Raw genomic sequence first — 72089 nt, 5'->3', positions numbered from 1 at the left:
AAGGTAATGACAAGGAACCCGACAAGAAGTCGCTGACTTACCACCATGGCATAAGAGGCAGCATGCTCGGCTACATGGTTCAAAGGAAGCTCGGTCCACGTTGCGACCTCCTCAGGGTAAACGGCCTCCCTACTTTTTTGAAGAGCGTGATTCGGTGACAACACGCTTCTAAACTCGCCTTGGCCTCCCGAGCCTGGAGGCCCAGCTCGCGTACAAGCAGTCTCAGTGTAAGGAGGAGCCCCCGTATAAGCAGCCTCGGTGTAAGGGGCCCCTGCTGCTTCTTGTGCTGGAGGGGCCATCTCGGGCTCCCTGGGCGGATCCACTGGCGGGTAGCCCAATACCTCGGGCTCCGCATCTCGGGGCAGTTCGACACGAGTCCGTTTGGCAACTCGCTTCCTCCTCTTCATGGCTTGAAACAGGTTTCCACTGCAAGTCTTTTCTGTATCCCTCACACCTGCAAAAAGAGCTTGGCATCAGGAAAACGCAAGAACAAAAAGCAAAACAAAAGGCAAGCCTCTGAGCAAGGAACCTACCCGAACTCAGGCTGGCCTGGATGAGCTTGGCCTTTGTCAGATAATGGTGGCATTTTAGCCCAAGCTGGACCCATTCCCGGAGGCCCTTCGCCGTTTCCCTATCTAGCGTAACACTAGCATCGGGGGCAGCCATCCCCCACCCAGTTTGGAACGGCCACCCCATTGCACTTCGCACCCTGAAGTAGTCCCGTTTCCACGCCGGGACCATGTTGGTAAGATCGTGTAAAAGCTTGAACCCCGGGTGAGGAGACAGGTAGTACGCCCGCCTACGCCCGGGAAGGGGACCCGCTTGCTTCTTTAGCATTAGATTGGAAGAAAAGATCTCCATGTCTAAAGGCAAAATCTGTTCGCAAAAGAGGGAGATAGTCCCAACCAAATTACGGATAGAATTCGGGTGGAGCTGGCCGACGGTCACGCCAAAATGGTTCATAACCTCGATGATGAGGGGGTGGAAAGGTAGGCGCAACCCAGCGACGAGCTGCTCCCGGAATATCATGATCTTGTCGGGACCGTGTTCCCAAGGGAAGTCGCCCGAGTGTATAAAGTGTACTCCCTAGGCAGGTTGAACTGGGTGATAAGGGAGTAAAGCCCCTCAGGCGTCATGGTTGAGGGCCCAAACTTGTCTAACGTCCGACCTCGACGGGAGGACGCCAAACTATCTGAGGCGATTCGGCCTACGGGTTCGAACTCTTCCTCGAGCTCCTCCTCGAGCTCTACCTCGGGTTCACTAAGGCTGTCGGGGGATGTAGCTCGGTTTGTAGAACCTGCATTTGACCCCCTCGAAGAACTGTCTAAGCTGTCTGAGCTAGACATCGGGAGGAAAAGAATACCAGGAAGAAAGTACTGACTCACCCGAAAAAAGCAAACAGACTACGGAAGGTTGACGTGAGCTAAAAACTTGGACGTGAGCTAAAACATGGACGTGAGCTCAAGAAGCAAACGTAGGAGAATGACAATGAAAAGCGACTGGGGTCCCCCACTATTTGTACCCATAGTGATCGAAAATCGACGGTTCTGATTGAGGCAAATCCAACGGTCCACGATCAAGTTGACTGCACGCCTCCTAAGACCGAGATGTGACTAGCCGCACGTCTTTTGAAACTGAAGCAGCGCCGGCACACGTCTCCCGTCATTGAAGGCAGCAGCGGCGCGCTTTTTCAAATTTGAAATAACGCCCGCTGTCACGTCTCCCAGCGGCGCATTTTTTAAATTTTGAAATAACGTGCATTGTCACGTCTCCCAACATTTAAAGACGGATTGGCGCGTTTCCTGACTTTTTGGTGCTCGAGAAACCTAGAAATCTCCTGACGAACGCACACTTCGCGCCATCAGTCAATCGGTTCGAAGTACGGGTCAAATCCACCCATCACCTCGCGAACTCCCCGCGCTAGGGCAAGCCCCTTAGCGCGAGGAGTGGGGGGCAATTGATGAAGGAAGATTTGGCCCGACCTCTTGACCACCCAACACGTGGAAACAACCGAGGGTGGCCTGAAAAAAGTAACAGCTCGGCATGACGGTATGCTCAAGGCGCGAGCTCCGAGAGGAGGAACCAGCAGTCCGAGCTCCCCAAAAGGAGCCTGAACTCTCCCTTTGACCCCGAGCCTTACGAGGAGCGCAAAGGGCAACAACCCGAACTGGCCCACCCCAGGGCAGTTCGGGCCACACCTCTATCCGAACTCAAGACTTGACCTCGCACACCACTCCAGCACTTTGTCTCCAGGCCGCCGATCTGAACAACCGTATCTGACACCAAGGGAGTCCGTATCCTGAGGCGACGCACCTGACTGATTTAGGATTTGATGCTTGACAGCCGCACTTCAACGGCCACCTGCCACCGCCACCTCCAATCACAGAGACGGCTTCGACAGATAGAGTAGTGGCGGTTGTCTGCCCCAACAGAGGTGATGACACTCGAATTGGCAGAAGTGCAGAGGTAATGATACCCGACCTGACAAGAGCTTGGGAGTGAGTGCGCGAAGTGGTTATAAAAGGCTCTCTTCCCCCAAGAACTAGGTATGTGATAACTTTACGCAATCTGGTTTTTTATCTTGCTTTTGAGGAAATACTAACTTGAGTTTCGGAGCACTCTCACTGGGTTCCAGCCCGGAGATTACTTGCTTTTTCTCCGTTTCAGGCACCTTTTGCTCCAACCAGAGGCAAGATCGTTGACACCTTTTCGGTCTGTTCTTTTTGGCTCGTGGAAGATCTATTCGCCAAAAAATAGTGTCGAAAAAGACGCAAGAAGCCCATTTTGGGCTTATTTCGAAAAGCTTCAAATGAAGCTTTCCACGCCTTTTAAGTTTTAATCTCGCGTGGGAAGATGTAGACAAACGCACGGAAAGACATGCATCTGCCAAACTATCTTTGAGCTGCCCAAATCTTATATCAAAAGCTTAATGCAACTTTTGACTGTCAGAGCTACAAGAAGATCTTCTCAAAAAGATGCACCAAACGGAACCTAAATTTGAAGCCTCTAAGAATTTTCTTAAGGCTTTTCTTACTATTTTCAGCTCTGAATTGCTTACTATTGAAAGTATTTAATATGTATCAAGAATAATGACTATTTTCCCTTAGATAGTGAAATGTCTTGTCCTTTTTTTTTCTATAATGAAGTCTAACCACCATTATTTCATTGATAATTGAGTATTGTGGATGGCGTTGGTATGAATGATATGATGTCATTTAATAGCATGCACTAGTACAAATGCATGGGAGTAGGGGTGAGCATTATGTTTATTCCATTAAAAATATCAAATTGGATAAATTAAAATTTTAAAAAATTAACTAAAAATTTAAACTCGAAACAAAACCAAATTATAGAAAAATCAAACTGAAACCAAAATTTTTTATTTGGTTTTTGGTTGTTTTGGTTAAAATTGAATTTTAATAATATAACTTTATTATATATATTATAGCATATAATATATATTATATATTACAAAATATATATTATGAAATCAAATTTTATTACATTATATATTAATATATAAATATATAATATATTATATACTATATCTTACATATTATATATTACATATAATAATAGAAAGTTCAGTTAATTCGGTTAGCTAAATTTCTAATTCTAAAAACTGAAACTGAAAATCGAATTAGTCAAAAATCGTATTAATCAAACTGAATAAACTGAAACCAAAATTTTTTATTCGGTTTTTCAGTTATAACCATATAGTGTTCACCACTACATGGAATTACAAAAGTAAAAAAAATGCAAATTCTTGTTTAATTTTGTTTTGGATTTTACTTTATTTTGCTTCATGTCTTAATTTATTTCATTTGTACTGCAATCAAACAAAATAAGCTAAAAACTAAAACAAAATTAGGTTAGAATTTACACTCAAATCATTTGCACAGCCATGGTTTGCAGCAGTGCAAATTTATGCACATTTCAACCAAACACAGCGTAAGGGTCCATTGGTTTGTAGTCGGAATCCAATCAAAATCCCTTAAAATTAGAATAGGAATGGTTTATTCTTAAAGTCTGATTGATTCAAACAGGAACCAGAATTAGGATTAAAATAAGTTGGAATGGGATCACCAAACACAACCTAAGGGTCCATTGAGGGGAGTTCCACTATGTGGAAATGGGACTCCAAATCAAAATAACCCATTCCAATTCTGATTTCAAACCCTTATTTCCATGAACCAAACAGGCCCAAATAAATAAAAGGTTTGTATCTTCCACTTCCTACTATTGAGTTTCCTAGTAATATTTTTGACCATTTCATATTATTCCTCCACTCTATTGATATGGGCATCGGCTGATTTTAGTGAGAAGGATCCCATTGGATTTAAACCCCTAAATCATTTTATCTTCCTTCTCCCTTGAAAGTTGAAAGCAACATTATAGATTGAATTTTTCCTATTTCCTTTAGGAATGGTATTCTTATTTTACAAATCTCACTCTATATCTTACATATTATGATATCAAAAGATTCAAAACCCTATATCTCTAATATCATATATCCATCATAATTACAAGTGTAATGAATGTAAAATTATCATTATTAATTATGGGAATGGTTAAATAAAGAAATAATAATAATAATAGATAAATATTAACTTTCGATACATTAATCAAGTCAAATGAATCAATGGTTAAAGAGCTAGATTACATATTGAGAGACAATGGTTTTTTAGGTGTACAATTTAGGGGTGAAATGGACATAGAAATATGACCAAGTGATGGATTGATTTGTCGAACCACCTGGTTCAACCGGATGTTGAAAACACTATGTTTCTCTCTTTTACCTTGGCGGCTTGGCCTCACCTCAATACAGTGCCTAAAACCTTAGGTTGTGTTTGGTTGCAGTGCAAATTTATTTGCACTAGTATAAGTGTATGGGAGTGCAAATGTAAAAAATGTAAGTTCTTGTTTAATTTTGTTTTGGATTTTACTTTATTTTGTTTCATATCTTAATTGACTTCATTTGTACTGCAATCAAATAAAATAAATTAAAATTTAAAACAAAAATAGGTCAAAATTTACACTCATATCATTTGCAGTGTCATGGTTTTGCATCAGTGTAAATTTATTAGCATTGCAACCAAACACAACATTAAATTTTCCTTTTTCTCTCTCCGTACTCTATTTACTACTCATCTCTTTGCGAAGAGATTAGGTCTAGAACTTAAATTTTATAATGCATGGAGTTATAATAAGAGACTGTGATAAAGCTTCAGCTCTAATTTAATTGCATTGATAGAGCCAATGTGAAAAAGCTATTCAAATTAGGGGTGCAATTTGGGTTGGCCCAAATTAACATTTTACACTATTTTGGGATTGAGATTTGGGCTGAGTCCAATTAAATTTTGACAAAAATCCAACCCATGCCCAATTAAGTTGCATCTCTGACTAAGATGTCGCTTGACAAGTCTTTTTTAAAAGATTTTTTGGAAGATCTAATAACCAAAAGACGTAGTGAGCTTTTATATAACAGTCTTGGAAGCCCAAAAATCATTTGGTTGGAGGCACACTAATTTATTAGCTTAATTAAAGCATATTCTGCATTTTTTTTCACCAAACATAGCTTGTAGGCTTTCCATGTGAGGCCCACCTTACAATTCCAGAAGTGACCGCATGAAAGCCCTCCTAAATAAGCACTGAGTGCCTATTTGGAAGGGCTTTCAGGTAGTAGTTTTAGTCGTATTGAGGTGGGCCCCAAATGGAAAGCCCAAAAGTTTTGTTTGGTGAAAACTCTAAAAGCCAGCGAACCACTTTTGCTCCCATGAAGCCACTTCGAGTAACTTATCTCAAACGTATATGAGCAACACTCATTGAAAGCTGGAACTTTTCCAAACAGGCCCTAATGGTCCGTTTGGTTTTTGAGAAAGGATGGGATGAGAAAGGAATATATTTTTTCCCATTTTTGCATCTAGTGTTTGTTTCCAGAGAAACAATACGATCAAAATTCATTTTCCTATGTTTGTTTTCTAAGAAAATTTAATAGAAAACATATTAAATCAAGTTTGTTGTTTGTGATGACCTGAAGCCGAAATCACCTATTTTGTGGTTTGTGATTACCTGAAGCAAAAAAAAAATAACCACAAAAATATGAGATCTAAGATCAACCGAACAAAAAAAAAGTTTGAATCAAAAGTTGGACACAAAAATATCAGATTTGTGATAAGAGGAACTCTAGATTTGGAACAAACATATTCTAGAAGCCAGATCTGGAGCTCTGGGCGAACAAACCCAAATGATCGTCCATATAGAAGCTAGAAATGGATCAAACATGCTAGAAGATAGATCTGGACGGCCATGGACGGAAGGAGCCGATGGTGAGATTTCAAGGGGAACCCATCCAATGGAATAGGTCAAAACGGTATAAAAATGAACGAAAATGACGAGATAGTGCTAGATCTAAGCTTATCGTTCGACGAGAACGTCGGAGATGTTATCGTTGGCCGACTTGAAGGAAGGAGACAATGTTTGAGAGAGTGGCTCTAGACAATATTTTCTCACCACTTGCCTATTTCTTCTTTTCTCAACAGGGTCTCACCATTTTAGTGTGACCCCGCTTACTGATCTTTGGGAACCTGCGCCCCTAGTGTTTCCCTTCCTTTCCCAGGTTTTCCTTTGAAACAAACACACGCAAAACTGAATATTCCCCAAAAATGCTTCCCTTCCCATCCGCTTCTCAGAAACCAAATGCACCATAAGTGAACACATGGTGCAGTGGTTGGAAATATCATTCAACCCAACAATCCAAATTTAAATCTTTTTACTTTATCTTATACTTTGGGGTGTGGAGAAAACCAATGTTTTAAAAACCAACCCAGAGGTCGAAACATTTTTGCCTCTGGGTTTTAGATATGATATATGCATTTTTTTATATTTAATTTGTGTTGTTTAATTTAGTTTTTATTTTTTATTATAAAAATATTAAAAATTACGATTTGAGGCCAAAAAGGATTTTTTTTTTCTCGAAAATAGCGAGGCAAAACACTTACGACACTTGGAATGCATAAATCTCGGAAAGTTACACAAAATATAAAAAATCACCTCAATTGGACATTGGTGTGCAAAAATTATGACCTCTTGAAGTTTGCATATACATTTAGTATGCAACTTGCGACCTTGTCACCGTATCAACTGGGTAAACGGTTCAACTGTCTGGTTGGGCAATTTTTGACAACCAATGAACATTTCTCTAGATTTTACTTGAATCAAACCCAAAATCTTGATAGGATAATGATTCAAACGATTCAATGGCGAATTAAAAACACTGAAAAAAACTAAGTGGCCTTAATTATGAGAATTTAATTAGTAAAAAAGGGAAATAGATCTAATTACATTTCAAAGACCTTAAATACATACATGTCAAAATTGGAAAGGAATTGAGTTTCAACCATTCCACCAATGTCACCACAAAAATTGCCATTTCCACATGTAATGCCTAATAGCCCTGACTCATGGGGAACAGATTTCGTTGCCAATAAACGATAGCAAGATGATGGGAGCTTGCATAAAAAGAAAAAAGTATTGGCTGTTTGGGAATTTCCTGCACATGAAGAGACCGAATCAGCCCCTACAAGACTGTCTCCCACAACATGCCACAGCACATTTCCGCCATGTATTGAAATATATAATATTAGGAATAATGACATCATCATTCCTAATATTATCATCGAAAGATGTTTACAATATATGGAAGAGATGTGCTGTGGGACGTTGTGGGGGGCAGTGTTATGGAGGGCTGATTTTTGTAGCTTTCTTTGTTTTGTATTTACAAAACAAAAATTTATTAGTACGTATTTGATTTGATATGAGCAAAATTACCGAATATAGTTTGAAGAATTGTTATTGGGAGAACATGGTTTTGGTTAATGCAATGGGAATATTTTCTTTTGCAGGCTATTTTGCTTTAGTTTGCATAAAACAACAAAGCTTGTTTATATATTTTCATTTGTTATGGACAATCATTCCTCAGCATTTGTGAGCTCGCATCTTCTAATACATGCTTATATTGTTTATTTTTTATTTACATTTATAATCGTTTTGACCACCGGTTCTTAGGTCAAATGGTCTGATCATCTAGTTCAAACCCTGATCAAATGGTTTTTGGATCCAAAACTGGACTTGACTCCATAATCCGATCACTTTTCAAGATCATGTATAAATGGTTATCTTTTGATTTCTTGGTCCACAATGAAAAGTTCTTTTGGGGGAGGTGGGGGTTCCAAACGGTTCATAGGATACCTTAGTTTGATGATTTGTCTCAATGCATTACAACCTGAAATTTAAACCATTGTAGTATTCTACAATCCAAAACATTTGTTTTTGAATTTGAACAAAATCAACCTGTTGTGATCAAATTCGACATATACCAAACCCCTTCCTGCTTCAATGAAAAGCAAGAGACTAGGAACCCGGTGCGGTGCCTTCCTAGTTTGATAACCGGTCTAGTTTTCAAAACATTTATCCAAACATAACCTTAGTTCAAATAACTGCATACTACATCAATTCATCATTTTTAAAGAATTCTCATTTTCTGACTATCAATGTTGTTAGAATGGTGGTCTAGTTGGCACTTTAGACTTGTTACCCACAAAACAGTTCCAACATCCCTCTCCATAAAAAACACCACTGTCAAGTATTGGGAATATCGAGAGATATCCCCAATACACTGGGGTCTATTTTAGAATTTAGACAAATTAAGAGACTGTTTCTCATGACTCAAAAGTCAGAAGGTTTCTGAGAATGAGGTAGCATTCAATTCAGTTTCAGTAATTAAAAACCTCTAATTACTTTTAAATCTCAAACTTGTCATCAACTATTCTTCCGTTCCTTCCCAAGGATTTTTCTTACATGATAAAAACTTAAAAGTATCCTTTTGTTTCATGCCAAACTAATGTAAAGAATCTACCATTTTGGGGTTTCGGTGGCAAGCTCTAAGATTTTTCAACCCTTAAATGAATTTTTGCTGCTTTAAACCCAAATTTGGTGCTTCTTTTTCATTAGATGAGTTATTGGTGAATAACCCACCACATATGATCAAGAAAAGGTACCATCAATCACTATACATTAATTGCCGAAGTTGTATTTTGAACGTTTAATTCGAGCTGTCAATGAGTCGATTAGATCTGGGCGGGGTGGGTTAAATTCGAGGATTTGTTCCCCCCCACGAAGACGAGACCGCATTTGCTCCTCACCACAGAGATGAGATATTCCCAATGCACAGTGGATGTATCTGTGAGAAGCAGATCACCTGCCCCGCCCCACCCGGTTGTCATTTCTATATACAGCTGTAAAATGTCATGTGGATAATAGATCCAAGTCCCTTAGTGGTAGGTCTAATGGTTTTAAGTGGAGACTTGAGATGCAAATGAGTGATGATTCAGTTGGTACGTTAACTGGATTGTTCAATATAGACGTGGATTTGATTCCTACAACCCCGACTTCTAAAGAATTATTATTGTGGTACTGTATTAATGGCCCCTATGGGGGGATTCGGGTGTATCACTAAATACTATAAAAAAGAAAAAAAAAAACGTAGAGCCCTGGGATCAAATTTGGCTGCCAGCCTGCCACCAACCACCAGGATTGGGGTATATCAATCTGCATAGGGGATGGCTACCCCTGTTGCCACCCGAGTGGAATGGTTCAATCATCTTGTTGGTTACCCTACCCAATCAATATTTTTTTAGCTGTATGGTCACCCATCCCCGAAGTTGGTGGTAGAGGTATTGTGGAATCCCCATCTCTGCTGTAATGAATCAGATAATATACCAATTGAGTCGTCCCTCAGTTAACTACCGTATGATCAATTGAGTTGTTTGATTTAAGGTTTTCAAATTGTCGTTGATCTGGATGGTTGGACACTTGGACTGTTCGACTTAGGAACCGTCCAAGCAATCAGTTCCATTTTACTCCAAACCTGATTTTTGGTCAAAAATCATTGAAAAAGTCAACAATCCATTAATTAAGGTGGTCGAATTGTTGACTCGTTCAACGGTTTTGATCATTTTTTATTTTTAATTATTTTTTTAGTTTATTTTTCAGAACGGACCATCCGTTCGAATTGGATGATTGAACTGTCTACCCAGAAACTGGTGACCTGATTATAAGTTAGGTTCTGTTTCTGAGATGTTTTTTAAAACGTTGGTTTGATTTGTCATCTAAATTATAAGTTAGGTTCCTTTTACTCCTAAGGCCAATAATATAAAAGAATTGTTGATTTTAGTCAAGATCATGAGTTCATTTTTGCTATCACATGATTTTAACACAAAGTTAAAATTGTAAATCATGACTATTATAGCCTATCATTTTCAGGGGCGGTGCTAGGATTCTTTATTGAGGGGGGTCAAAAGATAAGAAACATGAAAAAGAGGGACAAAATATATGTAGAATTTAAACAATTACTATGAGAATTTTCAAGGCATAGGGGGGTCATGGCTCCCCTCTGCCACCCCCTGCTTCTGCCCGTGCCCATCACGACATCACTTCATCTAATTCAAGGTGAGGCCACAATAATTGATTTTGTAATATTATTTGACCCAAATGGTTAAACTTATAAACCATTCAAATTATTCATGAGTCATGATTCAAATAAGCTATATAAACCATTAAATATTGATTTTTAATATTATAATATGACAATAAAAAAATAAAATGCAAAACATATATTTATATATTAAAAAAAAAAGAGAGAGAGAATAGATAGAAGGAAGACTGAGATAAAGAGGGGAGAGGCAATAAATCACCCCCTTTTTTTCTTCCTTTTTCATTTTCTTGGTGTTTCTGTTTTTCCGGGCTATCTGAAGTCCAAGATTTTACCACCACACCAAATAAGGGAATAAAAAGAAAAACTGGATCAACATTGAAACATGTACTTGGAATAAATTTGACAAGTCAACATTTTTCTAGGAAAAACCCAAGAAACCCAACTGATTTGGCTGCTGGTTTTTGGTCCAAAAAGCCTGTATTCAGTCCGGGCCAAGCAACAACACTGGTTTCCATATGACAATACATGTGCCTGACTCTCAAAAAGGCTGTATGATTGCTGAAACACTCTCCTCTAATTTCATGTCAGAGGATGAAGATATGCTTGTAAAGTAGTGGCAATATCTTCGTTCCTATTCTTTATAATAAGATTAGCATTAATAAGATATCCCTGGCCTACCAAAAATAAAGGAGAAGAAGCAATACTTGTCTCTTTTTTGGTTTAAATGGTTCGGATTATGATCTAATTTAATTTATCCAAAGTTTAATATTATTTTATTAGATTTAAATATCTTCCTTTTGGATTAAATTGAATTGAATTGAATAGTAGAATCTGATTAAAAATCAGATCAAATTCAGATCACCTTTTCCCAATTTGATAGGCCAAATTGGGTTTGATGAAATGAAACCTCTGTTGGCTGAATGTTCAGTGGACCAAGCTCGATTTGTTGGGTTAAGGGAAAATAAACTCAAGTTTCCTAACATTGATGGATAGACCCAACATTCAAATACTTCAATTGGATTCGGGCCAATTAAAATTATTAAATATATATAGGCATGGTTTATGAACCACCATCATTGATATAGACGGTTGGACTATTCAACCCAAAAATCGTTTATCCAGTTGGTTCTGATTTATCTTAAACCATCAACGACATATTGACCTAGGCGATTGAACCATCAATTTATTTCATCAGATGAACGGTTTTGACCATTTTTTATTTCAATTATTATTTTTATTTTTTTAAATGTGATGGGCCATCCATCTGGACCTGACAGTCGAACCGCTGACCCAGAAACAGGTGGCCAAAGCGGTTTCGGTTCCGAATCGGTTTTAAAACATTGTATATGGGTATCTGAAGCGAACCGGTAGAAACTATGAAGGTCTGGTCCCATTCCAACCGGCTCCACCGTTCTGTCTTTAGACCGTTGCTTTGTACTGTACACTGAGGTTAAAACGAGAAAAAAACACAGCCATGCGGGCATGCATTGCACTGAAAGTGGCAGCGCTTCAATGGTGAGAGCTCTTCTTCGAAAAAAGGGATCTGGCGTACTGCACTCACTGCGCAACCAAGAGCATTTTAGCTCGGATTCCCCAAAAAAAACAAAATAAATTAAAAAAAAGAAGGTGATAGTAGTAGTAATGTCCGGAATATGACCGTTGATTCCAGCTGGTAGTTTGCCACGTCAGCTTTGGCGGTCTCCTCGTACACCGCGATAAGATAGCTGAAGGGCGATGATATAGTACAAATGTTGAAATATTGTTTCTGTACACTGATCGTGTTTTTGCAGTAGGATCGGCATATTTTGTCTTGGTGAGGTCAGATAAATAATCCAACGGGAGTAATGGCTCGAAAGAGTATTGACCGATGGGGCTTGATTAGTTCATTATAGTGCTTGAGTCAGTTGACTGGTTGAAGAGAATAGCAAGGGAATATTGACCGTCCGATTTCTGACAGAAGCCACGTGATGGGTGAGAACATCCCAGAAGGACAAAATCCCTTCTCTTATAAAACCCCATTCACACCTTTAAAAAACTTTATTTTTATTTTAATTCTTCACTTCCTCACTCTGTCACACACTCCTCAGTCTTCCCCACGCACATTGGCTTAAAAAAGGAGCTCCCTTTCTCGCCATTCTTCTTCTTTAGTCATTCTCTCGTTAGTGGGTTTTTCTCAGATTCATTCTCGGTGGATTGCCTGTTGCTTGCGAGAGTAAGGTTTGGCCTTTGGCGTATTGGGAATCTATGGCCCCTCTGCTTCTTCTTTTGCTTTTGGCTGCCTCTGTTGTCACTGCTGACGAAGGTGCGTTCTCTACTTCTTCTTCTTCCTCTTTCTCCTCCTCTCTTTCTCTTCTCTTCCACATTGGCGTTTCTGTTTGGATGTTTCAGTTTAGTGGGATTGCTCTTACGGTTGTGGGTTTTTAAAATGTGTCAAGATTTAGTTGCTTTTTTTAGTGATTTGGTGCTCTGTTGCTTCTTTAATCAATATTTTTTATGGGTCTTTTGGATTGAGATGGTTCAGAACAAAATGGGTCTCTTGCTCCTGTTTTGCTTGAGCTAAAACCCATATGGGGTTTTACCATTTGTCTGCTATTTTTAGTGTTTCTTCTTCCTAATTTTTTTTTGCAAGAGATATGAGTAGAGATGGAGGTCCGGTGGCAAGCGGAATCAGAGCTGGGAGTGAAGAATAGCTGAAATGTTTTTCTTATCACTGTGTTGAGAAGGGAAAGGGGCTTTCAACTTTTAAGTTGTCCTAACCTGATGTAGCATGGGGAATAGTCTGTGTCTATTATTAAATGCAAGTAAAGAGCTTTCTTTTACTTCCCTTGTTTCTGATCAAGTTCAGAACCCTCTGAGAGAGAGAGAGAATGGCAGTCGGTTCTGGATTCTTTGTAATATGTTTTGCTCACCATCCAACCAACAGATTTGCCCTCTCCTCAGTCCTCAGTATTCATTTCCTTCTTGGAACAGCCGACGATGCTTGCCACCAGGAACCAGCTCACCATCGACTCATCTATTAAACATGAGGACCCAGACACTCCAGTGGCTCACCACGTTTCTTGTTTCATGTCTTTTCAGTTTTCACTACAATGCCCTAGAGCATTATTTATCTGTATTTAATAAACAAAACTGAAAGGATGCTTTAAAACGTAGGTCTAGCCTGCACAGTTAAACAGGCAAAAATATCCCTACTTTGATATCATATCGACCAAAAGTTGGGGTTTTCATTCAACTGAATCCTGAAGGTACACTTGAGGGCATGATTGTCATTTTAATCTGTTAGGTCCTAGTCCTGGTTACCAAAATGGCAAAAGCTACTAAATGGGTCATCTCTAGCCCTAGGATGATGGATCAGTGCCTTTTTTTCTTCTCTCTAAACTAGATAGATCAGAAAGTCTTTACCGTTTGTTGAATTTTTCTATTGTAATTCCATCCATGTCTATTAAATATTACTAGATCCGTACATTTCTTAACATCATTATGATTTGGGTTTTATAAAAGAGGTCCTTAACATACCTTAATGTTTTCCATCTGTACCTTTCTTTTTATGCTTTTGATTCTTTAAATATGGTGGGGGCATGTTGAATATCTTCTTGTATTTTAGTGCATGTATGCTATTATGTGTCATCTACCTATCATATTAAATGACACAATTATATTCTGAAAGAAGTGTTAACAAGAAAACCATATTTTTTGAAATAAACCAACTCTCTTGACAATGACCTTAATGCCCATAAGATCTCTGTGCTAATGTGTATGTGCCAAATGAGATGGGACAAAATTGTCTGTCATGAAAAAGGGTCTCTTGTAAAAATATAATTTTTCGGGGTTGGTCAAAAACATCATATTATACATTTTTGATTATTTGTGGAACTCCACACAAATATTTTGTGGCCCAGATTTTCAAATCCTTCAATTTGTCAGATTGTGCCTCCTGAATTTCACATAATATCCATCCCAGCTGGCCTAGACTATTTATGTGTCTTTAGGGACACAGGAATAAAGAAAAGTCCATCCAACTTGGAAATGCATTATTGTCCTTCAGAAGTCACTGGGCTGGAAAAGGAAGAAGGGATATGGTGGGAAAAGATTGAAAAGAAGACTTAATATGGTTTTGGTGAATAAAGCTAAGATGATCATCTCATCTATTGTTTCCATCCTTGTCTTGGATTCCTGGATGGATGTTTTTGATGGGACCCATTTGAAAGGGTAATGGCTAGTAGCAGTCTCAAAGACTGTGTACCATTTAAATTTGGGCGGGTGTTGGTGCCTTCAAGGCATTAATCTCTGGGCTAACATCGTAAATGCGACCAACTGGTAAGGAAGAAGGGATATGGTGGGAAAAGATTGAAAAGAAGACTTAATATGGTTTTGGTGAATAAAGCTAAGATGATCATCTCATCTATTGTTTCCATCCTTGTCTTGGATTCCTGGATGGATGTTTTTGATGGGACCCATTTGAAAGGGTAATGGCTAGTAGCAGTCTCAAAGACTGTGTACCATTTAAATTTGGTCAGGTGTTGGTGCCTTCAAGGCATTAATCTCTGGGCTAACATCTTAAATGCGACCAACTGGTGATCACCATTTATTCCAAGAACCCATCTTTGTCATGGGGTCCATAGGCATGTCCAAATACTCTGTGTGAGGTGATGAGGCTTGACTGTCCTTTTGGTCTATTCTATCAGTACTTAGGAACCTCCTTTTAGTGTATCTCTCTGCCAGGGCTGACTGCATTGGTCGGAAGAACAATAATGTTCACTTTGTATTGTATATGCTTGTTCCTTTTCTTGTGATTTCATGTATGGCAAGGTGAAATGCTTCCAAAGGCTTATGACCTTCCCTGAAGGCCTTTTGTCTAGTTTCTTCCCTCAGTAAGTGGGTAAAAGTTAAGAAGGAAGAACAATCCAAATTGTGAATAGTAAGAATCAAACATTTAAATTTATCTGTGGTATTTGTCATTTAGTAGACATTGAGAGAGATGGAGATGGTGCATAAATGTAGCATCACGAGAGTTTCAACTTGACATGAATGTGTGTGTGTGTGTGTGGGGGGGGGGGTTATGTTTGAATGACATGAAAATGTGGTGGTGCTTGCTTATTATGCAACAACTAACAAGCAATACCTGTGCTTCCATGGTGACCCAGTCTGACCATTATTGTATCTCTGAACTTTTGCATCCTGTGTTTTTCTGTCTTGTCTTTCAGATGCATTTATTGGTGTCAACATTGGCACGGCGCTCTCTGACATGCCAAACCCAACTCAGGTGGTGGCCCTCCTCAAGGCACAACAGATTCGACATGTAAGGCTGTATGATGCTGACCGGGCCATGCTCCTTGCTCTTGCCAACACTGGTATTCAAGTCACTGTCTCTGTCCCAAATGAAGAGCTCCTTGGTGTGGGCCAGTCCAATGCTACCGCTGCCAATTGGGTTGCCCGCAATGTTGTGGCACATGTCCCAGCCACAAACATCACTGCCATTGCAGTTGGATCTGAGGTCCTTACAACCCTTCCAAATGCTGCTCCTGTGCTTGTATCTGCCATGAAGTTCATCCACTCAGCCCTGGTTGCCTCCAATCTTGACGATCAGATTAAAGTGTCTACACCACACTCATCCTCCTTCATCCTTGACTCTTTTCCTCCTTCACAGGCGTTCTTCAACCGCTCCTGGGACAATGTCATGGTCCCCATGCTCAAGTTCTTGCAGTCCTCAGGATCATACTTCATGCTCAATTCATACCCTTATTATGACTACATGCAATCAAATGGAGTTATCCCATTGGACTATGCACTTTTCCGCCCCCTCCCTCCAAACAAAGAAGCTGTGGATGCAAATACACTCCTCCACTACACCAATGTCTTTGACGCTGTAGTAGATGCAGCCTACTTTGCCATGGCCTACCTAAACTTTACAAATGTTCCTATTGTAGTGACTGAGTCAGGATGGCCTTCCAAGGGTGACAAGAATGAGCCAGATGCCACTCTTGACAATGCCAACACATATAACAGCAATTTGATCAGGCATGTGCTTAACAACACTGGGACACCCAAGCATCCTGGGATTGCTGTTAGTACCTACATCTATGAACTCTACAACGAGGATATGAGACCTGGGTCACTCTCAGAAAAGAACTGGGGGCTGTTTGATGCTAATGGTGTACCAATTTATATTCTACACCTGACAGATTCTGGAATGGTATTGGCAAATGACACAACAAACCAGACATATTGTGTAGCTAGGGATGGTGCTGACGAAAAGATGCTGCAGGCTGCTTTGGATTGGGCATGTGGCCCTGGAAAAGTGGATTGCTCACCTTTATTGCAGGGACAGCCATGCTACGAGCCTGACACAGTTAATGCTCATGCTACATATGCTTTTAATACTTACTATCATCAGATGGGGATGGCTTCTGGGACTTGTTACTTCAATGGGGTGGCTTCTGTCACTACATCAGACCCAAGTAAAGAACCATGACGTGCACTTGTCATTTTTCTTGAACTAGATGGATTATTTTTTGGGGTTACTGATAATTTCTTTCTTTGATGCAGGTCATGGTTCCTGCAAGTTTCATGGAAGGTAAGGATATAACTAATTACTTGCTAACCACTACTTCTCCAACTAAAGATGTTTTTACCAATGGCTAGATGAACATAAAACTGATTGTAGAATTATTGCACATCTTATTCCAAACAGAGTAACTTGGTATAACCTGTTTCATCAGATAAAACGACAAATTATAAGTGCAGGTAGCCAGCCCATGCCTTGTTTGCCCCAAGTTGATTTTGTAATATATATATATATATATATAAACCTGGTAAAATTGAAAATCTCATCCTCCAGTGGGCAACAATATTAAAATTCAGAATCCTTCACCTTGTCTAATCATATCACCTTTTTTCTTTTGGTAACCTAATCATATCACCCTTCGAAGCATGTGAGATGGGGAAATTAGTTGCATACTGATTTCTCTCAATAACCAATTTGCTTAATTCAATAGTTTCATTGTTGATCTTATTCAAACAATCAATTCTCAATACATTCCCCCTTTAAGTCTGTTGCATGCAATCTTGCCCTCGAAAGATAATTTTTGTATAATGTTTTTTCCGATCAGATCTCTTCAAATCCATTGTCTCATATTTTCTAGTCTTAGTATGTTAAATACGAGAAAGATGAATAGTAGATGGCTATGGGTAAAAATCTTCCCCTCACATGAATTGTTTTTCTGAATGCTTCTTACTTGTGTGCTTTCTCTTGCGTAGTGGTGGAAACGGCACTTTCATTAACGGCACGTCACTTGCTCCTTCTTCGAACTCTACGGCCTCTGGGTGCTCCTCAAATTTCCATGTTGGCTCTGCCGCAATCACTTTGATCATAGGGGTTCTGCTCTGGAGTGCAGCTTTCTTGTAGTCTCCTTCCAAAAATCTTTGATCGACTCTGTCTCCTGTAACAGATGAGGAGGCTTGGGGGGAGATGGTATGTGTATTCCTCTCCTGTTTGAGAGAACCTGCAGCGTACCCAATTTTGTCTCCTCAGAGGAGGGGGGAGAGAAGGGCGACGAAGTAGTTCAAATTTGATGTCTGGCGGAGGTATATCAAGAGAGAGAGAGAGAGAGAGAGTTCATCCATTTTGATCCTGTACAAACAAACCCCAGAAGGATTATTGGGATTTTTATTGGTGTACCCAACCTCCACCTCCACTACATTAGGCTTTCATTGGATTGGAGTTGCATTCATTGAATTAGATTTATGATCGATTGCTCCAATTCAGCTCTTCAGTTCCAACCATTTTGTTTCTTCATTTGAGTGTGGAAAGGTGCATACTCCATAAATAGTTTAAACATCTATCACCAGAGTGTAATTTTTGTGATGCGACTTGTTTAGGTTTTTGGATATGGCTGGAGTTCCTTGGTTAGTGTCTTAACGTTTTCAAGATAGTTGATTAGGGCGGATTTGCCCCTCCAATGATATTGTGACACATGGCATTTCGGAACAATTAGGTGACATCAGAAACCATTTTGGCAACAATTTGCCTTAGCCAAGTTGATGGTGGAACCTAGCGGCTTGGCCCTGGCGTGACTTGGCTCAGGTGCGAACTGGCAGCCTGGCACAAGCGTGACTTGGCGGCTTCGTCCTGGTGTGGACTAGCGGCCTAGCTTTGGTGCGACTTGGCCTTGGCGCGAATTGGTGGCCTGGCATAGGCGCGAGCTAGCAGTCTGGCACTGGCGCGACCTGGCGGCTTGGCTCTAGCATGAACTGGTGGCCTAGCCCTAGCGCGACCTGACGGCCTGGCACAGGCGTTGACCTGGCGACCTGCGAGACATGCTCGGCGACAAATTCGACATGCATATCCAAACACTTCCACAATCCTTGGAAGTTGGTCCACGTGCTGAACGATTCGGAGGGTGGTCAATGTGCATAGCGGTTACCTTAAGGAATCTTGGACCACTTAGACGATTTTTCAGAAATCTCGGATATGGTGCGTGAAGCCCACGCCAAACAATGCCTATATAAAGGCACCAACCCCAATGGCATTGGGGGGGGGGGTATTGTAAGCATATTCTAGCTCTCATATTTCGTGATTTTTAGCTAGCAGTCTATTATGAGAGTACTGACTTAAGCATCGAAGCGACCTCGTCAGGTTAGCCACTCCGTGCCCTCTAACATTGGTTATTCGTAGGTTTCTAAAGAATTACGAAGCTCAACAATCAATCCAGCTTGCCACTAGGCAACTTGGCCTTCCAGTCAGCTCGGCAACTAATAGGTAGCTCGACACTCTGGTCAGCTTGGCACCTAATAGTTTGCTCGGCCCTCTGGTCAGCTCATCACCTAATAGGCATTTCGACACTCTGGTCTGCTCGGCACCTAATAGGCAGTTTGACACTCTGGTCAGCTCGTCACCTAACCTGCCTAGCTTGGCCCCAGTCAGCTCGTTACCTAACCTGCTTAGCTCGGCCCAGTCAGTTCGGCACCTAACCTGCCCAGCTCGGCCCAGTTAACTCGACACCTAATCTGCCCCCAGCTCAGACCAAATGACGAGATACTTAGCACAAAAAATTGATACATCACCAAAAAATTGATTCATCAATTGGTGTCGTTTGTGGGAAACACTACAAAAAGCCAATTTCTCATCCTCCGAAAGGCTAAGTCATCTTCTTCCAGAAAGCTAAGTTCTCACATTTTAGAAACTAAAATCTCTCATTTTCTAGTTTCCATTTTTTATGAACTCAAAGACTATGCAGGAAGTTGATGGCCAAAGACTAAGTAGCTCTACCAACTTTATTTCAACTTGGATAAAGCCTCATCAGTCCTCTTCGTGAGGTACCCTCTACAAAGATGAGTTCTTCGTGGCTTCCGCGGGAGTAGGCGGCCAACAGATTGCATGGATGCCCTTGTTGGTCGAGCCTTCCAAGGCTCCCGTGCGAGCTGGTGACCTAAAGTCAGTAGTGTTGCCCCCGTAGGTCGAGCTCCTAGTAGATTCTTGTAGGAGTGGGTAACCAACGTCAATAACGAGGCTGATGCAGCGCAGCCGTAGCTTTAAGGTGCCGAGCTAATAAAAGACTTCGGCACCACATAAGACCCAGCCGCTTCTTTGGCATGGGCAAAATCAAAGATTAAGGAGAGTGGACTACGAGTCGCTCCCAAAGCCTAAGGGCTAAAGTGTCAAATTGGCAAAGACTTCGACACCACATAAGACCCAGTCGCCTCTTCGGCATGGGCAAAATCAAAGATCAAGGAGAGTGGACTATGAGTTGCTCCCAGAGCCTAAGGGCTAAAGTGCCGAACAGGCAAAGACTTCGGTACCACATAAGACCTAGTCGCCTCTTCGGCATGGGCAAAATCAAAGATCAAGGAGAGTGGACTATGAGTCGCTCCCAGAGCTTAAGGGCTAAAGTGCCGAACAGGCAAAGACTTCGGTACCACATAAGACCCAGTCGCCTCTTCGGCATGGGCAAAATTAAAGATCAAGGAGAGTGGACTATGAGTCGCTCCTAGAGTCTAAGGGCTAAAGTGCCAAACTGGCAAAGACTTCGGCTCCACATAAGACCCAGTCGCCTCTTCGGCATGGGCAAAATCAAGGGTAAGGAGAGTGGACTGTGAGTCACTCACAGAGCCTAAGGAATTGAATCGACGCTTACGAGCTCATTGAATTAGTCATTTTAGGCCAAGATGAGCAATCTACTCCTTTCGTCGAGTTACTTTCGGCTCAAGAGTGGGGGGGGGGGGGGCAAATGATGAGGGCGGATTTGGCCCTCCAATGATATTGTAACACATGGCACCTCGGAACAACTAGGTGACACATGGCACCTCAAATTTGCCATTATAGGATAAAAAGGCATTTAGATCCATCAGTATTTTTCAAATTTTCTATGACAATATATTAACTGTACTAGAGCTTTCTCCTTGTTGCTCTTGATATAGAATAGACCCTATTAATTAATAATCAATCCTCCATTTCCTATTGCATCCCACCTTACGACCCAAAGAAGGCGATACAAATGACTACCAAAATGGGTCATTTCTAGCATTTGGATCAACAATTTACCCATTATAGTATAATCCCATAATTATTCCAAAACATGCCTTCTGATCCTCTTACTAGAGCTCCCTAGGACTTCAGTAGTAATACTTGGTTGTAAAACCCATCTCAGTGGGGTTAAGTCCAATTCGAAACCCGCAATCGTGGTCCGACAGTTTCATATGGTATTTGTGCTATCTTTTGTTTTTTCAATTTTATGATTACTATCTAATTTTAATTTTTAGAAAAAAACCCAGAATATTTGCCAAACAAATTAAAATAACCCAAGCGGTGCCAATTTACTTCATAACTCATGAGTTTTTTTAGAAATAATTTGCAAAGATTTACTTCTTTTTAATTTTAAAAGTCCGATGGCATTTCATTGAATGACTCGGGAGCTTCCTCCATTAACCCAATGGGTAGGTGTTGAAACCTACAAATTTAAGAATCAAGACTCTTGTATTGTTTATAATTAAGTAGAACGTACAACATTGTTTATTTTTAGGTGAGATGCCTTCTAGTTCAAGATGATCCTTTTGGAAATCAAGTAGGATTTAAAGGAGGCCCTAGATAGCTTGCTTCATTGAAGGGAGAGTTTCGCAAGCCATTACATCCCATTTCTTTTTTGACTTTATAGTACTTTTAATGGTTTTATTTGAAAATTTAAAGAGTTATCAAGGGTGAAAGTGTCTTTTGATGTATTTTGTCAAATATAACAGCAAGTTGTTTTAATGGGGGAGGTTTAAGCCCAATAAAATATTAGAGGGGGTGTAAGTACTTATCACAAAATTCAGGGGAGGTTTAAGTCTTTTACCCTAAAAATATGATAAGTATATATGTTTTTATATTTAATCATCACAATTTACATGTATTGCATTTATCATACAAGAAACTTGTCCATTTGAACTTAGTTTTAGTCATATAAATCAATAAATTAGCCTGATCCCCATGTTCATATTTATATTGATACTTTGAATTCATAAAATAAGCTAACATGCATAACTTAAAATGTAAACTTTGGTATTCACCAAATCATAGTATCATAAAAATAAATAAATAGAATGATAGGAATATAATATTTACCAACTTTATGATGAGTGTGTTTAAGTTGTTTTGTCCATCTCTCATCTATGACCTTTCAGCATACCTAATTAGATTTTGGAACAACAATTATAATAGACTTCTTTATTACTTTTATGGCTTCATACACTAATTCCATGGTTGGTCATGTATCACCATTGACCATTCTTAAAGCCCTATACATAAGCTCCAAGATATAAACCATAATATATATCAAATCTCAAAATGAATTATTACAAACTATTTTCTAAATTTTTGTACCTTCAAGCTTAGGCCATATTCTTCAAATTATTCAAATTTAAATATTTTTTTAGACATTGCGTATGATTTTTAATGCTCTCAACAATAAAGAAGTTTGTAATAAAGCGTGTCACCTTTGGTTAAACAATGTCCCTTCTATATTGTTTTCTTGTCGTATAAAGAAATATACCATGGTTGTAGAAAAAATTTGTTACTTTTTTTACACCATCAATAGTGGTATTTGTTATTTTTCTCTTTCCAATATCTTCTATCATTAAGTTAATGCAATGTGTAACACATGGAGTCTATAATATGTTATACTTATCCATTATTCTTTTGCATGCCTTTAAATAATTACTTTCATTGTATGTTATATTCTATACCACATTTTTAGGTCCTACATTATTAATAACACATGCCATTAGCTTTTAAATTTGTGGTGCATCTTTTTATCTTTCAATGCACTCATAGATGTGTGAAATATTATATTTTCATTGTAATAAACCATAAAATTGATAATAGACAATTTTATAGGACATATCTAACTATCATGCATAATTATTACTTATATTTGGGCCAACTTAGCTTAAGAGATTGTATATGCACTTTATTTTATTCTTTTTTTGCTCATAATCTCATAAGAGATAGATGACTTTACACCTGTACCATATCTTACTACTTTATCAGACATATAAATATATTAAAAATATTAACCATTTAATATTTTATTATTCTGAAAAATATTTTATATGTATGCCTATTTTATATTGTAAGAAGTAATTAATTCAATCTTTTGTATTTATTTTTTATAATTATTTTATTAAAAATGTTATACAAAAACCTCCCCTATAGTTTCATTTTAACAAAAACCTCCCCTCTATTTTTGACAAAATCAACAAATACCTCCCTTCCGTCAATGACCAAGACGGAAAACGCTAAAGAGATGATATTTTTTTTTCAAAATACCTATTTTACCTCTTTTCAAACACTATTCATCTTCTTCCTCACAGTGCAAACGACAGAATGGTGGTGCACTCTCCCCTCCAACCTTCCCTCTTCTTTAATTTCCCTTTGATTCTCTCTCTCCCCACTAACACAGAAAAACACTATTCATCATTCCCCTCTCTCTCATTCTTCAATCTTCATCAATGGCATCTTTGTGTCTCCTCTTGCTCTCCCTTTCTTCTTCTTTTTTCTGTTAATTTGAGGCTTCCACACCAGCCGCTCTGTTCCTCCCCATCATGAAAGATGGTGCAACCCACCAATATGTGACAACATCCTGCTGTCGGTGTTCATCATTGAACCAGTGTTTGTCGATAATTAATAGCAAACCAGGGTCTTGTAATCACACTGATTTCACGAGGCCCGGTCCGATATGAGCTGAACCTTACGAATCTTGTACAGTTCAATGTTTCGTTCAATCAATTGAACGGTTCGATTCCAAATGAACTCCAAAAGCTTACAACTAGTTCCTTTCTAAGAACTTTGTTGTGCGGTTCACCGCTTAGCCCTTGTCCCGACGAACCAATGCCATCGACAAACACAGAAATTAACGATGTTGCCAACAACAATGATAATGGTAGAAAAAAGAAGAAGAAGTTGTCTAGAGGAGTTATTGCAAGAATTGCAATTGGGTCGGTGTTTGCATTCCTATTGATTATTCTCATTTTGTTTCTTTTGTGCGGAAAGAAGAAAACTAGGAAAGCGAACGACATTGTGACGGTGAAACAACTCCCGTCGGATGTAGAGATTCCCCATGGGAAACATATCATAGAGGGAGACAATGGCACTCTGAACAGTGGAGGATTTGGGCGCAGTGATAGTCCCATATCATCTTCTCGGACTATCTCCACTATCAGTAGAAATGATTGAGTATGAGATTCATGAGAAAATTAACAAAGATGTTCTCTCTAGATGACAGTACCTTTCAAGACATTCTTTAACTATGGACAAGAGGTTATAATTATCTTGCTCATTCATCGCGAAAGCATTCTTGATGACGAGCTCACGACTGAAACAATCGAGTTTCCTGACATCAATAGTCTCCGGATTCGCTTTTCCCCCATTAGTATCTGGAGAAGCGTTCTTCAAGATTGCGAAGTTTATTCTTTTCCAAGACGACAACTTCTTGATTGCAACCTAGAGAAGGTCTTCATCATCTTGTGCAAGCAAATCGGACACAAGAAGGACGCACTTCTACTATCGATTTTGATATCGAAATACTCACAAGATGAAGATGAGGGAAGGTCACTGCGGTAGTTCTGTAGTTCAAAATACTCACAAGACGAAGATGACACAAGAAGGACATGCCCATGTGTCACGGCGGTAGTTCTGTAGCGGAAAAAACCCGTGCGATGTTCAGGCCAAGGCAGGCCAGGACAAGCCTTATGTATGATGCGAGCCTAGGAGTTGCCCGATGAGATGGCTCCACCAAGGTCAATAGAACTAGATCATGACCTCAAGGCACATGGCAGGGGCACTCCACTAGCTCTTGTCGGTTCATGGGAGGCGCCACTTACGTGCTAAAGGGGGATGGCCATGATGAGAGGCGACTTGGCGCCGATGTGAAGGGTGTCCAGTATGCTGAGATGCTAGGCACCTGTGTGCCAATAATGAGAGATAACCACTGGGCTGAAACACACCCGTGCGCTATGGGCAACGATATAGCTCCTTCAGCTTGGGCAAGGGGCTGGCGTGGTGAAGGGTCATGCTTAGGCCAGGCCCACATGCCAAGCTTCTCTTAAGTGTCGGTGGCTGAGTGCCAGTCCATGCACTGTCTCCATGAGCATGTGTGTGCCCATGAGGAACCCTGGTAGCCATGCTAGCCATTAACCATGGCCGCCCCGCAAGGGATGTTGGTGTAGGAGTGCCAAGGTTAGGCACCCAAGGAGGTCGACCACCCCTCCTCAAAGAGTACGTTAAGCTTTTGGAGGTCTGCCTAAAGATGACATCAGTTCTCCCAAAAATCTTATAGGCAAAAATGACGATGGTGTCCCTTAACGTAAGCCCACCAAGCGTAGACAAGGCTAAGCTTGTGTTAGACCGAGACAGGCTCCCCTACTCGATCCATTGTCATCCTCGACAATGGTCCTTCTTTGAATGGGCGTCTATGTCCCACGCCATCCACTTGTTTGCCAGTTCCTGGGCTCCCCTGGCCAGCCTGGGTCTCGCCTATGTTGGTGTCCATTAATGGGGACGGAACCATTTCACCATGTCATCCTGCCTAGACTTCACCTCCAGTGTTGAGGTTACTCAAACCATGCGATGGCTATGCCGTTGAACTGTGTGAAATAAGGGCACTCGAAGAAATTGTGTGTGATGCTTCGCAGAGGTCTACCCCATGTATCATCTTTACCTCAAGGCTCGATCATCTTCTTGGTAGCTTTTCGGTGGTGCTACTGAACACGATGAGATAGGTCTACTCCTGTTGTTGGTGATGTGTCCTGGGTATCCTTTCACCATGCTGGCCTGCAGAGTTCGCCTTGCCGTGTGTGGGTTACCCAAACCTAGTCCATGGCTTATGCTCTCTTGGCCCTCGAAACTACACTTCACCTCACCGGTTCGGGTTACATATTCGCTTCGAGGGGGCCCCAATGTGTTGTTGCCTCAAGGAGATCTGACCGAGTTGTGTGTGCGAGTGGTGGCAACTTTTACCCATGATGTTGCCAAACCTGCACTTGCCTTGTGATGTGTGTTGTTGCTACAAGTGTTCTACCTATGTGTTGAACTAAGCATGTCCTCCAATGCATTTCCTGTGTTGGGCCACCATGCTCCAATGGCCAGTGTACCCACATTCCTATCTTTCCAATATTGTGGCTTCAACCGAGGACCCATTTGATGCAAAACTGCCACTTCAGTGATATCCCTTGACTAACCGTTGAGAGAAACCAATTTCGGACTGCTATCCCCGCCTCGGTAGTGCCTCAGACAAAGCTATGAAACAATGGCTCATCCATCATGAAACCAAGATGTAGGTGCATCGCCCATAATTCACTAAAATGAACATCAACTGATGTCCATAAGGAAGCATGGCACTCCCCCACTCAAACCCCATGCGTCTGCCCCGCATGAGCACAACGACCAATGCGTTTGCCCCCACAAGGGCACTATTTTGGGGTCATTGGAATGGGAACACGATGAGTGGCCTCTTACCAGGTTTGATGTGCACTGCTTGCTTGGACCCAAGTGGAAGTGCCTAGGGACTGCACCCCACAATGTGCTTTTTGTCGAGATTACCGCTTCAACTGGCTCTGTGTCCATCTGCTTTGATACCAACTGTCACGGGGTAATTATGCAGCAAAAGAAACCCGTGAGGCGTCCAGGCCAAGGCAGGCCAGGACAAGCCTTATGTATGATGTGAGGCTAGGAGTTGCCTGATGAGATGGCTCCACCAATGTCAGTAGCACTAGATCATGACCTCAAGGCACATGGCCGGGGCACTCTGTTGGCTCTTGCCGGTCCATGGGAGGCACCACTTACATGCTAAAGGGGGGATGGCCATGATGAGAAGCGACTTGGCGCTGATGTGAAGGGTTTCCTGTATGCCGAGATGCTAGGCACCTGTGTGCCAATAATGAGAGGCAATCGTTGGGCCAGAACACACCCGTGTGCTATGGGCAACAAGATAGCTCATTCAGCTTGGGCAAGGGGTTGGCATGGTGAAGGGTCATGATTAGGCCAGGCCCGCAAGCCAAGCCTCCCTTTAGTGTCGGTGACGCAATGTCGGTCCATGCACTGTCCCCATGAGCATGTGTGCGCTCGTGAGGAACCCTGGTAGCCATGCTAGCCATTAACTAGGGCCGCCCTGCAAGGGATGTTGGTCTAGGAGTGCCAAGGTTAGGCACCCAAGGAGGTCGACCACCCCTCCTCAAAGAGTACATTAAGATTTTGGAGGTTTGCCTGAAGATGACATCAATTCTCCCAAAAATCGTACATGCAAAAATGATGACGGTGTCCCTTAATGTAAGCCCACCAAGCATAGGCAACACTAAGCTTGTGTCAGATCGTGACACCTGTGCAAATCAGACTACCCTGCCAGCCACGAGAAGGTCACTGCCAAGCAAATCAGGCTGCAAATCAAAGTGCAACACCGCCATGAAATAATCACCATTATTGGGGGGGGGGGAGAGAGAGAATCAGAGGGAAATTAAAGAAGAGGGAAGGTCACTACCATTTTACCGTTTTGCGTCGTGAGGAAGAAGATGAATAGTGTTTGAGAAAGGGTAAAATAGGTATTTTGTCATCTCTTTAACGTTTTCTGTCTTGGTCATTGACGGAAGGGAGGTATTTGTTAATTTTCTCAAAAATAGAGGGGAGGTTTTTTCTAAAATGAAACTATAGGGGAGGTTTGTATGATTGTCAGAAACTTTAGGGGAGGTTTTTGTATTTTACCTAATTGTAAAAGATGTATTTTATATTAAAATAATGTATATTAATATTTTCAATATATCTATATATGTATAGTTATATTATATTTATATAATATACTATTAATGTTATATATTAATATATTAATATTTGATTTGGCATTTTTAATGAATAAGGTCTACAATATTACCGTGGATCTTCATCTATTTTAGTATATTTTATATATTAGAAAGATTGTATTTTAAGAGTTATTTGTTGTAACGGTCTATGGCTTTTGATAGATCATCACATATAATAGCAAAACATATGCTAACTTAAAACTTAGTAATTTAACATAAACATCTCATGGTTATTTTTATTCATTGGATGAAAGAAGAGTGAGAGTTTGAAGAAAGCTCCATTGTGGAACTCTTGAAGGTTGAAGATCCAATTCAGATTCAGGAATAGCAAGCTTCAAGGTCCAACAAAGAGATGTTCCTTCTCCTTGAATATTTTTCCTTTTTCTTTTTTCTTAAAAATTTTGGAAAGGGGTTTGTTGGAAAAGGCTTTGTTGTCGATGCTTACCTAAGCACTTGAATGGTTGAGCTGGGATGATGATATGTTGAAGATAAGTTTAAAAGACTAACTTTTCAATCATTGCTCCAACCTCTAAGTAAGTATGTGTTTGGTTCTATGGGCATTTATTGAGAGGGCGTTTATTTGCACTTTTTCACTTTAAACGTTTATTTATACTTTTTCACTTTAAACGTTTTTTGCTGTAAATGTTTCCTGTTTTTGTTGTTTGGTTGAATTTCACTTTAAACGTTTTTTACTCTTCACCTCAAATTAATACCTATTAAAGTGTGCTACATCAGCATTAGGTTTCAAGAAACGTTTGGGCGTTGGGGGAAACAAGAATTTGACGTTTCCCCAAATGCCCCATACACAAAAATCAAAGCATTTCAGTTTTCTACCATTTATTTGATAAACGGTGAAACAAAACAATTGTTTCGTTTTGTTTCATCTACAATAAACACCAACACCTATGTGGCGCTGATGTGGCAGTTTTTTTTTCAATAAACGCCAATGGAACCAAATATCCCCTAAGTCTTCAGCTATTGATTCAAACCGCAAAGTTTGGCTTTTGATTATTGCTCCAAGAAGTCTTGAACAACGTTTTCGAATCGTTGTTGACTCGGACGGTTAGACCATTTGGCCCGGGAACTGTCTAGGCAACCAGTTTTGTTTTACCCTAAAGTCAGTCCCTAGCCAAAAACCGTTGAATCAATTAATGACCCATTGACTCGGGTGATACTGACTCATTCGACCCATTCAATGGATTTTGACCATTTTTTATTTTAATTATTATTTTTGCTAGAACAGGTTGTCTGTTCAAAGTAGATGGTCGAACTGTCGACCCAAAAACTGGTGGTCAGAATGGTTCTAGTTTTGAGTCGCTTTTTTAAAACATTGGTATTGGATGATGATAAATTTTGTTGTTTTAGACTTTACAACTGCCAATTCTAGGTATGGAAATAAAAAAAACCCTTGTTCGTGTTCTCCTTTCCTTTTTTATGCTTGTATGGTTGTTTGTATGCTTCTCTATAGCCTGGCCAGGTATCAAATGTATCTCTTTTTCTCTATTTGGACACGAAATAAGATTTTTGCACTTGGTCAATATGTTTTTCGATATATTAGGAAAAAAATTTTTTTTGGTGCTTGGACATATTTAGTTGACATTTTCGATATATAGGAAATATTGACCAAAATATTGTATTTTTTATGTTCATCCCCCAACTTTATATCAGTAAGTTTCAAATTGATTGATGTTAGGTGACATTGCTGAAAATTTGCGATATTTCAAAACCATGGTATATAGTTCATTATCCAACATAACATCCAAGTGAAACAAATATGACACACTCTAATGAACATTAACTTATGACAAAAATAAAATAGAAGAAAAGAAGTATTAACCAAAATATAAACATATATGTTTCACCCAACAAAGCCTGCGGAGAAGCATATTCTTTTGGCATAACAGTCATAGCCGACCCCATATAGTCAGGGTTATGGCTTGAATGATGATGATGATGGTTGGGGTTAAAGCTATGCATTGGCTACAATGGAGAAGGGTCAGGTTTTTTATCAATGAAATTATATTCATTTTTTTCATGATCTCATATGAGATTGAATATTATTTTTATCTCCAATCTCATATTCTTTTTTCTCCATGTCTTTTATGCTATTTTTCTTTAGGAGGTTGGCTACTCAATGGGGATAGGTAAGTTTTTTTATGATTGGATTTATATTCCTTCCACCATTTTATAGGAGATAAGGTAGGATTTTTATCATTGAATTTATATTCTTTTTTCACCATTTATAAGAGATAGGTTAACATTTTTATCAATAAATTTATATTATATTTTCACCTTGTCTTATACACTACTTTTCTCCTTTGGAGGTTAGGTACTCAATGGAGATTGATTAGGATGTTTACTACCATTTCATACATTTAACATTGATTATTCATGGAGATAACGCCATTTTAAGTCAATACTCTGTCATGAAACCCCCCCTTCAAGCTAATATAATGTTAACCATGGAAGACACTAGCAAATAATCATGGAAAGCACCAAAAAATTTTGTACCCAATGGTAGTTCACATGCAATATTCTCCCTTGATTAGTGGTGGAGAACAACGATAGAGATGGGATGGACCTACTGTAAGATAAAAAACATGCTTCATACATGCTTTGGATGGAGAGAATAAAGAAGATAGAATCTCACTAAATTTGTTTGGGATGGACAAAGAAAAGCAGCATAATGATGGTTTTACAATGGTGGTTTGGTGGAGAGAGCAATAGAGACAAGTAGAGTTCCCTTGTCTGGTGGAGTAGAACGGTGAGAAGGAGCTTGCTACTTGTTACAATGGTAAAAAATAGGGCAACAAGCAATGCACTAGATTGTTATTTGGAATATGAACAACCATGGAGGGTCCCCATCCATAAGAAATACCAGAGGATGATAAAATGGGGTGTGGATTCTCTTGGTTCATGAGATATTGTGATAAACAATATATTCATCTCATGGATGAGATTGAAAAATATCAAAGGACGAGAAAATAGGGTATGGACGATCCATGTCCATGAGATATTGTGGACCGGGACCATCCATAGCTAATTGAACAATGTTTTCATCTTGCGGATAAGACCAAAATGGTCCATCAACTAGATGAACATGCTACCAAACACTCCCTAAGTTTGTTTTCTATTGGCGACCATCATGTAACAATGGGTGGATTAAACTAAAGGCCTTAAAGAATGCTATGTTGTTTGATATGGGCTTAATTGTTCTCCTTGGGATTTCTAATCCCACTTCCAGCAAGTGTTTTTTTTTTTTTTGAATTTTGATTGGGCTTGTTTGGATCTAGTTAAAAATTTTCTAAAACCCATTTGATAAACACAACATTGATTTTAGTTGAAATTATTTTAAGTTTATAACAGATGTTCAGAAATATATTAACAATATTTCTTGTATTGTCCAAATATTAAACAAAGTTGATAAAAATAATCACAAGACATGATATGATCTTTTTTAATTATTATTTTGTTCCACCAGAAGTGTAGGCATTAAATGAACTAATTTCAATGTGTAAATAATTTTAAAATTGCGTACTAGTATTTGATAAGGAAGTGTGGCATTCTGTTAGTTTATTAATGGTGTTCAATATTTTGATGGTAATATATAATAATTTATGGTCCAAATGGTATGAAATTTGTAGTTCTGTAACAAGGATTTGGGAAGCAAAACTTCAAAAAATGGACTAAGAAATCCTATGCTTCAATTTGCTTAATGCTTATGATTGCATTGCCTATGCTTAAGCTTTTTTAAGTCTTGCAACAAAATCAAATATACCAAAGCCTCGAGACAACAACAACCAAATTTCTCTAGAATTGATAGACTTCTCAAACAATATCCATAAAAGGCATATCAAAATTTTTAGGCAGATTTCTTAATCCTCAAGTAACATTAAAGAGAAATGCCTTGAACCTTGATTATTAAAGGAAAAGTTGATAAAAATACCTTTAAGTACATAAGGGAAAAAATTAGGAAGAAGTTAAGCATTCATGGTTGTTCTAACTCAAGATGGGATGCTGGAGTATCTCGTAAAGCTACCTTATTAACACCTTGGAAGGCAATACATGACATTCTTCTCAAATTTATCCAGTGTATAAGGTATGATGCTTGTATAGGCAATCTTATTCTTTTATGGGAAGATACTTGGGTGGGTAACATGCCTCTCAAAGACCTATTCGCCTCTTTTTATTCTCTTTCCCTTGATAAAAAGAGAGCCTATCTCCTTTTTCCTTTTCTCTTCAATCCTCCATCTTTCTTCAAATTGGGACTTCGGTTTTCATAGAGGTTTGTGGAAGGCTGAACTTTGTGACACTAAGTTGCTTTCTCTTGGTAATGTTTGTTTGGACCTTTCTTCTAATAAGAGTGTGTGTGCCCCTACTTCCCAAGTCTCTTGTGCTTCCTTTTTCAAATCCCCGTGTTATAATGATGTTCTTAGGTCTTTCCCTATGTGAGAAGTTTGGACCAAACCTATTCCTCCTAAAATAGTTGTCTTTTGTTAGGAGGTGTACTGTGCTAAGATCAATACTTTAAAAAACTTGCAGACGAAAAGGTCTTTCTTGTGTCTATCCCCAAACTGGTGCATATTATGCAAAATCTATAGTGAGGTATGCTACCACTTATTGATTTCTTGTCCCTTTGTTGCAGCTCTGTGGGATTCGATTTTTGATTTGTTTAGCAGTAGGTGGATAATGCCATTGGAAGTAAAATTGTTGTTCAACTCATCTACCTTTGTTTGGCCAACAAAAAAGGAAAATGCATGTGGAGATGCATTAGAGCAACTACATTGTGGACTATTTTGAAAGAAAGGAATTCTAGAATCTTTCTTGACAAGGAGAGAACACTTATAGCAGTGAAGGAGTGTCTATTAACTAGAGTTATACACTGGTCGAGAACCCTAGACTCCTTCACTTTTTTTTTCCTTTGATGATCTCTAAAAAAATGGGTTGTAATAGCTAGCACAAGTGCACAACTTCTCAGAAAACAAATCTGCAGCAGTTTAGGTACCTCCACCGGAAGGTTTTATTAAACTGAACTTTGACGGGAGCAGCCAAGGCAATCTGTGTTTGTCAGGGATTGAAGGGGTCTTGAGATCTGAGGAAAGCAATATCTTATCTTTGTTTTCAGGTCCAGTGGTAGTGGGTGCTTCTGTAAGGGCTGAATTGTTGGCTGCTGTAAGGAGTTAGATTGCCAACCAACTTGGGATAGAAAAGTTACTGATTGAAGGGGACTCTAAGGTGATTGTGGGTTGGTTATAGAACCTTGATTCAGTTACTTGAAGCTATAGGGATCTAATGAAAAAATTTAAGTGGTTAACTGGACACATGACAATTAGAGTCCAATGGGTGGGTAGGTCAACGAGTTGACTCTCTTCCCAAACAAGGGGGTATCTAGGGAAGAGCTATTCTAGGCAAGTTTGTAACCTTTTCTGGTTTATTTTGTTTTCACTATAATGTCTAAGAGAGGCTGCACCTTGCACCTCTCCAAGGGATGCTTGTAACAACTTATATTTCTCTAACTAATGAAACTATAATTCAATTATCAAAAAAAAAAAATCTACTCTCTTTTGGAGACAAAGTCACCTTCCTAAAAGAATGAATAGAATACAATGGGAGTTCCTATGGAGTAAGAACATAGGAAGAAAAAATAATTCCCCTTCCCAAATGAGGTAATCTCTCTAAAAGCACGAATAATGGTGGTTTGAGGATAAGGGACATGGAGATGGACAATAGCAAATATAGAAAAACTTAGATGGAAAATTCTTTCAAAGGAGAAGGGATTATGGGTAGAGTTCATGAGAAAAAAATACATAAAAATAAAATTTTTTGAGACCTTTGGCCTTCAAGGATTTCTTCCTGGGCATGGAAGGGTATTTTAAGGTCAAGAGATGCTATTAGGACTTTGCAAGGAACTAGGTAATGGAGAAAGTATAATTTTCCTCAAAGACCCCTTTGCTTGAATTGAGCCCAGTAATCGTTAATATTGAGCAAGAAGATAAGTTAATCTTTTGAACTTGTAGGTAAAAGATTTAATTGATCCAAATACAAAAACTTGGAGTATAGAGATATTAAGGGGTTAGGTTCTAGAGAGGTCAATAGAAGAAATTAGAGCAATCCCAATCTTGATGCACCCACAGGAAGATAAGTTAAGATGGAAGTTGGATGCAAAAGGAACTTTCATGGTTAAATGGGCTTTCAAAGCATTATGCTAAGGACAAGAGTTGAACAAGGAAAAACTCCAAATGTGGAGAAAAAAAGGAAAATATATTATTCCCCCAAAAATAAATTCTTTATGTGGCTAGATTTAGAGGGGAAATTGCCCTACAAAGATTGCACCTTTTTGTGGGGAGTAGGAAGACATATTCAGAAAATGTCAATATCCTATGCAAATACACTATTTCCTCCTATAGTTTGTTTGGAAAAACAAATGTAATAAATTATTTTAAGACAAGTTTGAGAATCTGAGTAGGTTAATGGAATTTGCAACAAAAGCACTCACAGAATATATAAATATAATTTCCAAAGACCTAACAAAGAAAAACAAAGTTTGGGTTAAATGGACTTTGCCTAGAGAAGGAACTCTAAAATTCAACTTTGATGCTTTTCTGAAGTCTAATGGAGTCTATTTGTTTGGATGTATTGCAAGAGATTCTTTAGGTTGAGTGCTGAATACAAAAGATGGATTCATAGGTGCCACCTCCATCAATGTGGCTGAATGTAGGGCAGTTGTAGAGACACTCAAGATAAAAGCTCAAAGCGGATTTAACAACATTTGGATTGAAGGAGATTTGAAGTAATCGTTTGGTTGCCTTCTTGGAGTAAATCACCCTCCTTGAAGATGCTCAGAGTACTATAAAAATCATGGATGACTACGAGCTTCAAATGTGTATTTTCATACACAAAGAGAAGGAAATCAAGTTGTGGATTGGTTGGAAAGTCTAGGCCATTCGGGCTTAGTAGAACTAGTTGATAATTTCCCTTGGGCCCTTACCTACATATGTTCCATGGACATATGGGATAGATCCATGCTTTGTTAGGTTTTTTTTCCTCGTATAATAAAAAAGTTTGTAGTCTAACCAACTGATGGTGGTTCAGTTGGTGAGATCTCTGACTCGTTGTAGCAGAGACCTGGGATCAAATCTCATTGCTGCCAAGGTTGGGATTAAGGGGAGGGGGATGGGCTACTCTCATTGTGTAGTCCCATGAAGCAAAAAAAAAAAAAATGTAGTCTAAAAAAGCAACAAAGCTTTGAATGAAAGTAATATGAAGATTTTATGAATCTTTGTTTTGTCTGATTGAGTGTAGAGAATGTTGTTTTGAAATTTGTATGTTGAATTTTGAAAATGGATAATTTACCATTTTACTCCCAGAGTTGAATCTTAGAATGAATATTTATAAAAAAATAACAAAAATATAAATAAACAGCAAAATATAAATAAAATAATAAAAAGGAAAATTTTAATAATAACAAAAACATTAATAAACATAGTCATTAAACAAATAACAACACAAATAATAATAATAATAATAATAATAATATATTAATATGTTAATATTTCAATATATTTTTATTATATTGTGAACATATTATTCTATAATAGAAAATATTAATAATCAAATAATTAAATATAATAATAATAATAAAAATAAAATAGTACAAATATTAATAAAAAATAGTTAAATAATGCATTAAAAATAATTATAGAAATATTCTTTTTTTAATATATTATGATTATTGATATTTTATTTATATAATTTTAATAAAGTATAATAAGAGTGTGTTACTAATAATGAAGTATGAATAAATTGCAAAAAGGGCATTCTATGTATAAAAAAATAAGAATGTTGTCAAATCTATGTCTATACCGGTGTTAAAAGAGGTATTAAAAGAAGGATTTGAAGTATGAAAAAAGTTTACTTTTTAAACGTAAGATAAAACAAACAAAAGTACAAGGCCCAAGAGGTATGTGAAGATTTTTCAGGCATAGGATAAATCATCCATATAGTTTATATGTACCCATAAAAAATAGGATATTGTTTTGTAGTATTGATTTTTTGATTTATCGCATGAGTGGAATTGTAAGTAGAACCATAATCAAAACTGGAATTGAAATTCATCATAATAAAAATTGTAATGGTTTATATATATATATGTGTGTGTGTGTGTGTGTGTGTGTGTGTAGATGCAGTGTGAAATGCTTTTTGAACTAAAACTGCCCTCTATTTTTTTGTTTGAGAAAGGGTATAAAAGTTATTTTATTATAGTTTTAATGGTTAATAAAATGCTCATATTTATGTATTTAGTCCATCTTTAATTGTAAGGGTTGAAAATGTAATTTTAATTATTAATTTTCACTTCATTTGTTTCATCTTTAATGGCTACTAATTAAATTTATGTTAATACTTTTAACAATATAAAGCCATATATTTTAAAACTGACTCAAAAATAAAACCATTCTTTATCCAAGTGGTGGTTAAGAAATTCAACCATTTGAATCAAATTGATCAACTTATGAAGTTATACTTAAGTAATAAAAATAAATATAGAAAAAATTATACACATTTATGATATTTTTATTAATCAATTTTAAAAACTAAATGTAATAAACAAGAATTATTTTTATTGATAATGAAAATGAAGTACATAATTGAGAATTGGCCAAAAATGAAATATAAAATTAATTATAAATAGTTAAACTTTTGGGTTAAATGTGTTAACCTTTAATGTCATAAATAATAAAAATTAATAAAATATAAAAATGAAGAAAAACATAAATTTTGCAAAAAAATCGTTTAGACACATGTATAATATAATATATTTATCATATTAAACAAAAAGTAAATGTGACATATCATAATTAGTTTTACACACAAAAATACAAAAAAAAAGTATAAAAAAATTGAACACATCTATAATTCTATATTTACACTACTATTAAAAATATGAATAAGATTGTGAAACTTTATTTTGATTAAAATACTCATATTTTAATTTAGTCCCTATTTAATTGTAAGGTTTAAATTGTAAATTGAATTATTATTTTTCACCTTATTCAATTTCCTATATTTAAATCTTACAATTTTTTTGATAAATGAACAAAGAGAGAGAGAGAGAGAGAGAGATACACCAAAAAGATAAAACATTACAAAAAAAAGAGTGTAACAAAGCAGGTAGGCTTTTCAATGATACTTGAAACTTCACAACTCGATTTGATTATCACATATTTGGTTGATGTGTTTATATGATTAGATTTGGATTTTGTAATGTACATCCGATTACTAATAAAAAAACAAAAATAAAAATAAACAACATATAAAATTTATAAAAAATTTTGGATATAATATTATTATCATTATCATCATCTAGAATTACCACATGCAAAACATATGTACACTTACTAATCCCCTCGAATGGGGAGATGCTATTATACTAAGAATGAGAACTGGATTTGAATTCTATCCGACCAAAGAATTGGATTCTAACTCCGAGTTCAAACCCTTATTCTGAAAAACCAAACAGGCCCTTAATTATTACAACTCAATACATGATTACCTATTAAAAGTTGCATAAAATTAATGCTTAGTAAAAATGAGTACAACTAATTAGAAGTCTACAAGTTTATGCAACGTTTTGATATGTCGCGAGCAGATAAAGTGGAATCTATGATTATGAAAACCATTGGTTAGGTCAAAGCTTTTTGGTATCCTACCTTTCCGGTATCGTAGATTTTGTGTATCAATAGCCGGGAGGCGGGGACCTAATCGGGGCATTAACGTATTTTACGGAAACTTTGAGGCCAATATAACTTCAGTCGAAACCCTAATTTCATGGCAAAATGCTGTCTATATAAATCGGCCAGTCGGCCACCCTTCATCGGTTCATCGAAACTCTTTTTTGAGTTTTGATTTTTGTTTTGTTGCCATCCCGTTGAAACCCTAATCGCTGTAGGAATTTTTTGTTTTTTTTTTTTTTTTTTTTTTTTTTTTCTCTGTTGTGTTCTTAATCGATTGAAGCATCTTGTATGAGTTTCTCTGCGGATCTCAAGGCAGAGGGATTACGTTAAGGGTGCGAAATCAAATTTACAAAAAAGTACTTGTGGACGTGCGAAATCCTTTCCCTACTGGATTCTCGCTTTTTCTCGTAGGTTCTACAGTTTCTTTCTTTGCTTTGTCTCCTTCGATCTGTTTTTCATTTGCTGGTCTCTTTGATTGGGAAAAATACATGGATCTGCTCGAGGATGATCGTTTTGCTTTAACCACACTGAAGAGAAGCCAAGGGAGGGTTTCCTATCTTTGTATGTCGATCGGAGGATTTCTTTGATTCTGGGTGTTGCTTCGTGACTCTTCTCTTTAGAAGCGGGATTTGCTTTGATTTTGCTCTTGTGGGCAGTCGCTCAATCAAACCCACTTTTAAAGAGAAGAAGAAAGCTTCGCCTAGCGTCGAAGTAAGTTTTCTGATGAACTATGAAGATGGTTCCTCTCAAGGTTCTAATGTGGAAAACTTTGGCCATTCGACTGAGAGCAAGCACTCTGTCACTCTTTTCAATTTTTGGCAATTCATCCTTTTTGAACTTCGATTTTTTGATAGTTTTCAGATGGGATTGAAATTAAAAAGATTTTTTTTTTATTTATGGTTATGTGCAATTCATCCATGTTTTAACTTGGTTGCAATTGAGATTTCTGGAATTTCTTGGGATGGGGTTGAATTAAATAAGCATTTTGCCTATTCTCTATTAGTCTTTTTAATCAAAGTTGAAGATTTGAATTTGAATTGCCTTCCTTCTACAATTGTCAACCCAATTAGGAATTTATATATTACTCTAATGTTTAACATACGGTCCCATATGGCACCACAACAGGGTGGTGGAATAAGATTTTTTCTGTATCAACAAGAAAAAATGTTGTCTTCTTGAACAGTAATTCATTTATACCAAAATGATCGACTTGTACAACTCCTAAAACAGTTCTTAGTTTCAATCTCCATATGAATCAGAGCCTAGAAGTGGGAGAAGGTTTGAGGTTAGGTGCAGGGGAGTGTTTTAGAGAGGCGGGAGCGTTGAATGGAGAGGGTGATGGTGCATGGACAGGGGGTTTGACGTGAAACACAGTGGAGAAAAGGCGATCAGCAATAACTTGATTTGCAGCATCTGTGGGGTGGAAGGCATCCCAAAACACATACTCCTTGCGGTTGCTACATAGTTTTGAGTTGGGCAAGCAGAGCCCTCCAATGGTTGTATCCACATTGCAGCAGGAAGTGTTGGAAAACTTGAAACCTGCAAGAACCGATAAATGTTGGGTCTGGCTTTTGAGCTTGAATTGTGAAGAAGAAATGAAAAGCTCCTAACCATAGCTAGTTGGATTCATGATTATATCCAGAACAGTTAAATAAGAATTTGCAAAGATGAAGCGTGTAGAAGGCAGTCGACGATTGAGGGAGATAAGTAGGCTTTGTGCCCTTGAGTTGTATTGCAGGATCCACTGGTTAACTTGCTTCAAGCATCCTCCCATTTTGGACTTCACCCTCTGGGAAGGAATGCAGCCCAGGGGACCAATATCATTGAAAACAATTTGTCGAGCTCCAAGTTGATATAGCCTCTTCATAAGCAATCCAAAAGAAGTAAGCAATTAGTGAGGATCTGGTTTAGAATTTGATAAAATAGAATCACTGATAAAAGAACTAAGTCGTAATTTCAGGCCAGGCAGAGGTGGGTCTAATTGTTTTGATCCCAGAGTCTAAAAAGAGATCAGATTGATAGTTCTGAGTATACCCTAAGTTGTCGTTCCAAGGTAGAGATTAAGAGATCCATGAAATCATCGTGTGTGTACTGTTGACCATCTGCTAAGAAGGGCTGGAGAAAATTGTTTACATAGTCATTGCTTCCTGAAATTAACAGTGGAATATCATTATAGTGATAGTTGCAGAAATAGAAAACTTTTGAAAGTAGAAACAAGTGAGACAACTAGTGTTCTCCATTTGTAAATTGTACCTATTCCAATGAAGTAGATAGCCTCATTGCATAGCTTGTTTGCAGCCTCTTCTCCAATTTTAGCCTTGATTGCTTCCTTTGTCTTCTCAAAGTAACTTATCTGGTCATCAAAAGACAGTCTCTGAATCTGCAGTCCAAACAAACAGATAGAATATAGTCAGAAAATATGACAGAGGAATGAAAAAAAGGGAAAAAGATGGGAATTACAAAATAGAGTCCGGTATCATTGAGAATGCCAGCTCCACCAGAAGCATAGTTGACTCCCTTGAGAATTTTATCATCATTTGGAGACAAGGACAGATAAGGCGGTGGTGATGGAATGCCAAGCTTTGCAGCTGCAAAGTAAAGCAACCAGAGTGAACAAAACAGTTATAAACATGCATGATGATGTATCAGTTGAAGTAGTTCCAAGCAAAACAGAATGGATTACAGATAATGTCGCCAATTGTTCTGCCATTTGTGAATCTTCCTGTTGGCTGCCCTCCAATATAATCAACCCCATACCAAGGGTAATTCGATTTTGCAAGAGATTGGAGATAATTGTTGTTTCCCACCTCTGTCAACGAGTCACCAAAGACAAATGTGACTGGTTCTGCTGCTGAAGCCATGGCTACCATGGCCATAGCAATCATGATAGAAAATGCTGGTCTATGCCAGGCCATGTTTCAGCTCTTGGTTACAATCCTTTGTGACTTTGGTAGAAAGTAGTAACAAGGATTTATAGTCTCAGAGTCAGTACTTAACACTCTTTTAAGTCATGCCCATACCCACAAGTTTGCACATAAGTAAAATTTGGCAAGAATTGGCGTTTGATGGTGTCTCCAGCAGTTGGCCAACCAATCACTTTGGTCTATACTCAATATATGGTTTCAGACTTCATTTTTTAAGTGTCTTATAGCGTTTACCAATCTATGTTCTTGGACTAATTAGATTTTGTTTAATCAGGCATCAGAGATACCTTTTTCTGCTAGAAATGATATTTTTCTCTGGTTGCCCACGTTTGTTAGTTATATCCTCCTTTACTTTTCAGCTTGAATTTTCAATTCCAAATCCCAAATCCCAAATATCCAACGATTCTGTCCAGGAATTTCAAATGTGGACAAAGGTTTCCTTTCTTGGAGGGTATGCCAAGTGAGAAACAGGTGCGGAACTGCCACTTTTCCTGTAACATAAACGGCTTCAGCTGTTACAACAAACCCAACGGGAGTTCGGCACAAGGAGCGTCAGAGACAGGCATCTGCACAGACGGGCCAAGATTAATTAAATCTGAACAATGGGTTCTGATTCTTGACTAAAGTGGATTCTACAAATATTTGATCACAATTTTCCATTGTTGGTAGGTAAGTAATGAGTGGTTGGAATCTGATCCGAGTATGCAGTTAAGGATCTGAGCCTGTCTTTGGGTCCAATCTGAAGAAACCGGATTCAGTGGTGCAAATCCTGTGCCTTGCATTGGGAATATCTCCCCATGAAATAATGCACATAAGTATGGAGATATTCCTAATGTAATGCTGTAAAGGCTGTTCGAAAATGGGTTTTGCACTTACTGAAACCGATCTAAGAAAAGGAACCGGATACATTTGGATGATTGTGATATGTGCGATTGATTCAAGGTGCCAAATCGCTAACTCATGACCCGGAGGCAAAAATGGAGCAGCCTCCTAGTCGGTTTTTAGTAACAGATATCAAACGCAAGAGTATGATACTGAGGTGGGAATTCTTGAACAGACCCAGCTAACCGTGTATTTTCAGGGATCCGGATGGCAATTTTCTAGTCTAGTCTGGATTGTCCATGCCAGCCAGCAGAACGTGAGCAATTCTTTATTAGCCTCACCAACCGCCCGTTTTCCCTCGTACTGTCTCCAGTTTAGGTCAGCTGATTTAATAGGTATTTGGCACTGTAGCATTTTATAAGGTATTATTTGGTATCATGGTATTGTGTATCCGTTTCGAGTTTACGTAGACATCACATAGGAGATTATACTTCAACGGTAAAAAAAAGCATGTTTAGTTAGACCATTTTAAGTGATAAACGAGCAGAAACGGAAACACTTTGGAAGTTGAAATCCACGTAACTCCAAAAAGGTGTTTTGAAGAAGAGGCCAGTACTCGCAGTAATGGCTCCTCCTATGTATCCGCATAACTCATAACCACAAATAAGCCATTTTGTGGCTGTTTCTAGTGAGGTGTTACACTGCTGTTTCCTCCAGAAAACACCTCACTAGAAACAGCCACGGTACCAAACACCTATCAAGTGTCTCTTTTACCTGTTTTTCTGGAAAACACCAAAAAGATGGTATTTAGAAGAGATGCAGGCTGTCTGCCTTGAAGTGTTTTGACTTATTATTATAATATACTTATAATGATAACTGTATGATGTCTCAAAAAAGATCATGCCACATCACTTTAGTGGGATCACCAAGGCAATTCAGCGTCTGTTTGGCATAGTTGACATTGCTCCAGAAAATAGTGCCACATCAGTACCATGTTGAAAAAATGGTGCTCGAAGAAACAAGCATTTGTTTGGAACCGTTTTTCCATAAAAAAACCAAGCCACGCTTTGGAAATCGGGAAGGCATGGCTTGGAGTAACGCCAAATTTGGCATTTCTTGGAGTTGCAACTCGTTGTTACCAAACAGTGATGTGGCACTAGATAATGAGTACCAATGCTGAAAATGTTTTTTGGAGCATTGGTACCAAACAAAAAACGTTGTTGTTGCTCCAGGGAACATCCTACCTGGCAGCAACAATTTCAAAAAAAAATAAATACTTAACCCATACATCAGCAACACCATTTTTTGAAGCATCGATACTAAACATATACTAAAAAATCATCAATTTTAACTATCACGGAGTTAATCATTGCAAAACAATTAAAAAAAAATTGCCAAGCACATTTATTTAGGTAATGTTTGGCATTGATGATTATTTTCTGGAAATCAGCACCAAGTAAGATCCACATCAGAATTTAAAGAATCAATGCTTTTTTTTTTCTTGTTTGGTTGGCCAATTATGCCGATTTCTGAAAAGCAGCCAAAAATCGATTATTGATATCAGCCCTTTTTCAGGGATTGATGATTTCCTGGTTTTTAACTGATTCTGAGGATGACATGGCATTGAATAATAATTATAATACAAAACAATCAACCCTCAAAGCCGATTTCCAATTTCTCAAAAATTAGCTTACATAGCAGAAATTATACCAAACAACATTTTTTTATGATTTTTCAAAAAATCACTGATTCCAGAAATCACTTATATCACCACTTTTTGGATAATCAGCAAGGAAAAATCATCATTGATGCCAAACATCACCTTAGTGTTTCTGTTTTGTTTTTTTCCCCTGATGTGGGGAGCTTGTGAAATGCCTACTCAAGCACTAATGGAAGCTCGGCCTTATATTTTCATGCTTTTGAACCCAATTACGATTTCTGATACAAAGACAAACAAAAATCATAGTAATCAAAACAATGTTTGTGTTTGTTACATGTAAGCACATTAATCCTCGATTATATCTTCTTCATGTTCTGATTCTGAAGAAGTTCGGGCCATAGCTCCAGTTGATAAGGTAAAACAAGCTTCACATATAAATCCAGTAACATCACCCGGATTTCGTTGTTGATCAGCATGGAGACTGCAGTATGCCTTGTTACACATATTGCATTTTGGAAGCGGAATCCAGCAGTCCAAACACAAGAAATCTATGCAAATGGTGTGCCCCATCTCTGTCAAGTCGATGCATCCACCGCACTCCACACACCTTGGAATGCAAAAGAAGCATCCTCTGCATTCAGATGATAGTGGCTCAGTCCTATTGCAGCTCTCCCTTGGGCAATCAAATACCAGTCTTATATCCTTGCACCTTGGGCAGACCTCCACATCAATTGGACTAGTGGTGCTCTCATGTCTGAGTGGTGAGAAGCATCTATAGTCGCGGAATGTTGAGTGCTGTTTCTGCTGCTCTTGTTGCAATTGGCTTATGTTAAGACAGGAGTAGAGAGTTTCAATGTGTTGTCTGGTTATTCCATAGACACCATGCAGCCTCAGGCGCTTCAAGTCATGGTTATGCTCAGTCAGCTTCTTCACTGCTCTCACAATGCCATCAGCTGTTAAGCTAGTGCATCCTGGTATGTAAAGCTGAACCAATACACAAGCATCAAATCTATTAGGCCCTGTTTTACCAAAACAGCAATACATGACCCAGTCATATTGGTGTTTGTTTTCTTGCCTATCATCAGCTTTATGCATAAGAAAATCCTTGCATATTTTTACTTCTCGAGTCCACCTGGTTTAATGACTTGATGAGACCTGCTCCTTGAAAAAACTTTCAATCCTTTTAAATTGTAGGTACAATCGCTTTTGACAATGGAAGACAACGCCAAGCCTCCTTGTTTTTGTGAAAATTTTTGAATGTTGGATGAGGTGGTTTTAACATTCACCGCGAAAAAGTGATTGCACCTACAATTTAATAGGAGCCAAAGTTCTCTCCTGCTCCTTGCCCTCTGTGTGTCTGATTTCTATGATTTTCTGGGGTTGACTTGTTCTTGTAGGCTTTGATAGCTAGTTTGATGGGTTCTGATGCCTTGCTAAATGGGCTTAGCTGATCAATTTTCTTTTAATAGCAGATGACCTAGCCTTCTGAGTTCTCTATGCTAACACTTGCACTATTTTTCAGTATTCAGTGAAAACTGAATAGTGAAAATCACTCCCTTTACATTCTTTATTTAGAACTAGTCTTTCATTCTCCTACACTCAAAAAAAAGTTTTCCATGATCATGCCATTCTGGTGAACAGTAAGTAGAAATATCCATTTGGCTTAATTAAGGGCACATTTACAATTTTACATGCTCCTGCACAAAGCATACTTGATGGGATTACTTCATTACACCAAGGCTCAGTTTGGAAGGAGTACAAATACAAATATGTACAGTACAAAACTTTGTATTTTGTATTATTTTGTATGCATTTGCACTGTACATATTTGTATTTGTACTCCTTCCAAACTGAGCCCAAGTCTTTTTTTTTTTCGAAGTACAGATTTACATTAAGTCTACCTCTCCCAGAACCCCATATTGCTTTGAAAATATGTATTGGTTCTAAACTGATAACTCGAGTAGAAGGAGAAGCTCTTCTATTTTTTTTTTTATTATCCTTCCTTTGCAAAGAATGAGTTATATATACACAATACACACCTCTCCTAGTTACACGTAAACTTGTTCTATCTCTCCTAGTTACATACAAACTTAAGATAAGAGGTATCCCTGAATTCAAGGGATATCCCCTAATTTACAGCTCACGCCAATACTCCCCCTCACGTTGGTGCGTACAAATCTTGGATGCCCAACTTGCCAAGTGAGTTGTAGAAGTTTTTACTGGATACAACATTTGTAAGTATATCTGCCAGCTGGTCTTCAGATTTGACAAAGGGAAATCGTATGATTCTGTCCTCGATATTTTGTTTGATGAAATGCCGGTCCACCTCCACATGCTTTGTTCGATCATGTTGGACGGGATTCTGAGAGATGTCAATGGCTGCCTTGTTATCACATAATAGGTCTATTTTAGAGGTTGGGGGGAAACCAATTTCAGTCATCAATCTTCTAAGCCAGAGTAGCTCGCAAAGCCCTTTAGCCATTCCTCGAAACTCAGCTTCAGCGCTTGATAGGGTTACTACCTTCTGTTTTTTTACTCCTCCATGTGACCAGATTTCCACCGACAAATGTAAAGTACCCCGAGGTGGATTTTCTATCTGAGACATTTCCGGCCCAATCTGCATCTGTGTAGCCTTCTATCTTCAGATGATTATTTTTTGAGAACATGATTCCTTTTCCAGGAGAGGACTTCAAGTATCGAAGAATCCGCATTACAGCATTCATGTGATCTTCGCTTGAGCAATGCATGAACTAACTTACTACGCTGACGGCGTAGGCGATGTCTAGACGAGTATGTGAGAGGTAAATGAGTTTACCAACCAACCTTTGATATCTCTCCTTATTGGTAGGTACTTGGTTTGGATATTCTCCAAGTCTATGGTTTTGAACGATTGGTGTATCTGCCGGTTTGCACTCTAACTGTCCCACTTTGGAGAGCAAGTCCAAGGTGTATTTCCGTTGAGACAGAAATATGCCTTCCTTTGATCTAGCAACTTCAATTCCTAGAAAGTACTTGAGCCCGCCTAAGTTCTTTATCTCAAACTCAGTTGCCAATTGCTTCTGCAGTGTTGCTATTTCTCCTGAATCATTCCCTGTGATAATCATATCATCCACATATATTATTAGAGTTGTCACCCTTCCTCGTTGGTGCTTCAGAAATAGTGTATGATCTGAATTGCTTTGTTGGAAGCCATATTTTCTCATCGCAAGACTGAACCTCCCAAACCATGCCCGTGGTGATTGTTTCAGTCCATATAGTGCTCGCTGTAGTTCGTTGTATAACCAGGTGGGATGTCCATGTATACCTCATCTTCAAGATCACCATGGAGGAAGGCGTTCTTCACATCGAACTGGTGTAGTGGCCAATCAAGGTTTGTTGCAAGAGATAACCGTTGCAACCTTACCACTAGTTTCGGCCTTGTCTTGACGTTTCCGAGCTTGGAGTTCATGCCACCAGTCGGGATAGCCATGTAGCTTGAAGCAATTCTCCTGGGTATGCTTTGAGTTACCACAATGAGAACATTTAGTTCCACCAGAAGATGCTCGAGATTTAGAGGACATACCAGATTTTTCGTTGCTTGCAGGCAGAGAGCCCGTTGAGGAGGGCGTAGGTTGCCCAGTCTTAACACCTTTAGAGGCCAAAACAGCTCCTGGAGTTTCAGTATTGTTGCCGGTGATCATGACCCTCTGTCGGATAGCTTCTCTCCGAACATGTGTGTATGCTTGTTCAATAGTGGGAAACGGATGCATTTGGAGTACATCTGCCCGAATCTTGTCTAGTCTGTCATCAAGGCCATCCAAGAAAATATACACTCTCTCTTCTTGAAGGAGAGTATTGTACCATTGAATATCCACCGCACACTCCATCGGATTCGGACGACAAAAATCAATTTCTCTCCACAATCCTTGGAGGTCATTATAGTACTTTTCAAGAGACCCTCCAAACTGGCGCAAAAAGGTCACACGGCGCCGGAGATCGTATACTTGTGAGGTATCACTGCCATCAAAGTACGTAGTAGCAATAGAATCCCACACCATCTTTGCTGTAGGGAATCGAATAAAGTTACCAATCAAGGATATGTCCATGGAGTTAATTAACCAACCTTTGACAATAGCGTTGTCGGTGCGCCACCTTCAAAAGGTTGGGTCAGTCGGTGGAGGCTGAGGAAGTTCACCATTAATATATCCCAGTTTGTCTCTGCCAGAGATATACATCTCAACAACTTGGGACCAAAGGGCATAGTTGGTGTCGTCCAACTAAATACCGATTTGAGCGGCGGAGGTCTCTGCAGTCAGGATCGGTTTGTGCAGGAGTTCAGTCATTCTGGTGGTCAATTCAGTGAGGGTAGGATTAGGCCGTTGTTCTCCAAATGGATCTGAGGTTTCCGAACCAGACATGATTGTGCCTGTAGAAGGGTGTTCTTCCGATGGCGTCGCGGAGTAGAAGGAAGTCAACAATCTCCCCTAACGCTGAGTGTTAGGGAACGGTGTTTGGTCGTTGCAGATCGCGAAGAGGCAGGCAGATTGCAGCGGCAGTAGCAGTTGTCAACCACCGGTGACCACGGTGGAATCACAGTTCTGATGTGAAGAAGATGAGGGTTGCACTCAGCAAGAATTCACAGCGGCAATATCAGCGGGTTGCAGCGGCAGTAGCAGTTGTCAGCTATCGGCGACCACGATGAGACGGCGAGATCTTAGCAGAGCAATTGTCGGTCTTGCAACGACAGTAGTAGTAGCCAACCACCGGGGTCCGCGGTGGGGTTGATAGTTATGGATAGAGGGAAAACACCATACGATAGGGCCACCGCCGGACTTGCAGCGGTAATAGCAGTGGATAGAGCCACCGTCGGACTTGCAGCGGTAATAGCAGTGGTCACCTACCGGCGACCAAGATTTCGCAGCGATCGAGACGTCGAGTTTGTCACGGATCGTGACGCTCTGATACCATGATAACTCGAGTAGAAGGAGAAGCTCTTCTATTTTTTTTTTATTATCCTTCCTTTGCAAAGAATGAGTTATATATACACAATACACACCTCTCCTAGTTACACGTAAACTTGTTCTATCTCTCCTAGTTACATACAAACTTAAGATAAGAGGTATCCCTGAATTCAAGGGATATCCCCTAATTTACAGCTCACGCCAATATAAACTTCTTTTGCATAATTAGCTCAAGACCCACTGTTTCAAGTCTGACACTGAAGCAACCTAATCTCATAACAGTGATAAGCTTCTATTTCAATAAGGTGTTTTGTGAAGCCATGGCATGAAATGATCTCATTTCAATTTATACGAATAAATGTTGACTTACACTAGAATGTCCTTTGAGATCCAAGAAGGCTTTAATTTTAATCTTCATCAACATTTCCAAATGAATCTGCTTTAGAGGATAACTAGTGGCCTCCAATGAAGTGAAAAACTAAAACAGAACATTTCATTCCTGAAGCTCTCCAAGCACTTAATAAGAAATTAAAGTGCTATAAATGATCGACAACTTCAACACCAGATATTGGCATACCTCTTGATTAAGAGAAAAGCATACTTGTTCTTTAGAAATATAAAACATACACGATTACTGCACATAGTATCATACTTGTTCAATTCAATATCTTTTCCTGTGGTTTTCTGTTCACATCAGGGGCTAGGCTTTGGCTGTTAAAAGACTTAAAATCTAGGTCAAAAATCAATAACGCCAATCTGGGCTGGTTGGTTGGAAACTCAATCATTCCATCTGGTCAGCCCAGGCCTGGTTCAGGACACACCAATCAACTGCTATATTCATTTGAATTTTTCTACTCAATATTTTAATGTAAGTTTCTGCGACAAGTAGACGGAGGAAGATCAATCAATCTATCTTATCCATTCCAAGCTCCGAACAGATTACTGAATTCACAGAGCTATTATGCTTAAAAGAAATCTACCCGAGTAGTTTAGCCTGAATCAATAACAAAACGGTGCTCTCAGTTTGTAATCACATACCTTATTGATACGGGGGTTGTTCTCTATGACCCTCTGAAGCGCTTCATCTGTTATCCTCACACAATTTATCAGAGCCAGAGTTCTTAACCTACCATGTGCGTTGGACGTAATCATCACCAAGATATTATCAGAAACCCGCAAACTCAAAGGCGGTTCAACGACAATATCCAGCCACAGCAACACATCGCCGTTAATTACATCTCTTATTGATCTACACACCTTCTTCATCACAAGAAGCTGAAACAAATGAAGGTAAGGAAGGACCAAGAACAAGGCTTCATGGGGTTGGCCTGATTCTATCATTTCTTCTGAAATCTCAAAGATTGAAATTTTGCAGGGAATTGTAGAGATATACCCGAGTTTACGTGGGGAGGAAGCTTGGACACCTGGACGTGTTGAGAATTACAGAGACCTTATTTGATAGTTTTCTGCTAGATGAAACGACAAACTGTTCCAGAAAAAGGACACGTTACTGCCTGGGGCCTCTATCACTCATCGCGTGAACTAACACATTGTTAAAGTTTAAACAAACAGACAGCTATAGTTTATTTAGACAGCTGTCAAATTGTTAGTTAAAACTGTTTAACTGCTTTGTAAACCTCATCGCAAATGGAGGGACGTCACCTCATCCCAGGAACCCATCTTATCGCAACCTGTATTTTGTCTATATATATATATCTCCTTTTGTCTCAAATCAATATACATATGCATATTTCCTCATTTCGAACCTCATTTTTCACATGGTATCAGAGAGCACCAGGTCATAAAACCCTGGTTTCCCATTTCTTGATCATCAATCGTCTTTCTGTCCTCCTTTCTCTTGTTCGTAATTAACCTACGATCTTCTCTATCTTCTTGTCTTCCTTACTTTTCTGATCTGTAGCCAAAATGACTATAGAATTGAGTTATAGCGGCGACATCAATTCTTTTATAGATTTGTCGTCATCATATTTTCTTCATCCATCGGATAACCTAGGTGCAGTATTGGTATCATTCTTGCTGAATGGAGAAAATTATCTGATCTGGAGACATGCAATGATCATTGCTCTCATTGCCAAAAATAAGATCGGATTCGTGGATGGAACAATAAGTAGGTCGGACGTCACCAGACCGACGGAATTGAAAGCTTGGTCAAAATGCAACTGCATGGTGGTCATGGTTGTCTCGTGGTTGTTTAATGCTAAGTCTTTGGATCCCTGTTCAATTCAATCTCAACCATCTGATCTTTGCAAAAATTTCCAAAAAATTCTGTAACCCTTTGAGAACAGCAGTAGTGGTTTGCTGAAGGTTGTGTTAAAAGGGGAGATGTTCATTGGTTGACCCAGAAGCTATGAGAGTGCAACGTGACAGGTTTACTTGGTGCGTCTCAGACTCAACTATGGTTCTTCAGTCACTAGATCCCAGGATTTTGCCTACTAAAAATTGATATATGTTTTACTGGGATTCTTTCTTTTCATGGTTCAAAATTCACAAATCTCGAGCGTTGAAGAAATTAATAGAAGTGAAATCTTAGTTAGTTTTTTTTCAAGTAATTAATGACAATATAAAAGGAAAAAAAAAAGAATAAACAGAAATCAGCCTAATCAAAGCACAACCCCAGGAGTCCATAAACAGAATGAAGCTAATCTCCTAGGGGGATCTTATGTAGTTATGTGATGTTAAAGTCAGCTTTGAATCCTTTATTTGAGAGTCAATCCGCAGTTGGGTTTCCTTCACACCATATTTGCCTATACACCACCTGGAATCCTGATTGCTCGGCTATAACTTGGTAATCCTTAACTAATTTGCTACATCTCCATGTAAGGGTGATTTTCCTAAGAAAGCAATTGATGACGAATTAAGAATCTCCTTTGATGTAGATCCTTCAACCTCCCAGCTAAGCAGACAGCAGTAGACTCTTAATGGGAACAGAGTTATAATGTTTCAGTTCACAACATAGATTCTATCCATTCAAAGAAGATGACCTAATTGACTAACATAGTAACATTCATGTCACGTCTACTTGAGCAAGAGCTGAATGTCCCAGTCATCAGGAAATATCACTATATCAGGGTACATTTGTCAGAGTTCTTTCCCCTAGGCCACAATAACATTGTCAAGGTTTTGATGCCTGCAATCCCTTCTATTTGCTCCATTAGTGATTTTTTTAATGATCCCTTCTCTGCTCCAAAAAGATGTCATTAAACACATAACTCGATGACCAAATTCAGGACAATACATATTTTTAATTTCAAATTAAAAACTGCTTTGATTAACTGGCAAGGTCTTTATAGTCTGAGACTTGAATGCAATAAAAGTAAACCAAGACAAAAAAAGATGACCCAAAGGCTTCTGCTATTTGACAACTCTGCACCATGTGGCAAAGATGAATGTGTCACTTCTACACATTTTTCATAAGAATGCATGAAGCCTGGTAAATTATAAGAAAAAACAAAAAACCTACATTAGAATTTTAAAGATAACTACAGAAGAAATGCAGAGAATTTATAAAAAGGCCATTACCCAATCTTGGTTCCAGCTGTATGGAGTTTTGGGAGGAGTAGACAGGATATGGACCTAACCTTGACCTTTTTCTTTAGCACAAAGTGGCTGCTCTCAGACTTGAACCAGTGTTTTCGCATATTTCAGCCTGATATTTTATCATTACACCAAGCAATGGCCCCTAGAGAAGGAAGGGAATCTATGACATCAATTAATTTATGCAATATTTTCCTATATAAATTTGTTTATTACTAATTGATGTGTAATATATGTAACTTGCACAATTCAAGAAATATATTCCAAGCCTATTCAATTTACAGAGCCATAAAAATCCTACATTAATCAATGCACAAACTGAAAATGGACAGAAGGAAAACTAAAATGTATGATGCTGAAGGATCAAACTAGGATATTAATTTCCTTTGTTTATAATGTTTGGTCAGTTGTTTAATTCTTGTTAGGCTGTTTTAACTAATTGGTTATTCTTATTTGTTATTGGGCTGTTAGTGGGCCTTGGGCTTGTCATTCTTTTATAATTGTTTATTTCTGTCCAGTTGACTTATAAGGGCAGAATTGTCATTGTATTTACAGTTCAAAGAAGTTGATATAAAAGTTAGGGGGATATCTCATTAAGACCCATGGTTGGAGTGTTCTTTTTCATCATTCTCTTCTTCTCCCTTCTTTCTATTTTGATGCAACTGTTTCTTGATTTCAACAACTTATTTTTGGATTTTCTTTGAATTATTTACACATCAAGTTAAAACAAAGATTCAAACCTCTGATTAATTAAAACCACAAGAAAGCAATTCAGAAAGATCCATATCAAGAGACTAGCAAAAATTTTAGTGCCGACTGTCAACCTGATACACCCTCCTTTATCCAGGCTTGGGACCGGTAATGTAAGACAAGCTCACACTGGGAGCTGGTCTACTACCTTACTATGATAATTTAGAAATACCAAGGTAGCTTAACATGTTGAATGATGAGTTCATACGTGACACGGCCACAACACTTCCATGCAACCCTCTAATGAAACACAAGAATGTTATCAATAAAATGAAAAACCAAATCACTAAATGAGTGCATGCATAGGTGATTTGGTTTCAATGAGTTGATATGGTCACAACACTTTTTTGCAACCCTACAGTAAAACACAAACGTGCTAACAATCAAATGAAAAATCAAATCACCCAATGGGTGCATGCCTTTTTCCTACCCTAAATGATATAAAATAGCCCACTAACAAAGGAAAAAAATAGAGGCAACCTCTAAGGTCTACCACCTTACTATGACAATTAAGAAATTCCAAGGTAGCCTAACATGTGTTGTGATATGTTCACATGGTCAAAATATTTTCTTGTGACCTTCCAATAAAACACTAACATGCTATTAATCAAAAGAAAAACCAAATCACCCAGTGAGTGCATGCCTAGATGATTTGATTTCGATAAGTTCATGTGGCCACAAAACTTTCTTGTAACACTTCAATAAATGACAAATATGCTAATAATCAAATTTAAAACCAAAAACCACCTTATGAGTGCATGCCCAGGTGATTTAGTTTCGATTAGTCCACATGGTCATGACACTTTTTTGCAACCCTCCAATAAAACATAAACATTCTTCAATCAAATGAAAGACAAAATTACCAATTGAGTGCACGCTTGTTGTTGCTACCCCAAGTGATACATGAACTACCATATGATAAAATGGCGAGTACCTATAGGTGTGGAGATTCTAAGACTTATGTATTAATTTTATCATAGTCCCTTTTGTACAATATTATTGTAATCTATAGTCTTTGTATTTGTTCTTTTTCTCTTTTAGCCCTTTATGGGCATTTCTGTAATTGTACATACTATTTTAATCTAATAGAGGCTCTTTGGGGTGAGGGTCGACTATTCCATTGACACCCTAAAAACTGTTTGTCTTCCTTCTTGTTTGATCCCTCTTGTTGTCATGGTATTAGAGCATTTGAGTTGATTCAAGACCTGAGATTCAAAAGGGTGATTGAAAGGGATTCAGACCTCCATTCAAAAATACTTTCAATACCATTTTGAGGGCTGTTTTGATCAACCCAAGATAACATGTTTTCTCTGAAAAAGACACCTACCAGGTGATTTTTTTTTTTTTTTGGTAATTTCTATCAATCGGCTGTTCTGTTCAGCCTTGTATTCTAAAGTTTGTGTTCCCCTGACCTACTTTAGATGTTCCATTGATTGGTTTGAAGATTTACTTCAATTTAGAAGGGTTTTGATCCCTTCTCTAGTTCCACAGGCCTACAACCTTCTATATTCGGATTGTCATTCCTAAAACCTAGTTGTTTTGGATTATTATATTCAAGAATCATATTTTCTTTGGTTATTGGATATTCGTTCTTGTGTTTAGAGGACTTTTTAATCAGTTTTACCTGAAGAACTGCTTCTCTAATGCAGGAGCTGAAGAATCAAATATGGAATTTTCTTAAAATTTTTGTATTTTTTGTATATTTGGACAGTATGTTGGGACCCAAATACCTTCCCCAAACCCAACACAGGGAGTGGAGCAGGCCACTACCCATCAGCAGTACTCAAGGAAGCAGAAAGGACAGGCGACAGAGCCTCAGAATTAGTTACACACAGAGAGGGTGATTCTGTCGACAGAAGATATTCCCTCCATGATATTTCCCAGAGTTTGTTATCAGTTAGTTATTCTGCCAATCAGAGGATATTCCCTCTATGATTACACCTGTAGGCCAGATATATAAGGCCATACTCTTTTAAAGAAGGCAGGAATGAATATCCCCTGTTTTCTCTTTCACTGAATCCCTCTTTTCCTACCTTCCCTTCTCTTCTTCCTCTCCATTTTCTGTTTCAGGAGGTTAAGCCACCCTCGAAGGGCCTTCCAAGGTGAGCGGTATCTCACCAAGTTGGTATCAGAGCAAGGTTGTAGACCAGCTATGCCGCAGACAAGATCCTCTACCATGGAAGACAGAGTCGACCAACTTGAGATTGGGTTCCACCAAGTACTGAACGAACTCAGGGATCTCAAGGTGGTCATCTCTAACCTCGCCTCCCAACAACAGTCCGGCGAGACCAGTCAGCCAACAGGGGCTGACGCCTCTGTTTCCGGTAGCCAGGGAACTGGGGGTTACCCTGCCGGAAAGGTTACTAAAATCAATTTTCCCAACTATTCCGGTGGAGATCCCATTTCCTTGGATCTTCAGAGCAGAGAGATTCTTCGAGTATCATGAAACCCCTGCACACCAGCGCATCGCCATCGCCTCCATTCACCTTGAAGGAGACGCTATTCTCTGGCTTTAGTGGTAACGACAAACCCATCCTCGGGTAGCTTGGGTGGAATTCACGGAAGCTCTGTGCATCCATTTTGGGCCGACGGCGTTCGTGGATTATGATGAACTCCTCACTCGACTAAAACAGACGGGGACAGTAGCAGACTACCAACTCGAGTTCGAAAGAATGGCGACCAGAGTACACGGATGGCCGGAGAAGGCCTTGGTTGGGTGTTTTGTGGGAGGTCTCAGAGAAGACATCTGCCTGGAAGTGAGAGCTCTTCGACCAGCGACAGTCATGGCGGCGGTGGGCATGGCTCGCTTGCAAGAAGAGAAGATTGATAGCATGCGCAGGACTAGCAAGCCATCCTATCCGAATGTGAGGGCTCTCCAGCGGGCCGAACAACAACCCCAAAAACAAGTTGGGGATCCTCAGAAGCCCACTTTGCCCAGGCCCACTGTGCCTTTCAAGCGCCTCTCGTGGGCTGAGATGCAGGCCTGACGCGAGAAGGGCCTCTGTTACAACTGTGATGATAAGTTTGGGCCGGGCCACAAGTGCCGGGTCCAGCGAGTATTTCTCCTTCAAACAGAGGGAGAACCGGAGGGGACAGAACCAGAGCACCTCGAAGACTGTGAGCTGATATCAGGCGAACCAGAACCGGTTGGAGCCGAGATCTCTCTACACACTCTCATGGGCCTCAACCCTCTTCAGTCCATGCGAGTAGAAGGAAGATTGGGTGGTCGATCTGTGATGGTTTTGATTGACAGTGGCTCTACTTTGAATTTCATCACTTGCCGTTTGGCAAAGCAACTAGGTATGACTATACACCCCACTCCTCTCTTTTCAATCCATGTGGCTAATGGGAATCAGATGTTATGTGATGGTGTATGTAAGAAGGAAAGGATCCTCGTACAAGGCCATAATTTCGTGGTAGATCTCCACCCATTGGAATTCTCGGGGGCTGATATTATTTTGGGAATCCATTGGTTACGTGGCCTAGGTCCTGCACTGTGTGATTGTGCCAGAATGACAATGGATTTTTGCCAAAATGGACAGACCTGCCATTTGCAAGGGGTGCGGCCCCCTAGTCCCCGAGGTGATACCTTAGCCTCTATAATACGGGCCTCCAAGGATACTGGACAGCCCTTGTTTATGCATTTAGGCATTCGGCCCACAGTTCCAATTTTAAACAATCAGGACTGTGACCAACCTAATGAAGCCCAACACCAGAGCCTAAGATCGATCCTCGATCAGTTTGGTGACATATTCAAGGAACCGAACCAGTTACCTCCACCCTAGGCCCATGACCATCAGATACCCCTCTTACCCGAATCCAAACCAGCCAATGTGAGGCCATATAGATACCCTTATTTCCAAAAGCTGGAAATTGAGAAGGCAGTAAAAGAGCTACTGGACAAGGGGCATATACAGACCAGCACCAGCCCGTTTTCATCCCCCGTACTCCTAGTGAAGAAGAAGGATGGTAGTTGGCGGTTTGGGGAAGCACAAGTTCCCAATACCTCTCATTGATGAACTGCTGGACGAGTTAGGGGAAGCACAAGTGTTCTCCAAACTGGACCTGCGGTCCGGGTATCATCAGATCCGGGTTCACCAGGCTGATATCCACAAGACAGCCTTTAGGACCCACGATGGCCATTATGAGTTTCTAGTTATGCCGTTTGGTCTTACCAACACCCCCTCCACCTTTCAGGTCCTCATGAATGACATCTTCAGGCCTTTCTTAAGGCAATTTATTCTAGTATTTTTTTATGACATCTTGTTTTACAGCAAGGATTGGGGCACCCATATGAAACATCTTAAACTTACCCTCACAATTCTGATAGAGCACCAGTTGCATGCCAAATTGGCAAAGTGCTCCTTTGGACAAAGACAGATTCGGTACTTAGGCCATGTGGTTGCTGCAGGCCAGGTCATGGCAGACCAAGAAAAGATAGGTGCCATCCAAAAATGGCCCAAGCCCACCACTATAAAGGCTCTCAGGGGTTTTCTTGGGCTTACCGGTTATTATAGGCGCTTCATTAAGGGGTATGGGCTTATGGCCGCCCCTCTAACACGCCTGTTAAAGAAGGATTCTTTTGGGTGGGCTGATGATGCCCAACGGGCCTTTGAAGACTTGAAGATAGCAATTTCTAGCCCTCCAGTCCTCACTCTTCCGGATTTCTCTCAACCCTTTGAGATAGAGTGTGATGCATCGGGTGTCGGAGTGGGGGCCGTTCTGATGCAGAAGGGGCAACCCATTGCTTATTTCAGCAAAGTTCTCTCAGCAGCTCACCAAAATCAGTCCACCTATGTTAAGGAAATGATGGCCATGGTAATGGCAGTACAGAAATGGCGTGCATACCTATTGGGACGCCAATTTATCATAAGGACAGACCAAAGAAGTTTGAAGTACATAGCAGAACAAAGGGTGCACACCCCGGAGCAGCAAAAATGGCTTAGTAAACTAATGGGATTCGACTACCACATCGAGTATAAACCTAGGCCTGCCAACAAAGTAGCTGATGCCTTATCACGGGTAGAAGAGCTGACCCAACTGACCTGCTCTCAGCCCAGTTTTCCCTTATTTGAAGCTATACGGCAAGAAGCCAGATCTGATCCACAGCTGCAAGACATCAGGGAAAGGTGGAAAAGTGACCCTTCTCAGGTTCTGGGTTATCAAATTGTGGGGCCTGATCTTTTCTTCAAGGGTAGGTTTGTGGTTGCTCCAAATTCCACCCACAAAACTGAACTGCTAAGGTTGTTTCATGATTCCCCATTGGGAGGACATTCAGGGGTGCTACGGACCCTAAAAAGACTCAGCAGCCACTACCATTGGGTAGGAATGCGCAAGGATGTGTTGCACTATGTATCAGAATGCCCAACTTGCCAACAACAGAAATACTCCTCACAATCACCTGCGGGCCTTCTACAACCCCTCAAGATTTCAAAGCAAGTGTGGGAAGACCTCTCCATGGATTTCATCACGGGACTCCCTCGTTCTGCAGGAAAAGAGGTCATCATGGTAGTGGTTAACCGCCTCACCAAGTATAGCCATTTCTCTGCTTTGCCTCACCCTTACACTGCAGCGATGGTTGCCGACATTTTCATACGGGACGTGGCGAAACTGCATGGAACACCAAGATCCATTGTCTCGGGCCATGACCCTGCCTTCCTAAGTTCATTTTGGAAGGAGTACTTCAGATTGCAAGGAACCCGACTACACCCATCCACTAGCTATCACCCGCAAACTGATGGACAGACTGAAGTCATTAATCGATGCTTAGAAGCCTACCTTAGATGCTTCATAGGGGAGAAGCCTAGACAATGGGCTCACTGGCTTCCGTGGGCAGAATACTGGTACAACTCAACTTATCAGTCAGCTGCAGGGATGACACCTTTCAAGGCCCTATATGGCAGAGAACCCCCTCACATATTACCCTACGAATATGGGTTGTCCAAGGTGGCAGAAGTAGAGACTCGCCTACTGGAAAGAGACGAGATTCTTAGACTGCTCAAGGCCAATTTGACAAAGGCCCAGCAACGAATGAAGATCAGCTATGACTCTCACCACCGCCCATTAGAGTTTCAGGTGGGTGATTTTGTCTACCTTAAGCTCCAACCTTACCGCCAGGTCTCAGTGGTAAGACGGGCTTGGCACAAGCTAGCTCCCAGGTATTATGGGCCCTACAAGGTGCTGGAAAGAGTGGGCCTTGTTGCTTACAGATTGGACCTCCCTACTACCTCGAAGCTTCATCCAGTGTTTCACATCTCTCTTCTCAAGAAGGCTGTGGGAAATCATACTCCTATCTCATCTAGCTTACCCCAATTCACTGAAGAAGGGGACAATTACACAGAACCCATTAAAATTGTGGATTTTCGATGGGTCTGACGAGGTGGGCAGGTTGTACCAGAAGCCAAGGTAGAATGGGCCGGGCTGCCCCCAGAAGACACCACTTGAGAACCTTATCTAAGGCTGAATGAGAGGTTCCCGAACCTAGACCTTGAGGGCAAGGTCAATGCTAAGGAGGGAGGAATTGTTGGGACCCAAATACCTTCCCCAAACCCAACACAGGGAGTGGAGCAGGCCACTACCCATCAGCAGTACTCAAGGAAGCAGAAAGGACAGGCGACAGAGCCTCAGGGACAGGCGACAGAGCCTCGGAATTAGTTACACACAAAGAGGGTGATTCTGTCGACAGAAGATATTCCCTCCATGATATTTCCCAGAGTTTGTTATCAGTTAGTTATTCTGCCAATCAGAGGATATTCCCTCTATGATTTCACTTGTAGGCCAGATATATAAGGCCATACTCTTTTAAAGAAGACAGGAATGAATATCCCCTGTTTTCTCTTTCACTGAATCCCTCTTTTCCTACCTTCCCTTCTCTTCTTCCTCTCCATTTTCTGTTTCAAGAGGTTAAGCCACCCTCGAAGGGGCTTCCGAGGTGAGCGGTATCTCTCCACAGTATGGGTATTTTCGTCATTTTAACTAGTCCTGTGTGGGGCCTGGGCTATAACATCTTGTTCCTCTAGTTTAGTAGGGCCTGTCTTTCAATTTTCAGTTTATTTGCACTAGTAGATAGAAAGTTATTGTGTTTCTTGATGCACAAGACAAGGAATGCATTTTTGTAATTATGGTGAACAGTATTCCGGGTCACACATGTCACTCTATAAATAGACGTGCTACCCCCCCCCCCCCCCCCCTTATTATAAAAAAAAAAAAATGAAGATTTCTTAAGAGCTCTCTTGCTGTATGGAGTGATTCCTTGGGATTTCTCTCTTTTCTCTCTCTACCCTTTACTCTCTCTTCCTCTCTCGTTTCTGTTTTTTGATAGCTTGTTCTAGCCCCACTGCATCAGACCTAATGGTTAGTCACCGTGTTCTTACAAAGTGACCGATTTTATGGGCCTAGGGTATCATTTAAACAATCCCATGGATATAGAATCAATGATGATAGGGTTTTTGAACCATATGAAGGGTCTATGGTTGATTTACTCAAGGAATTGGTGGAAGAAAGTAGATCTAGTAACGTTGGCTATAGGAGTAAGGTTTTCAAGAAGTCAGACAAGCATTCTTTAATTGGATTGCTATACTAGAAGAATATTTCAATTGGCATGATATGTCTGAAAAACAAAGATTTAGACTTGCACGCATGAAGCTCACGAGTATTGCTAAAGTATGGTAGAGGACTCTTGAGCAATGACTAGAAAATAGAGGTGAATATCCTATTACCACATGGGCAAAGATGAAGATGTATTTGCAAGAAAAGTACATTCTACAATATTTCCATGGTGATCTATATGTGGAGTTGACTAATCTCAAGCAAGATATGCTATCTGTAGTTCAATATATGCATAAGTTTGATGAATTATATTAGATGTGACATTACAGAAAGTGAAAGGCACAAATCAGTTCGTTTCAGGAATGGACTAAGGGATGATACCAAGAATGAATTGTCTACAATTCAGATTTATGACTTAGATCATGCCTTTGAATTGGCTCTTAAGATAGAGAAAAAGCAGCTGATTACAACAAAGAATTTGAAGCCAATGAGAAGAAAGTACAAAGTTAAAGATAAAGAACATGATTTCTTGCATGTTGATGCCCATCTTGGAGCTAAAGTTGTGAATGAAGAATTTCAACCTATAGAAGTTGTAAACATTGAAGATCAAAATGGTGCAAGCCAAGAAAAGATTAGAATTGTTGAAGAAGGAATTTCCAAAACCTATGGTCAACTTGAGGTTAATGACCAAGAAGAGATAGAAGTGGAGCAAACTGAAGAACTTCAGGTGCAAGATGCAAATGTGTTGGTTGTAGTAGATGTTAGCAAGGAAGTAAGTCATGAATTTACCTTACAAGTTCAACTGGATCCAATTCAAGAATTACAAGTTGACATAGTACAAGTTCCACCAACATCAATAATGGTAGAAGTTCAAGATTTTACTGAAGAACCAAGGGGAGCTGGACACATAGAGATGGAGATTTCTCAACTAGAGATTGAAGGAAAAGTTTCAAATGTTGCAGTTGAGATTTTGGATATGAAAGTTCATAGTGATAAGCAAGGGGAAGATTCACCACAAGATAGGTTAATTGGTGATGTAAGTGGTCAAGAAGCTAATGTTATTGGTTATTTAACAACAAAGGTTATGGAAGGCAGTATTTTAGACATACATTTCTTTCAAGATCCATTTATAGCTTTGTGTGTGGCATCTACTCTACAGTCCAAGCATGTTGAAGTAGTTTTGGGAATTACTACTCATTTTGTCATTGAGGCACATCAACTTTTCATCCTCAAGTTCTTCAAAACTCGAGGACAAGTTTTTTTGAAGTAGTTATGGGAGAATAATGTGGGAGATGAAGAATCAAATATGGAATTTTCTTTTTTTTTTTTGTATTTTTGGACAGTATGGGTATTTTCATCATTTTAACTAGTCCTGTGTAGGGCCTGGGCTTTAACATCTTGTTCCTCTAGTTTAGTAGGGCTTGTCTTTCATTTTCAGTTTATTTGCACTAGTAGGTAGGAAGCTATTGTGTTTCTTGATGCACAAGACAATGAATGCCATCTTTGTAATTATGGTGAACAGTATTCCAGGCCACACACGCTACCCTATAAATAGATGTATTCTCTTCCTTTTGAAGATAATGAATGAATGAAGATTTCTTTAGATCAAGTTTGCTGTATGGAGTGATTCCTACAAACCCTAGAGTGATTTTAGGACCCCTTGGAGTGATTCCTTGGGATTTCTCTCTCATTTCTCTTTCTCCACCCCTTCTCCTCCCTCTCTCTCTCACACACTCTCTCTTATTCTCTCATTTCTGTCTGGTGATAGTTTGTTCTATCCCTACTGCATCATTCTCTTTGCTCATTTTTGGACTTGGACTCATTCCTGTTATCATTCTGGACTGGAAACTATTAACCTAGATGGCTGATAAGGTTGATGTCATACATGTGAAGTTCAATGGAACTAACTACAGTATGTGGAAGTTCCATTTTGATTTCTTTGTTGAGGCAAAGGTTCTAGAAGGTTATCTGAATGGTACAATTACTAAGCCGGATGAAGATGAAGCAAAGGCTTTTCAACAATGGAAACTTGACAATGGAAAATTGGTTTCTTGGATTCTAAGTTCCATGAAACAATTTTTTTTTTTTATCAATAACCAAAAGTTTCATTAATAATGAGCAAAATACAAGAGAACATCCAGGCGAGAGATAAACTCTCTTAACGCTTTCCAAGATGACAATAGAGGATAGCAATTACAAAACAGCCCAGAAAAGTTGATCCCTTCCCACCCCTTGCTTTGCCAAGACATCGGCAAAAGCATTTGCACTCCTTTTAATCCATTGCAACTTGATCTCTATATCCTGAGTTAAAAACTTAAACTTCCTCTTTTCATTAACAAATTTCTACCAGCCAGTCTCGTCTTTCTGCAGCCAGCTAACTACCAGCTTTGAATCCCCTTCTATGATCAACTTTCTTATATTAAGCTCCTTTGCTTTTTGGATCCCTTCCATCACATCTAGGATTTCTTCCCTCAAGGAGTCTCCCGCACCTATTGGTCCCAAGTAAAGGGCAATAACTCCTCCCTCCTCATTCCGAAAAACACCATTTAAACAATATTGTACCCATGAGAAGAATGGGAATTGCTTTTGAAATGTATGCTTATTTGAAGAAGGTTTATTACTAGTCTAACATGTCTAGGCAGTACCAAATTGAATATAAGATCTTTGTATATCGTCAAGGAAACAGGAAAAAACATGAATATTATGTCAAATTTCTGGATTTGTGGGTTGAATATGGGCTAGTACACATTGACCCTTCCGATCCTCCTAAATGTGTTAAGTATCTTCAAAAAATTTAAGAGAAACGGAAGATTAATAAGTTTCTCATGAGGCTTAGACCTGAATATGGGATAATTAGGTCTAACATTCTGAGTTCGGGAACCCTTCTAAACTTGGATTCAGTGATGGGGGAACTCTTGAGAGAGGAGAGCCGACTTTTGACTGTTGCGGGAGTTAAAGGGAAATTGATGGATTCTGGGACTGATACTACTTTTATTGCACATGGGAATAAGAAGCCAACTACTAAGGACTTCTCAGAAATTCAATGTTTTGGGTGCAAAGGGTTTGGTCATATTGCCTCTCATTCTGAGAAGAAAAATATGTGCACTTACTGTAAATAGCTTGGTCACATTATTCCTAATTGTCTTTTCGACCAGATAAGGGTGCTCAAAATAAGAATAAACTATGTTCATATCAAGTTACTGAGGGCCATACTTCTGACATGACTACTACCAAGAGTGATTCCTCTGTTAAAGGTGAATCATCCATATCTGTGGATGAAGAAAAGAATCAATAATTGGTATCTTCTAATATCTCCTCTATTTTTTCTACCATTGGCTTGTTTGGTAAGCCCTCTACCTATTGTTTTAAGCCCTCACAAGTTTGGATTATTGATTCCAGTGCCACCAACCATATGACCAGAGCCTATCCCAATCACCCAAGTTAACTTACTAAAACTCATTATAAACACATTGTTATTGTTACTGTTAATGATGAAAAGCTAAGCATTGGTAGTAATGACCTGTCTCTGAAACTTTCACCCACCCACTATGTCCTTCCCTCTTTCAAAGACCTTCCTTGTTTCCAATCTTACTACCAATTTAATTTTTCTTGGCCAACTTGTTGATGAAAGAAATGTTCTCACTTTTTCTCATAATGGTTGTTTGATCTAGGACCAACACATTGCGAAGGTGAAAGGGAAGTGGTGTAGACTGGGTTGCCTATTTGCATTGGAGTTTGAGAAATTTACACGATTAACATCCTTGTCTTATCTTAGTTATTCTGAATCTAGTTCTATTAAGAAATAATGTATGGGATTTATGGCATAAACGATTGGGTCATCATTGTTTTGAAAAATTAAAGTTTTTGTTTGATTCGGGTTTAATCATGAACAAGATTCCTCCTGTTCGTACTTTTGATGCTTCATGTACTATTTGTTGCCTTAGGAAAAGTCATATTTTACCTTTCTTTCATAAATCTAAGTATGCTACTTCACCTTTTGAGAATATACACAATGACATTTGGTCTGCTTCTGTTACCTCACAATTATACAAATACTGTGTATTATTTATTGATGATTGTACCAAGTATACGTGGATTTACTTCTTATAGCATAAATCGTCAGCCTCATATAACTATTGTCCATTGCACCATTTGTTATGTTAGAGGCACAATTTCCCAGTAGGGATGGAAACAAATTGAGCCTTTCACAAGCTATTCAAGCTCGGATTGTGAAAAGCTCGATTTGGCTCGATCTAAACCAAGCTTTGACCTGAACTTGAGCCTAATATAGCTCGGCTCGCGAAACTAATCAAGCCTACATATAAAAATAATATATACATAAATATATAAATAAAAAATAAAAATATTATATATAATATTTTTAGTTTTTATATGTATAATAATAACTAGTTTTTGTAATTCTTAAATTTTCATTATAAAATAAAAAAATATATATATGTTTTTTTTATATTTATAATTTTTTAGTTTTATAGGAAGCTTGGCTCACAGTTGAGCTCGAGCTTACGAGCTTTTGAGTCGAGCCAAGCTCGAACTGAACTCGAGCCTCATGGCTTTCTGGCGAGCTGAGCTCAAATAACTAAAATATTCAGCTTAGCTTGGCTTAAATCCACCCCTATTTCTTAGGGACTGTTTTTCTCCTCCTCTTCTCTCATTCAAGTGAGAGCATATGTTGATGCTGATTGGGCTGGATGCCCCGACACTCACAGGTCCACTTTGGGATGGTGTATTTTTCTGTGTGATTCTCGCATCTCCTAGAAGTGCAAGAAGCAACAGACAATATCCAAATCTTCCACTAAAGCTGAGTATAGGGCAATGTCTTCCACTTGCAGTGAGATTGTTTGGTTACAATCTCTCTTTATGGACCTTGGTACTCAACTTCCCACTCATACTCCTCTTTGTGACGACAATACAAGTACCACCAAGATTGCTCAAATCATGTCTTCCATGAAAGGACTAAACATCGAAGTGGATTGTTATTTCATCCGAGATCCTTTCACTGCTAGCTCCATTTCTCTCCCTCATGTTTCTTTGGACATATCTTCACCAAAGCCATGACTAGGGCTCAAGATCTCCATCTTTCTGGGCAAACTAATGCTTATGTCTACACATCAATTTGAGGGGGAGCGTAAAGATTCTAAGGTTGATGTATAGGTTTATCATAGTCTCTTTTGCATAGTATTATTGTAACCTATAGTCTTTGTATTGTCATTTTTCTCTTTTATCCCTTTATGGGCACTTCTATAATTGTACATATCATTTTAATCTAATAGAGGCTCTTTGGCGTGGAGGCCAACTATTCCATTGACACCTTGAAACCATTTGTCTTCCTTCTTTTTCAAACCCTCTTGTTGTCAATATGATTTGCTACCTTACTAGGAATATCAAGAAATATTAAGGTAGCCTAACATGTGGAGCATTGAGTTCATATAATCATAACACCTTCTTGTGACCTCTAAGAAAACCTAAACATGGGTCAAAGGATAAACCAAACCACCCAGTGTGTGCATGATTGGGTGATTTGGTTTTCATGAATTCACAAAGTCACAACAATTTCTTGTGCCCATCCAATAAAAAGAACATGTTACCATCAATCAAGAGCATGTTTGGGACCGATGCCATTTTCCCAGAAATGATGCCACATTGATGCCACATAGGAGATATGATGTTGGGGGGAAATGATGCCTATTTGATTAGACATTTTTCCGAAAAACGTTTTCTCATACCACTCCTCGAAAATCGAGAAAGACATGATCTAAGAAAACGTCCTTTTTGACATTTTCTCATTTTTATACCATTGCTAGCAATGGTTTGCTATGTGGCATTTAAAAATGCCTAGGTGGCAGCAATGGTCCCAAACAAAAAAGAAATGTCATTTAAGAAAATGACATACCAATTTAGCACTGTTTTCTCAGAAAATGGTGTTGGAGAAACAGCATTGGTTCCAAACATTACCCAAATGAAAAACCAAATAACCTAGCAAAGGTATGTTTGGTATTGCCACAACAAATGATAGAAGAGCAGCCCACTATCATATAAAGTAGAGACTATCTCTAGGATATACTACCTAACTATGACAATCAGGTCTCACCAAGGTAGCTTACCATGACAATCAGGCCTCACTTAGTCGCCAAGATAATTTTTGCATGATGCTCTTGGATACTTTTATATTCTTAATTTGCTGATATTATAATAACAAAACACACATTATAAAACTAAATTGTTCACTTTGAGTTAAAATACAAGTTCCTTTTTTTTTTTTGAAAAAGGTAACGTAATATTTATTGAATCAAAAGCTGCACATACAAGTTTCTTTTTATTATTTTTCTTATTTCTTAGGATTCAATCAAGATGTATACTGTCTTGAATCCTTGAAGACTTCAAAACCGGAACTAATAAGCATGGGAGAGCTCAAAATTTTGTCCAATCAATACATATTGATTTTCTGCAACATTTATTAAAAATTAAAGCAAAGTACAAGTAGAGCAGAGGAGAGATAAATTCTTTTAACTCTCCTCCCTACAAAACAAAAAATCACAATACAGCCCAAAACATTTGATCTCTTCCCACCCCTGTTTTTCTAGTACATCAGCAAACAAACAAATTAGCACCCCTGTTCTTCCTCTTCTTTCATCCTTTTCTTTTCTTCTTTTCCTAGGACAAAAATAGAGGCTCAATCCCTCTATTTTCTGAAATTCCTTTTCTTTCTTCCATTCTTTTCATGAATATGTTGATTTTCTATGTTTTAAATGAAGTTCATACATTTTTTATGAAGATTTTAGACAATTAGGCAGTGTTTGGCACCGCGTTCATCTCGTGGACCATGGGATGAAGACCCGTTCGATTGGGTGTGGACGGGATGTGGACCGGTCCCATCCACACCCCAATACATCGTCAACGGGAAAAACTCGTGGATACGTCCCCTCCACGGTTTATTTTTGATCCCATGCTTCAAGGAGCAGGGGTTAGAGGTTGTGTGATCTAAGATAGACTACAGATACACAAAGATACACCTTCAATTTTATCTCTGAAATTCCTGTAGTTGCATTTCGGCTGTATGCTCTAAAATATTAATTATTTTTACTTAATTTTTTATTTTTTATAAAATTTTAATGTTTTTATCAATAAAATAATATTTTTAAATATTTAAAATATATTTTTTAATTATTTTCTATTATTTTATAAAAAATTAACATTTATTGGTTAATATTAATTCATTGATGCATTTATTTAAATATTTATCATATAAAATACAAAAATTAGATATTTATGATTAACTGTGTATATCATTCATAAAATGTATATGAGATACATGGAATCAAAAAAGTGGACTGTGGTGTGGTGTGGATTGGTCCCTGCCACACCACGCTATAGAACGCCACTGTGAGTGTGGACTGGACCAATCCACACAGTTTGTCCATAGTTCAGAACAACTGTGGACTGTGGTGCGGTGTGGATTGGTCCCTACCACAGGGTGTGGTGTGGACCAGTCCACACCCACCAATTTCTCATCCACACTACAGAACACCCCCTTAATAGTGACGGCTGGTTTCTACTTTCTATGGAACCTAGGGAATTACCCTAGGATTCATGATTTTCATTCAAAAAAACACATCACCTAGGCAATTACGACATGGTGCCTTTAATCACCTAGGACTTTGTGCAAAACATGACATACAAGTTCATTTTATCAAAGAGATTAAGATGGCTAACCAGGATGCAAGCTGCTTGCATATACTAAATATCTACTAAAGGTTATAAGATAAATGTTCATGCACATAGTAAGTATCATAATGTCTCCTTCAAGACCAAGAGAAAGCACCTTCTGCAAAACCCATTAGGAGCATCCAAATTTGCATAATCAAGGCTTCACAACCCATCCTTACTGCCTAACTGCTAACTTATTGACCAGCTCACTTGCCTCCAAAGCCTCCTCCAGAAAAGAAAAAAAAAAAAAAAACACCATTTTGATCCAAATAAGAATGATCCGTTCTATCTTCATATAGTTCAATTAATTAGACACCTCTAATCTGAAAATCTGAATAAGAAGCATCAAATTTTGATTAACAACCATAATCATATATGCACCTACCAAAAAAAGAAAAAAAAAACATAATCAAATATACCAACAACAAAACATGAATGAAAAGAATAGAAAAAGATCAAAAAAAGTGGAAGCCTCAGTCTTACAGTATTACCTTCTTAAGGGCAACTTTTGGGCATTTGTTGTAAAGCTTTTCTTTAGCATGCAGTCAAGGGATTCCTTCGTGCAGAGAAAACCTCAATTTTGTAAAGTAACAAGCATGTCTGAAGCCTTGAGTCAAACTTTGAGTTCAAATTCAATCTCTCACCTTCCCAAAAGAACTCAACAGGAGATAACTACCTCCATTAAGACTTGGGTTGAAATTCTTTGGTGCCTCAAATTACAATCCCAACAGCTTGGAAAAAAATTAAATTAGATAATTAATGAAACCAATCTTAATCTTGGGAGGGAAGTTCATGAGTTACATAGCATTGTGGACCACAGTGTGGACACCTTAATCTCCCTTCTGTTCCTACAAAAATAACAACTTCCCCAGTCCATCAAGAGCCATATACAACTCCATAGCTTGAGGATGTGATTTATCTCCAACTACAAATTCATGGACTGCACCTTTTACTTGGATCCAACTACGTCCAGGAGGCTTTTCCTTCCTCTGTTCTCCTCTCATCTCCTCCCGAACATGCACAGCTTCACACCATTGGTTCTTCTCTGCATACAAATTTGATAAAAGCACACAAGCTCCACCTTTATATTGACATAATGATTCAATCTTCTTCAGAACATTTTCACCCAACACCATGTTGTTGTGGACTCTACAAGCACTAAGCAAAGATCCAAGAATTTCCAAATTGGGATCCATTGGCAGCTTTTCAACAAAACCATAGGCATGCTCAAGAAGCCCAGCTCTACTAAAGAGGTCCACCATACATCCATAATGCTGGAGCTGGGGTACAATGCCAAATTCAGCTTCCATGGACTCAAAAATCAGCATCCCTTCATCTACTAGCCCTGCATGCGCACAAGCAGACAGAACAGCAATGAATGTAATGGCATCTGGAAGAACTCCAGTCCCCTTCATTTGCCGGAACAAAGAAATTGCATCCCTGCCATGGCCATGCATGGCTAAGCCTGCAATTAATGCAGTCCAAGAATACACATCCCTATGAAGACCTTGTATTTCATGGAAAACTTGGTAGGCACAATTAATATTCCCACACTTACCATAAGCATCTATAAGCGAATTCCTTACAGAAATATATGCAGTCCATCCAATCTTCTCCGTATAAGCATGTAAACACTGTGTGTGATCCAAAGAACCTAAATTCACGCAAGCTGATATTACAGAGATTATAGTAGCAACATTGGGCTGTATATATGACTCATCACCAATCATTTCAGTAAAGATGAAGAAGGCCTCAGTATAAAAACCTTGGGAGGCAAGACCTGAAATCATGGTTGTCCAAGACACAACATCTCTTTCAATCATTTCATCAAACAATTGCCATGCATCCCCTGGGGACTCACAGACCAAATACAGGTTGAGAAGTGCATTCTGTGCAAACAAAGAAGTAGCATACCCAAATGCTAAAACATGACAATGGACTTGTTTCACCAAACCCAATTCACAAGAAGACTTACATGCCTCGAGCAAGAAAGGAAAGGTGTATCTATCAGGCAAAGTTCCTAGGCGAAGCATTTCAACGTAATAATGAAAAGCAAGTTTATTGTCAAACGAATGCTTAGAGAACGCAAAGGCCCTGATCATGGTATTCCAAGAGAAGATACTGGGTCTCTCAATTTGGTTGAAAATAATAGTTCCATGACTTCTTTTTAGGTCAGCCTCCTCATCTTCTGAAGTGCAAACACAGAAATAAAGAACACGGCTCCTCACAAATGAGTTTCGGTGGAGACCAGAAACAAAGATGTAGGACAGGAACTGTTTCAATTGGCTCACAGACTTGCATTGCTCTTCAAGGGCATGCAGACGAGGGTATCTTTGATATAATTCGTTCTGAGAAGCCCAGTCAATGGAGATGTTTTGGTTTATAGTGTTATACTGGTTTTTGAGAACACTAGCACCAACAGCAGGGAAGTTACGAAAATGGTATATTTTGCAGGCATAGTGATTAATAAATGGGCTTGACCAAATCTTATATGTGCAATATCTGCTTGACATGCCCAGAATGTTTTGTCTCAAAATGCAATTTAGGGCCGCCGTGCCATGTGGAGGAAACATTATGGTTGAGAACATTTATAAGCTGGGGCATAATTTGTATCATGGTCTGGATTATTGAACTATTTTTACGAGTATTGAATATGTGTGATGACTGCAAAAAAAAAAAGAATAAGTTAGATTATCAATGTAGACTTCTCTTGTAATTGAACAGAGATACACATTAATCATCAAATAACTAATAATGTATATTCACAGAGATTCTCTGTTACGATAAAAAAGGGAGAAAAAAAAAAGTGCATTTATAGAGATGGCATGATTCAAAAACACACAAATTAAAAAACAGAATCATATTAGATATCATCACGGGAATCTTCATATAAATTAAAGTTGTGAAGCTATCAAATGCTTTGGCTAATATTTATATATACCATGCCTCTTTCAGAAATGCAGAATTGCAAACGATTTCCATTTAGATGAACAAAAGTTCCACTCAGATATTCCATTAGTTAATAATAAATAATAATTGCCCAGGAAAAGCCGGGTTGGAATAGTTCAAACTAGAAAAGAAAAGAAGGGGGCGCTAACCACGATGTCGTTCAATTGCAATAAAAAGCAAAGTAAAGAATCATGTTCATGGGTCAATGTTTAAATCAAGGTCTAAGCGAAATAGCGAAGCAACAACTGTTTATGAAAGCAGTCAAATATCTAATCGATGGTGACGGTCAAAGTCAATGGGAAATTAAAACAAACACATAGATGGTACTCAACTCGGATCATCGTTTGCAGTTGCAGGGACCGAGCGGCAGGGCGTACCATGTCGGGTCGTTTAGGGCGATGGTACTCAACTCAACTCAGCCACTGCAGTGCTACTATGGTCCACGCTTACTTTTTTGAACGATAGTGATCGTACCGATATACCGGTATATCCCTGCGCGCTGGTTATCTCTTTCCCTACTTTTTTTTTTTTTTGGTGGAATATCTCTCTCCTACTTAAGATACACTTGCATTGGCCTCACCTCAAGAGGACCATCACTTCTTTACTTCCTTGACAATCTACTCTCTTTCACTTCTTCTACGTGCATCAATTAGTTCATCATACTTCATAATATCCCCTACAACTGCAACTTGGACCCGGTTAGTCCAAATCCAATTCGAAAAATTGGGTTACAATTTCATTGGATTAGAGCTCAATATATTTATTTATACTACTATTTAAAAGTAAAAAATTGAAAGTGTGAGCTTTTATTTGATAAATATCTTTATTTTTTAATTTGGCTCTCTAATTCTTAATGATAAAATATAATTTGAACTATTACTTTTCATCTTATTTAATTCTCTTTTATTAATTAAATGTTGTATTAGCAAAAGAGTGCGTGCTTAATATGTGTATATAGTGTTAAATATATATGGATATTATATACTAGGTTTTGACCCACTTGTTATGTTAAAAATTAAGCAAAATTATTTTTACATAAAAAAAATGCAAAAAGATTCTCATCTTTAGAAAGTAGATTGATTATTAAACATTGAACCAAAAAAACAATTCCAACTCAGGATTGCTTAAAGTTCGAAACTTAGGTCTATTCTAATGGATTAAGAAACATCATTATATAAGTATAACTAAAATTTATCATTTGAAAATTCAACATGTTTAAAGCATGATGGTAATAACAACCTAATAGGTAGAAAGCAATGTTCTAAAAATCAATTCGGAGGCCAAACCACTCTTGTCTCTAGATCGCGTGTATCACCAGTTTGACCATTCAAGTTAAATGGGCAGCAAAGATAACATACATACATACATACATGTATATATATATATAGTTTTAATTTTAATTTGGTTTGCAACTGAATATTGAATAACATTAATAAAATAAAATCCAAATGATCAAAAATATTATAAATTATTAATAAAACCACCTAAAAGTAGTTTTGAATCTTTTGATAATGTGCATCATGTTACTTATATAGAGTTAAACCTATACCTCTAATAAAAATACAACATTTAAACTAATTTGACCATTATATACAAAACCCTAAATATTGAAATCGAACCCAAATCAGATCATATGGGATTTGAAAGGGGTGGATTCATATTAAATCCTAA

General features: G+C 38.8%; 4 protein-coding genes across 10 annotated transcripts; 1 reads left to right on the top strand and 3 right to left on the bottom strand.

Annotated features, from left to right (window-relative positions):
- Positions 1–12531: 12531 nt before the first annotated feature.
- On the top strand, positions 12532–18382 carry LOC104607366 (glucan endo-1,3-beta-glucosidase 3). The gene is made up of 4 exons (XM_010272995.2): positions 12532–12797; positions 15700–16953; positions 17042–17069; positions 17753–18382. The coding sequence occupies exons 1-4, from the start codon at positions 12740–12742 to the stop codon at positions 17898–17900; spliced, it is 1488 nt and encodes a 495-aa protein (XP_010271297.1). The 5' UTR covers positions 12532–12739; the 3' UTR covers positions 17901–18382.
- Positions 18383–38599: 20217 nt separating this feature from the next.
- LOC104607364 (SGNH hydrolase-type esterase superfamily protein) lies at positions 38600–40594 on the bottom strand. Its single transcript, XM_010272994.3, has 6 exons — positions 40229–40594; positions 40006–40133; positions 39799–39925; positions 39580–39692; positions 39157–39406; positions 38600–39084 (listed from the first exon to the last, which is right to left on the bottom strand). Exons 1-6 carry the CDS (start codon positions 40458–40460, stop codon positions 38801–38803), a joined length of 1134 nt encoding a protein of 377 aa, XP_010271296.1. The 5' UTR covers positions 40461–40594; the 3' UTR covers positions 38600–38800.
- Positions 40595–43800: 3206 nt separating this feature from the next.
- LOC104607362 (pentatricopeptide repeat-containing protein At2g20540) lies at positions 43801–71056 on the bottom strand. 7 transcript variants are annotated; one of them, XM_088904439.1, is made up of 4 exons: positions 70751–71056; positions 67961–70133; positions 51432–51591; positions 50413–51339 (listed from the first exon to the last, which is right to left on the bottom strand). In XM_088904439.1, exon 2 carries the CDS (start codon positions 70055–70057, stop codon positions 68318–68320), a length of 1740 nt encoding a protein of 579 aa, XP_088760565.1. In that variant the 5' UTR covers positions 70058–70133; positions 70751–71056; the 3' UTR covers positions 50413–51339; positions 51432–51591; positions 67961–68317. The 7 variants fall into 7 exon arrangements, with proteins under 7 accessions (XP_019055001.1, XP_088760565.1, XP_088760566.1 ...); XM_088904440.1 differs by lacking the exon at positions 70751–71056 and adding an exon at positions 70568–70673; XM_088904438.1 differs by lacking the exon at positions 70751–71056 and adding an exon at positions 70411–70561.
- On the bottom strand, positions 46317–46988 carry LOC104607361 (uncharacterized). The gene has a single exon (XM_088903730.1). The coding sequence runs from the start codon at positions 46986–46988 to the stop codon at positions 46317–46319; it is 672 nt and encodes a 223-aa protein (XP_088759856.1).
- Positions 71057–72089: the final 1033 nt, after the last annotated feature.

The sequence above is a fragment of the Nelumbo nucifera genome, chromosome 4 (assembly GCF_055504915.1).
Source record: "Nelumbo nucifera cultivar China Antique chromosome 4, China Antique-T2T, whole genome shotgun sequence".
NCBI lineage: Eukaryota > Viridiplantae > Streptophyta > Magnoliopsida > Proteales > Nelumbonaceae > Nelumbo > Nelumbo nucifera.
The sequence above is the reverse complement of the archived record's forward strand: the minus strand, read 5'-3'. Positions and strand labels throughout refer to the sequence as shown.

Coding starts and splice junctions, on each gene's coding strand:
- LOC104607361 (XM_088903730.1), bottom strand. CDS start 46,988: ATGGTGTGGGATTCTATTGCTACTACGTACTTTGATGGCAGTGATACC.
- LOC104607366 (XM_010272995.2), top strand. CDS start 12,740: ATGGCCCCTCTGCTTCTTCTTTTGCTTTTGGCTGCCTCTGTTGTCACT. Junction 12,798..15,699: donor TGTTGTCACTGCTGACGAAG/GTGCGTTCTCTA, acceptor CTTGTCTTTCAG/ATGCATTTATTGGTGTCAAC. Junction 16,954..17,041: donor TGTCACTACATCAGACCCAA/GTAAAGAACCAT, acceptor TCTTTGATGCAG/GTCATGGTTCCTGCAAGTTT.
- LOC104607362 (XM_088904439.1), bottom strand. CDS start 70,057: ATGTTCTCAACCATAATGTTTCCTCCACATGGCACGGCGGCCCTAAAT.
- LOC104607364 (XM_010272994.3), bottom strand. CDS start 40,460: ATGGCCTGGCATAGACCAGCATTTTCTATCATGATTGCTATGGCCATG. Junction 40,134..40,228: donor AACAATTGGCGACATTATCT/GTAATCCATTCT, acceptor TTTACTTTGCAG/CTGCAAAGCTTGGCATTCCA. Junction 39,407..39,579: donor CCTTGGAACGACAACTTAGG/GTATACTCAGAA, acceptor TTGCTTATGAAG/AGGCTATATCAACTTGGAGC.